The following is a 65650-nucleotide window of genomic DNA, read 5'->3' on the forward strand; positions in this document are numbered from 1 at the left end:
TTCTCTAATATAAATGGAGGGAATTACCGTGGTGTCTATGAACAAGTTTTCCATACTACTCTTCTCCTGTCTTAAACCAGCCTCTAAGTGAAGATGTTTAATTGCATGTGTGGATGAAGATATACTAAGGTAGCACTTCAGGCTCCAGAAACATGGAAAGCACAAGCTTTGAAAACTTTATCAGTTTGAAACTGCTTAAAAGTTTATGAAAATAAATGACAAAAAGTGATACTGAAATTAAATACACAGAAATAATTGCAAGTCTGCACTAAATGCATGTGCTGTATACTCCAAAGCCAAGGGGATGGGATCAAATGGGTTTGCATTAAACAAGGGGACAGGGGTGGAAAAAATACTTCAGGAAAACAGAACAATGGCATAATTTAGTATATTTGTACTTGGGCCAGATCCAGCAGATTGCTTTGGAAGGGATTCTTCTCAAAGTGAAAGGTGAATAGAGGAAGGGAGCTCAGGAAAGAGGTGGGTGTTTGTCTTTAAAATAAATTATTTGGAGAAGGCAATGAGCAGTGAATTTATTATGTTGCAGTAAACACTCCAAATACCTCAAGAATACTGTAGCAGTGTCTTCATTGCTTTGATTGTTATTAGGTAGAAGGCAAGCAAGTGTTTCTTTGTGGAAAAGAACTTGGAGCTCTGCCAGGAATGGTCATGTCTAACACACATTATTTATGACTGTATAAAGTGCAAGAATAATAGTCACTTAATGAAAAGCTGGAGGATGTCTGTTACAAGATATGAAATGATCATAACTTTTAAAGAAGGTTAAAAATGGGAAACCCTTCACTCAGGAAGCTGCTGTGAGTCTCCACCTCAAGTCTACAGAAACACAGGTCCAATATTCTGCTAAAACAGGTGTCCCAGGCATCACTGCTGACCTTCATAAATTCAAGACCTTTGTCTTCTCCAAATCTCTTACACACCCTCACTGATATCCTTGACATCATAAATTACCCATCTCTCCCTGAAACTTCAGTTTGGGCTTCCTCCTTGCCCTTCTTTCAGAGCTCCATTCAATGGTCTATTCTTCCTGCTCCCTTCACACCCTGTGGACATTTTCCAAGGGGCTCTTCTCACTCCATCCCTTTTCCACATTGTCTATTTTTACCCTTCTCTTGACCTCATTCACTCATATGGTCTCTTCTCAAGCAGGGACTGACAACCGTCAAATATTCCTCTTTTGCACATCTGTACCCTGCTACCTTTCTCTTGGCTCACAGATACTGCAATACTAAATACAACAATAGAATTACACATTTATCCCACCTAACCTCATTCCAACCATCACCTTCCTCTCCAAAAAGAATCTTTTTACTCAACTACAGATGAAGATTTTGAAACACAGCAGTCATAAGATAGATATTTTTCTTTTATTTATACCTTACTTATTTCCACTTTATATTGTTTATTCTGCATATTAAAGAAGGAGAAAAAAAGAGCTGTCTGAGGAGGAGGAAGTGTTTTTGGATTTATATTCAAACAAGGAGATGAAACAGGACAGGAAGAAACAATAGCTTCTTGTTGTTGTTCAGAAGATAACTGAAATTTTGTGAAATGCAGAGCTCTTTGTACCTGGAATCTAATTACATAAAGTGTTCTGTACCTCTTCCACTGAATGCTGTGAGTTACAGGGTTTGTTGCTCAGTTTTAAACTGTGCTTTAGTATTATTTTGGCTCTTTTAAAGCAGCTCCCCATTTTCCTAAAGAATGGCTGCTTCCAGCCATCAGACTTTGCTACCTCTGCTACAACAACGTGACTGTGCCTGGCTAAGTACTTGCTCAATCTATTTATTCAGCTTCCAACACAGCTCAGCACCATGTATCATACACATCGTGCAAAAAATTCGCTCGAGCATAATCATGGTTCTTAAAACTCAAACTTTGCCACACAATGACAAGGTCTCCACATTACCAGAATTACTTTCCCTCCTCCTCCGCCCCCATCCAACTTCTCATCAGTCTCAAGCATGACTCAACGCCGTTGAAAAGCTGTAGGTTTACAAGTCATTTCATTTCTTTCAAGTGAGATACATCATATGGAGGAAATAAATAAAATGTTTTCAGTGTCTGGTCCCCAGTGGATAATAGGGTCTATCTGGTTCCAAAAGCTGCTTCTAACTGGAAATTTTTCTACATTAGTTGTGCCTTAACCAGAGTGAAATCCCCATTTTGAAGCCCACTCTCTGATGGCAGCAGAACCTCACCCAGTAGCACATCAACATTTCCTTCTTGCTCTTCGAGCTGACAAATGTATTTTGGAACCATTCCTGTTCCAATTCCCGCCTGATCTCCAAGACTGCGGCAGGGTAAAAACTGCCTTCGGACAAATGCATTATTCCTGAGGTCCTGTGTTGAGAGTCATCTTTTACTTGCCAAAACCCCCGACTTCAGCTACACACTGAGGTTTTCAACACATTTTTAACCATTTCACTTCCAGATCCTAGGCAGTTTATTGGCTAGCCAGGAGATGCTTGTATATGCACTCTTCTCTGTCTCCCTCTCAATGGTCTGTGTTAAAATTTAAACAAAGCAAAAAGGATGGGGGGCAGGAGGAGAGGGGAGAGAAGAAAATTACTGTTATGAATCATCATAAGGAAAATGAAGTTAAAGTATCATGTTTTCAGTAGTCCTTAGAGATTAAAAGCAGAAGCAAACATTTACCTGGAACAACTGATACACCATTATGATTGCAGCTGCTTCCCTTCACCAAGAGTTTTATGGGGTTAAAATTTTGAGGATGAATTATGTCAAGTTTTGAGTATCCCCTGCTAGCTGCTACTTGCCCTAACTTCTAGTCAAATCACTTAACTGATCACTGTCAGCACTGTGCAGAATTAAAACCTCCATAGGAAAAGCATCCCCAAACCTACAATAATAATTGCAGAAGAATCAAAAGGGGCAGATGTGAAAAGAGAGCAGTGAAGGCTAACAGAGAAGAGATGGTTCATTGAATTGAAAGGGGCCAGGTAGTAGCTGAAATTTCAGTATTATAAATAGGACATTATGTAGCTGAACTAAAAATAGGAGTTTTATTTTTACTTGATGTTCCTCGCTGCTGGCTGCTGACCTAGAGAAAGAGGACTCAGAAAGGAGAATTAAACAATTCCCCACTACCATGCAAAAAACAAAACCACTAGCCTGGTGCCAGTGCCTATTCGTAAACTAAGAAGAATACAATTTTTTGAAACCAATGTCAAAAGACGTGTAATTGAAAGAGCTCCCTAATACTGCTGTGAAAAGAATGTAGTAGAATAGAACAATTTCTGCAGAAAACCAGCGGCGATTACAAATTCCCTGTCTACACACTCACTTGTAAGAGAAAATGGCTGGTGTGTGTACTCTGATGCCTTCACTCACTGTGCACATGTACAACTGCTCTCTATGCTGGAAGCACTCTCTGCTCAGCAGTAATAACACATTCCAGTACTCGGTTTCAAGTCAAGATTGAGGGGCCCAGCAAAGGTCTGGAGGAAAATGTCTGTTAACTTGCCACCTGCCAACTGTCTCAGGGCAGCATCTTGAGTTCTTCCCTTTCCTAAGGGCCAATTTTACACTTAAACTGAGAATCCCAATTTAGGTATGGTAAAATGGCAGCTTTTCTGGACAGCTGCTGAGGTGGTTGTTCATACTTTGTTTCATTTCAAAAAGAAAAGAAAATAAGCACAAGCCTAAACCACCAAATCTGAATTTAAGTTTCAAGCCCATGCATCTGATCTTCAGGACAAAAGAGACTTGAAACCATGGTTTTGGTTCTGCTTACAAAGATAAGAGGAAGTCGTAAAACAAAACCAGATCTCAATCTGACTTTAAGTTCACAGCTGTTTAAGACCATGGCTTTTGGAGGAGCCCATCACTAGCTCAAATCTAAAGGACTCAATAGACTTGAGGTTTCTCTGGGCTGATTTTGGCTTTATCTGCTAAATACTGGATCTTTGCAACCTACCACAGATCCCAAGGGGCTGTGCTCAAGTGTTTATCCCTCACCACTTTTGTAGAAAGCTCAAATGAAGATGAAACATGGTGATTTAATTTTGAAGAGTAAGCCATAATTACTTAAAAGATTTTATGGCATCAACAAAAATAATTTGCATTACTTGTCATTGCTGATCAAACTGAAATAAAGGTATTTATTATAAGAAATTATTGTAATTATTTAAGGAAAAATACTTAGCATCTGTGTAGTCTATATGCAAATCTACTAGTCAGTCATCCTTTCCCATGGGCTGAAAAATAGAAAAATTCGTATTTGCTGTATTAGTACCCTATTCACATCTGTCATTACATCAGTGATCTGATTTGTTTGGGAATGCTAAGACTCAGAACACAATTCTGCACTTAGCTGAAATAATTCTAAAATGCAGGTTAGCAGAGTGGCAGATGATAATTCAAAACTTCTTGCTGCTGCTAAGCCATTTTAGCTTCTCTCACTGTCAAAGCCAAGTCAAACACACCTAAATTAAAATTCCTATTTGCAGTGTGTCAAAAGACAACAGAAAGATTAGCGTATTTCGTTTTTGCTCTTGATTTTTGGTAATACTTTTTCACTTTTCATATGGTGAATCAAAATCTCCAAATAAAAAGTAAACACCCTCACTGAGGCTGCAGTGTTGTATTACTGCTGGGTTTTGATCCATCAGACAGCTTGAGAGGGGTGCAAGGACCATAACCCTTCCATACTGGAAATGTTGGCTAAATGGGTCATCTCCTTTCTTTCATCACTGTACCAATGTTTATACATTTATACATATCTATACTTACAGATATAGGTACACATGCACACACACACAACACTACTCCAAATCTAGTTTTACATGCTACTAATAATTTCGACAATCCAACATTTCTGCCTTTACTTCTTCCTTTTCCCATTCCTTAATAACTCACTTGCATAAAACAGACAAGAGTTGCTGGGCAACCTCTGGAGCAGCAGCAAATGGAATGGACACAGCAGAGACCCAGGTTTGCCTGACCCATGTTTGCCAGGCATGACCTACATCTCTTAAGCACCATTTTTGGTGTAAGGGCACAAGGAAACTTCACCTTAACAGCATCACAATACACTAAAACTGGCCTGATGATCTGTAACTACATCAAGCCACAAATAAAAGTCCTGATGATTAATGTCCCAAGTTCTTCCTCAGATATCCAATCTATTAAAAGTACATTTTCAAACAAACCAGGTTCCCTTCCTGCTGTTCTGTTCAAAGGGAGAATTCTCACTTCCCTTGCAGGTATCTTTACTTTCTGTTTCTCCCATAATACATATAGTACACAACTTCTGTATGCAGTCTCTTATGAAACATTATAAGACCTAATTAACAACTAGAGATAAAATTACATCTCCAGTGAGTACTGGACACTGGAATTGGTTTCCACTCAATGCACCACTCCCTGCAATAATTTGCAACTTCCCAACCAGGAGATTTAGATCAACTAAATCATTTTTGCCCTCACCTTGAACACAGCCCCAAGCACAGAAACAGAAGGCCATGAACATAAGCCCAGCACAAAAAAAAAATCCACGGGAGAATGTCTAGCTGTTGTTATAACCAGATGATTTAAGATTCTCCACTTTGAATACCAAGAAGCTCCAGAGGAAAGTGTCAGGTTTCCTTGTTACTGCCCCTCTTCAGCCCTCACTATCTATTCTTGGCCATCCTGCAAACAGCACCAACAGCAGCACAGCTGCATCACACTGAGGACAAACTGGCTTTCTGAAGGAACTTCTAGTACTTACATCTTCTCCTCACACGAAATATCATAAATGAGACTTTCCTATTCTCCTAGTTCAAATAAACTCTCCTATCACAAAAAAAATGCATCTTGACACCAATTCTCCACAGTTGTTCCCTCTCTTGCAGTGAACAGCCAACAGGTTTTGGACTGTTTGCTGCCGCACACCACACACTTGTACATCCACCTAAACTAAGCCACTGTGGACCAATTATGAAAGATCTGTTATTCCATTTGGAGCTACTCATTTGGGGATTTGATTTTTGATTTGTTTTCCTCTGAGGTTTTTTGGAAGCACCAGTGGGATGAAGTTTAAATTAAATTGGGACCATCAGCATCCCAAAGACAACTATTCAGTAGCACACATTTAATATTGATTTAATATGATTATGTGGGCTGTTTGTAACCGCAGCTGTCTAACTAATGCCACTTAGACACAAAGTACTTGATATATTCATTACCAGGAATGTTAGAATATGAACCAAACCAAAACACAGCTAAATATTCCACATAAATATGTAGCTCTGAAAACTACAGGAAAGTTAAGAATTAAAAGCTGCAGTTTTCAATTAACAGAGACAGCTGAGGTGGATTGTTTTGTGCATTGCACGCATGGTCTAAGCTGCCACTGGATAAATAATTACAATATTACAGAATACCCAGTGCAAGTGACAAACCAAGCATTATGCTACACAAAATGAATGACTAATAAATCAGAACTTCATCCATGCTAGTTGTCTTTGAGGATGACCTTTTATTCCTGGCTGCTTCCAGAGCCAAGTGCATCAGCCAGTTCCAGCATCCTGCTGAACTTTGGAAAACAGGAATGCCTGTATTAGGGCACAGCATATATGTGTAAAATGTCTCGTATAGCTAGAACTACCAATCCAGGGGGTGGAAGAGAGTGAGGTGTAGTTTTCTAATCCCACCAAACACTGTAGAGATTTTTGGTAATGTCAGCGCCAATCCCCACTGTGGTTTGTGGCTTACACATGGCGCCCTGTGTCAGGCTCTTGCTCAGTGCTGGACACAGCAAAGTCCAACCACGTTTGCCAATTTCAGCAGTGCTGCTCCGAGCACAACTTGGACTTGATTTCAATAAATTAAGAAAAAGCGGGTGATAAACAGAAGCAGGATTGTGCAAGAGAATTCAGCATCAACGAGTGATCAGCAGCATCCCCAGAGTATGTCAGAGCACGGGGGTAGCTGTGACAACTTCTGCCCACTTCTGAGGGAAGAGTGTGGATCTCGTTTTACTTCAGGCAGACACTGTGGTTGGGCTGCACAGAACCCAGGCGCACCTCACCGGCACCCCGCTCTTACAAGGGCTGAGGCCATTGCTCAGCAGGAGCACCCGGGCACACACCAACCCCTCAACACCGCGAGGCTGGGGCAAAGCCAGCACCCAGAGCTCCGCCAAGATGGCGGCGCGGCCTGAGGGAGCCCCGCCCGCGCGGCGGGGAGGCCGCCGCCTCCCGCGGGACGGAGCGGCCGCTGGGCGGCGCTGCCGAGTCCCGCAGCGCGGGCCGCGGGAACGGGCTGGGGCATGGGAGCGGGATGCGGTGTGGGGATCGGGATACGGGAAACGGCATATGGGGAACGGGACGCGGGCAACGGGATACGCGGGACGGGATACGGGAGGCCGGGTCGTGGCCGCCGAGCCTGGCGACGTTCCCGGCTGCCAGGCGGCGAGTGGAGACGGCGCTGCCGATGGCGGCGATCCCGCAGCGCCAAGCGCTGGCGGCTGGCCCCGGCAGGCAGCGGAGGCCGCCTTGGGCAGCTCCGAACCGGCCGCTGTCCCGGTGTGGGCACGATCACGTCCGGTGTCTGTCGGCTGACAGCGAGCAGTTCTGCCAGCGCTCGGGAAAAATACCAAAACATTCGCAATGTTCTTCCTGGCGGTGTGTAACGAAGGGTTTCCCAGTGGCACCGCCGGGACGGAGCCGCAGTCCCCGCGGGCACCGTGGCACAGCTGGACGCGGTGATGCCAGCGCCGGGAGCAGCCGCCTCAGCCCGGGGCTGGAGGGGAAATCAGATTTACTTCAAGTCGAACAACTCAGGCGTCGGGCTGCTGGCAGCAAAGGTTATGAATAGCTTTCAATCAAAGGTTTTTGTAAAAATTAGACCGCTAATATCGTGCTAACAAAACACGTCCTTTGCTCTGAACACCTTAGTGTTGGATGACATGGTCACATCAGCGTTCCTGTCACTTAGCCACACATATCCATACTCTTCAAGGCATTTGACGCTTTTGCCGAGCTGAAACAAATCTCCAGGTTCTGGATGGCTGACGTCTGTACTGGGAATGAGTTCTGTCAAGCCATCAGTAACATCTTTCCAGATAATTAATGTCCCAAAAGATTTTTCTGCTCACTTATATCTTTCAAATGTATCTTGTTTTATCTAAGGGTTTACATTAAAATACCAATAAAAGTCTCATTGGTTAAAGCAATAGCTCCACATGAAGGTTCCCAGCCTTTAAAATGTCACCAAATAGTGCAAAAGAATTATTTTAAAGCATGATGGTCCACAAGAACCATTTTCAGGCTAATCATATATTTTGTTCCTATTGAAATATTTTTTTGGTACACAGCAATTTACATAGGTTTGGAGAACCTGATGTGAATTTACTATTCACTTTCAAGTTTTTATTAGTAGACCTTCATGTACTGCAAGGCAGGTTCTGTTGATGAGCAGCATGGTTATCACTGAGCCTGTAAAATAAACGATCTAATGGGACCATAAGATTTGCTGATACTCCATTCTAGTCCGTGTTAATAAAACCCGATGTGTAACATAAGTTATAGCACTAAAATCCATTGTGTTGTCCAGGCAGAGCATCTCCTTTGCTTAAGCACTAATGTTAATAATTCATTTTTAACTCAACTATCAGAATCTGGTACCAGTTTTCCAGCTGTTTAAATCCTTTTAGGTAATCCACAGAAGTGTGCTTTTATTTATATCAGAAAAAAATTTGTATTAGATGTAATGATGTTTTTAAAGCATGGGCAGTGCCAAACTCAGGAATGCCTGACTGGTGAATATACTTTATACAAGGTGTGGAGCTTCAGCAAATTGCATAATACATTGGAAATAGTAATTACTGTGATTTCCAGTGACAGAGGGAATAACTAACTCACAGGACTAGTCCTCACCCAAATTGTTCAGTCAGCTCAACTAAATGAAGGCTTTGCTTCAAGGTCTAGAAACTGCACATCATCTTTATCAGCAACAAAGGACATAATTCCTTGAGGATGTTACCAACTAAAGTTTACAGGGAAAGATGAGTGGTACATTCGTATTAACACTCAGCACTGCAGCTTAACAGGAGCACAGGATTCAAGCCCTGTTGTATAAAGAAATTAACACCAGAGCAAGAACTCACCCTGCTCTTCTTACGCAATTGCTGCTGCTTTCAGCAGAGGATTTTTCCTTCAAGTAAAAATTAATTTTTAAAAAATAACAATATAAGGAAAATAGAATGTCATTTCGTTTTCCAGAAAGAGAAAGTATACTACAAAGAGTGTTACCACATGTTTCTGGTAAAACTGGAGGGATTTTGCAGGACACTTATAATTCTCTTTGCTCTGTCCTCCTGTCCACCTAGACTTTTATGGCACTTCAATATGGAAAATCCTCACCATTATGGTCAGAGTTGCCATTTGCCCTGTTTCTCCCTTCTTCATTTTCCCATGTGAAACACCCATGAGCTTCTCACGTGCAATTCAACACAAATTACATCAAATTTGTTTTCTTGTTTAAATACACTCTTTCAGAAAGAACAATGGGCAAAATGCTCCTATAGACAAATGACATTGCAATAAAGTGTCTTCAAAGTCTATAGAGATAAGGTTTATTTCAGGTTATTTCAGGTTTATTTCAGGTTTATTTATTTATTTTACTTTATTTAAGGTTTATTTTTGATCCTGTTTCACTTTAGGAAACAAGAAAAAAAACCACATGTATTATTTCACCCTTACCCCTTTCTCTGTCAGATAAACCACCAGTATTATTGCACCATTCAAGATCAAATTAGCAACAAGAACTCTCTGTCAAACAAAAGGAACAAAACCCACAGGAATCAATGGACACTCTCATATCACACTACTAGTGGGCAATTAGCAAAGAGAAATAGAGGGAAGCCCATGATCGGACTTTCACTAGGTAAACAAAGCTGATCTGTAAAATAGATTTATAAATAAATGCAGTTGAAAGTATCAATAGGAATTGTGTGTGCCATTTGGTCTTTCATTCACTAAGCACATTGATCTTTGCAAACATGATTCTGACTAATGAGCTGTGTTAAGTGGCTCTTGGTTTCTTATTTTGTTGCTGTGTGAAAGACTGGGACTCACAGAAGCTGATTAAAGAAACAAAAGCTTCAATGCTTCTGCACTCAGAGATCAGCTTCTCAACCTAATCTCTGGGACAATTCTCAGTTTATTTATTTACTTAAAGACTACAAATCCTTTTTAAGAGCTTGCCTGAAGTAGGTTGTGTCATCTCAAATGGATGAAGTATCATGGATGCAGAGTTCCCAGACAGGGGAGTTCAGTACCAAGTACTCTTTGAAAATACTCTGAAAAGTAACAACAAAGGCTCCACCACTTCCAACCATTCAAGTATTAATTCAAACAGTGCATTGTTTACTTGTTCTAAGAAACAGAGTGTCAAGATGCAGAAACAATTGCTTCAGCTTGGCTTGGAGTTTTCCCTGAAAACATTTGTGGTTTAATTTTAGTGATTTAATTGGGTCCATCCAGGTATTGAAAAATAAATTATTTTATCTAATTCACCCTTCAAAACAGCTCACAAAGTACCATTTTCTTCCAAAAATAGCGGCACGTAACAATTTCAAGATTGAGTATCAACAATGGTTTTTACAACAAACCATGTAATTCACTGTAGAATAGGCACCTTTTTTCCAAAAGGTTTCAAGATACTTTGTATGTTTGGCTCAACAAAATTTACTTTTTATAAAAGTCTTTTGCTGCTAGGCAGAACAGAGGCATTATTTAAAAGTAAGGTGAATCCAGACACACAGAGAAGCAGCTCCATCACTGGACAAACCGCTGTATGTTTTGATATCAAATCTTCTGAGTTCTGAGACTTGTTCTGGGCTTTCATCAGTTTGCTGGCAAATAAAGATCTTTTATAGGCAATTTGGTAACACAGTACACATTGACTTGCTGGAGAAAGTGACACTTTTCTTTCATTTCAGTGTCAGCTTTGCTTCAACCTCAATAGTCATAACTTGACTTCACCTTTGTACCAGAGAAAATGGAAGAACTTTAGCTTGTATTTTTAGCAGCACTCCTCTTCAAAAATCACTCAGCACACATGGATTGTACTCAACAAAAATCAAGGGGAAGCTTTGTAAATCCCTGGAAATGTTCCACTCTGAATTTCTAAAGCCGCTTGCTTTGGGTATGATGAACAAATTGTCTTACAACAGTCTATACTGTACATATGGTTGGCAGGGAGGATTTGTAATCTTCTCAGCTGAAGACAGTAGCTTCATCCTTTTAGCTCCAATAAAAATACTAGAACTCCAATTATTCCTGGATAGACAATTTCCAATTTCAAGCCACATCCGTTTAAAAATTTCTTTTTCCTAATCCATTTAAAAAGTGTTATCACTACATTACAAAAAGTGATGGAAGAAGTAATTTAGTGTTTTGCAATGAAAAACAAAAAAAAAGCTACAAAACCCAAGATTATGAAAGAGAAACTGCTAAACGTAAGGAAATAAATGCAACCCAGTACAAAGTGGGGAACACAGCTGCCCTAAACACATAGTATGTCACACACACCAAGTCCTCATTACTCACCATAAAGCTGCCAGAACAAAGACTTGCCAGAGTAGTTTTCTTTTAGAGGTCAAAAATAAAGTTAGGTTGTGAGCAATACAATAGTATTTTATTTATTTTTTCACACTGTTTGCCTTGTTGGGAATGAATATGTATTAGATGCATTTATTTTGTCACCATTTCACAAACCAAAGGCTGAACAGAGGTGGTGAAACACAAGCATTCTGTCAACTTCCAAGTGAGTGTTCCAGTGGGGCTGCAGCTATCCAGGCACAGCACAGCTTCACTTCTCTGAGGCTTTGTGAGCATTTATGATCCTCTGTCGTTTCTCCCGGTTCCTGCGCCTGTTTTCTTCATACTGCAAGCCAGAGAAGGAAATTAATAGATCAGCTGTTCTCATTGAACAGGTATGTCGAATTTAAAACTGCAGAGAGCATTTTTTACCTAGGAACAGAAACAATATATTTGACTGATGCATTAGAAATACAGCTCTTGTTAATATCTAGATACAGGTTCATTTTTACTTTGAAATTAACATTTATTCCATTAAAATACAGGTTTCTGAGTTTGAGGTTATTAAGCTAAAGAGTATTAGAACATTCTAATAAAGAATATTCAGTTAATCTTAAGGAGGAACTTAATTATACAGTGATCTCACATATGACAGCTACACTTCACACACAGGAAAAAACATTGCACTGGTGCTATTCTAGCAGACAGGTCAAGCTCTTTTCCTTCTACAAGATACTGATTAATGTGTATCTGCCCTCTGAAACATGAATTTGTCATCACAGGCTTGGTCTATTTTTGATCCTGGTCATTAATTATATGCACAGATAAAGCAGGACACCAAGATTAAAGGAACAAAGGCAAATTTGGACGGAATGAGGGTAAGGCATGTGAAGATTTTAAATGGTTAAACAAGAACCACAACAGAGGCGAGACTCCAGTGTAAAATGGAATCAAGAAAACCTTCACAGTTAAGATACATGTATAAGACCACCATGCTTTCAAGTGTGCCCCTGCACTAGAAGCTTGAAGAGTCTTTCTTTCATTCCAAACAAAAAGGAAACTTTCATGGCTCAAACAAATGAAAAATGAAAAATCAATGCATCATTTGATATTTATTTCATGAGAAGCAAATTATTCTTGTCCTTAGGTTAGAGCATATATTTGTTCAATATTCTAATAATTGGTATCAAGAATAAAACCCAAGTAAGCCACAAATATTCAATTCTCTATATAATGTAATAAACTACTAAAGAAATTGATTTTGAAAAGGATTTGCAGTTTTTCATCCATTATACTGATTGGTCTATAACTGAAATAATGACCCAAAACATTACTTAACATTTACAGAATGCTTAACTTTTTCCCTTGCCAATATTTAATTTTTCAATAACCCATCCATGTTTTTATGTTGAATGAGAACAATGGATCATTAAAAGCTACATCTGTACCTATTCAATATTTGTGAACAACCTTTCAGGGCCTTCCTAGTAATGGTATATCAATATAAGCACATTTCAAGAAAGCAGACAAATGTAATCATCAAAAACTCCTTTAATGTAAAGGCTTCAATGGAAGAAAAAGTAAAAATAATGAGATTATGTGGAAAGAAACTTTTTAGTATGGTGAAATTTATGTAAAAAATAGTAAGTATAGTTTCAAGGTAAAAGTTGTGTGAAATGTTCATTTGCATGTTGTCATGTAGGTACAACCACCATAAATACAAAGAACATTCTTCTGAAAATGTGCCTATTAAAACAGTTAATCCACATAAACTCCCATTGTCTTCATTCCTTCGTATCTGCAGATATTTTCATTTAGGGCCTAACTCAGCAACTCATTAAGTAGTTTCAGTCAGTGAAACTGACTTCAGCTTTAATTGTTACTTACACAGAGGTGACCATTACTGCCTTATATTAAATCCTGTGCAAATACCACTACTAAAAAAAAATTAAGGAAAAAGTCAGAAGCAATCTGTGGTGTCAGTTCCTATCTGCAATATTTGTTTCATTAAAACGTGTTTGCCTATTTTTGCATATCAAAAAATATACCACGCCATTTCTTAATGCCAGATTTTACTTGACAAATTTATTTTTTAAAAGTTTAGATTTGGTCTCAAGTGCCCACAGCAGAATGTGCTTACATTTATTGATTCATATTACTTAGTAAAAAGCAACTCTAGTTCTTTCCCATTTTTTATTAACCATTTAGTTCACATTATTTATAATTTATTGCTTACCTCTTTTTTTAAGCACTTCCTCATCTCACGGTCAATATCATTGCAATGGCCAAAAAACTTCAAAACATTGTGCTGATGAGTTGAGGAGAAAACAAAATTACAATTCAAAAGTTTGTTCCTCTGAAGCTCCAAATTTATTTAAATTCATTTGCATTTTTCAACATATCCTGGTCTTCTTTTCCTTTCCCTTTCTCATGAAAAGTGGTAACTTTTTTGGTAACTTCTTTCCCCAAGTAGGCAGAGGTTCTCCTGAAGCTCACTTGAGCCAGCCCTGCCTTGCTGAAAGCTGAAGGTACTCACTCACACTAGGTTAAATAATGTACAAAAAAGAAATATTCTGAACTCCAGGTTGTGATACAGAGGCAGTGTCCTCCCTGCATTTGTTTTCATTATTTCTTTGTGACCTAGAGAGGTAAAGGATTCACTGCTCCATTATCTCAGCTACATGAAGAATGTGGTGTTAGTCCAAGAGATGCAGGCACTGGGCTTAACTGACCGGAACATTGCAACCAGTATAAAAAATCTCTCGGGATCTTGAGGTTAATAAATAAGATGCATTTACCATCTTTATGGCACAGCTCAAATGTTTTTAAGTGTTCTAACTTTCTAAAAACCTGCAGGCCTTGTCCTCATGAGGGCTCACCACAGCTAACATGATGGTATTTACCATAAAAACCCGTCCTCTTGGCCAGGATTTCTCAAAGCAATTCCATACTACCAGGCATTAAATCACTCTCAGAATGCATGCTTGTACTGCTTTTTCAGGGGGATGCTTGTGCCACGCCAAAGAACCTCATGGCAGAACCTGGCAGCAGAGCATCCAAAGTGATTCAGAAGACCTGAAGGAGAGGGCTTTTAGTAAATATCTGCAGCTTCACAATTAATGGAGGCAACGGCAAAATCCGGTGCGGGTTTTCACTCCAACCAGTCAACTTCATTCCAGACTCTGGCAGGAATCCTGTCTGGGTTTTCTCTCCAACTGGGCAACTCCATCCCAGACCCCAGCTGGAATCTGGTCAGGTTTTTGCTACAATGCACTCCATTCCGGACTCTAGCTGGAATCCAGTCGGGTTTTTGCTCAAACCCACTCCATTCCGGACCCTGGCCGGACTCCAGTCAGGTTTTTGCACAACCCACTCCATTCCGGACTCCGGCCGGACTCCGGTGCGGTTTATGCTCCAACCACTCCATTCCAGACTCCGGCCAAGATCCGGTCAGGTTTTCACTCTAACCAACTCCATTCCGGACCCCGGCCGGACTCCGGTCCGGGTCGTTCTTGCAGACAGCTAATGAATTTAAATAAAAAAGACCCAGAAGAAAAAAAAATATGCAAATGACGCCCTTCCGTATTTCAGAGGGAAACCTGTGTGCATTTCCACAGCTGACCAGCAGAGGGGTGATACATGAACACTTTTAAAGATCCAAACAATGAACAAGATCTCAGCCAACAGAACACAATTGAACTAGGAGTGGGTTAATAAAGTTTATGACAAACACTTAACTATTGCAGTGCTATAATTAGCTTGTTTTTACCTCTGATTTGTAAAGGGCATCAGATGACTCTGAAGCAATTGCATGGAATAAGTGACCACTTTACTGCACACCGATCTTACTTTTAAAACATGTTCATTCCAGGTAATACAGATTTAATTTTGTATTCTACTTGCATACCTGCATGTTAAATTTCAAGGTGAACGCTCATGCTAGCTCCACTCTGAGTAGTGCATACAGAGGGTTTAATCTATGTTTATTTAGCCAGATTCCCAAAATGTCAACTTCTTGGCTGAGATTATAAGGGAAACAAAGAATCAGTTTCTCAAAAATAGCTATTACACCTATTACAGTGATACAACTGCAAGACAATACACATTTCTTTGAGCTGCTGCCTATAAAAAATTGTCTATTTATAGCACATACTTGGCATCAGAGTGGAGTTATTAAAAAAAAAAAGTGACATCAAATAGAAATCCCATTAACCTCTCCTCACTAGATACAAAACTTGATATACAGGGCAGGTTCAAGATTAGGGATGAAGTAAATCAAATTGACTGTTGTGAAAATGGACACCCAATTAAAAAACAATGCTTTTCATCCCTCAGGAATGGTGACTTAAATCGTAGATGAAGGTTCTTAGGACATTTTGGCTTTGTAAGAAAACAGCAAGTAGTCACCAAAAACTCATTAAGATCACTGACTTCAGATTTAAGTGACTTCAATTTAAAAAGAATATTTCAGTACATTCCCCTTGAATTTCAAATGAAAAAGTATTGCACCCTTTCAACTGAATGTGAAAAAGTCATCCTCAGCCCTTCTGCTCTGAGACTGCCAGCACAAACATCCTCTCCCAGCTGAGCACAAGACTGACAGAAGTAATTCCTCTTCATGTAAAGATCAACTTCAAACAAAACCAAGAGAATATAATTCTGTGCATTACTATTACTGCTGCTCCCAGGCCCTTCATAAGTCAGATTGACAACAGGTTCCTTTGAATCACTTGCTTCCAAGTGATCCACCTTTTAGTTCCAGTTCTCAAGGCAGGCAGTCTAATAAGCTACACAAGTCCATAATATTTCTATCTTGACATTCATTAAAAAAAAAAAAAAAAAAAAAAAAACCTCACAAACAAAAAACCAGCCAACCATTCATTACTTCCAAGCAGTAAACCAATAATCCTGCATTCCTACCCAAGGCACAGAAAGCCCCCCTATGCATGCAGGACAAATCTGAAGGTATTTTCTTTCCTAATTGGATTTGTTTTCACAACTATGAAAAAATAATTACCACACTTTCATTTTGCATTGCTTACATGCTGCCTATTCTCCTAACTGAGAATAAAAATAGTCATTTGGCAATCCTTTTGATAATACAGTAGTTAATGTACATGTAGTCTTCTCACTTAATTCTAGCTACTGAACGTTTACCTACATTACAACATCAAAGTTGTTGCAAAAAAAAATCAACTAAAAATTAAAGGAAAACACTTTCTACAATCTCTCAAACTACCTGTTTAAAGCATTTTTAGGCAAATTAAAATTTCTGAACTCGGAAGAAAAGCATAGCTCCTACATTTAATTCAGCTTTTAGTTTTAAAGCTTGGAGATGTTCTGTACAGGAGCAGTGGAATGGAAAGCACCACCCATGAGACGGAATCAACAGACTGCAGAGTGCTTGAGCTGCAAGATACTGCACTCTAAGTGCCAACAAAAACAAATTACACATTGCTGAAGAAAACCAAGACAATATACTCCCTGCAAATGAATTTTAGTATTAAAATTCTGCTCCCTTCATTGCTGTAATTTAGAAACCATAACGAAGTGTGGTGCTGAAAATGTTTTTAATATGTTACTTTAGCCACATTAAAATCTTGCAAAAATGTTGTTACCCCTCTTTCAGATAAAATGTCTTCTCTCACATTTTGTGAATTATCAGCCTTAGTTCTCATCCTGTAATGGCGTTTGAAAAGAAAAATTTACAATTCTGTTTCAAACAGTAAAGCTGACATTTGTATTGTCTTAGAATCCAATTGCTTTAGATAAAAGTATCAACATCAAAACTAACCATGGAGGTGAAAATACTGTAGATTGTACGTAGTGGCGTAAATCAGGGTTTTCACACTCATAGTGAATATTTAAATATATTTTTATCTCAGAAATGAAATTTAACTTTTTTATGCACTAATACAGCAAGATTATCTCTGCAGAACATCTATTTAGAATATACTGGGAAAATAATTAACAACATTGCAATGATGCTACAGAAAGCTTCCAATGCAGGGGCCAAATCTTCTACATCTAGAGATATAGAAGATGTAGATAAAGCAGATTTTTAAAAAGGCTTTTAAACAAGTGAGATTACAATTCCATAATCTTGAAGCAATGAAGAGCCTGGAGAAGCCTGAAGACAATTCAGCATTTCACATCCTTGAGTAGGTGCCTATTCAGAAGATGGAAGTCAAACAATAATTCCCAATTAGCTCTCCAAGCACTGAACATCAGGCTTGTGGCTGTTGGGATCCCCATCAACACCTCTGCTCATAACCACACTGAAGCATCTGCCCCAGGGACAGCTGGAATATGGAAATGCCATGAGCTAACAAAAAGAGGGCGTTTGAAACTGATTTTATCATTACTTTTTGAGGGGTACACTGTACTAAGAGGTGCAGAAGTTATTTCAGTCCTTAAAACAGGTCCCTAAGGTTTAAGCTGTAGCACAGAAAATTTTTAGGTATGTTTTATTTCCTAAATAAATCACTGGCATGGTTTTACATCCAGTCATCAAACATCTCTTCATGAAAACGCACCAGCTACATTCCATGGCTGCTCTGCCTAGAGGAGGCTTTTCTCACCAGGATCATATAATATCATCACTAATTTCTCTGACACTCATTTCCCCCACCCACCCCCTCCTTTCTCTGCTCAACACTCCTTACCTCCTTATGACACTGCTTGAGCAGACTGATAATTATGTTACACTCTTCAGTGTGCAGATGAGGAGACAGGTCTGGATGCATCTTTAGTTAGGGGATGATTTTAGTAGCACAAGGACAAGAATCTGAGAAAATTTCCACCTGCCAACATTAAAATAGTGTCACTAGCAAGTCTGATTTAACACAGAAGATATTATCACAGGGTTATTTTAACAATATTTGAGATCAAAATGCAGTTTAATGGGTATAATTTATATTCCATGGTTACAGTCATTAAACCCAGCACATGTCTGATCTGCTAACCAACCCAAATGTTAACAGTCAACCAGAAGTTTATAATATTGGCTATCACAGACATTAAGCACACAGCTGAGATTTTAATTTTCAGGGACTCTCTAGCAGCATTAGCCTTTCTTGAACTCCAGATTATCTTTTAACCTTCCTACTTCAATTCTCTGCTTTCTTGCTTTAAAAAGTTAAGTGCATGCCATTTTCGTTCTACTTTTTACAAAGATTACAACAGGAAGCACAATGCTATTCCATTACAGCACTCAGAGAACTAGCATCTTTTTTAGCTGTCTACACACTTTTTAAAAAATCCTAATCCAGATATTGGTGAGTCTTTAAAAAACAGTACTTAATCACGTTATCAGAAAAGTAATGATTTTTTTTTTTAATCACTAAGAATTGAAATGTCCCTTCTTGAAACTCCACGTTGTTGCCTCTTGCTCTTTCACTATGCTCCTTTGAAAAGCAATGGGGCTGGTCTTCTACATGAATCCCCCACTCAATCAGACAGTGGAAGGAAGCACTTAGGTTTCCCTCGTGTTTTCCCTCTGGAACACCAAAGGGGAACACCCTTTCCTGCAGGGTTCTGTGGGGAGGGAGCGAGTTCTTTAGCTGAAATGGATTGAAAGTGTCATATGACAGTGGCTGAAGGAAGGTGACATTTTTGTTCAGGAAGATCACCAGGAAGGGGAGGAGAAAAGTCCAACTCATACCAGGACAAGTGGGCTCATCTTGGTAAAATTTTATTTTTATGGCTCATACTGCCACTGAATTAGACAGATGTCTGTCTGTTTGTTTGTTTAGTATTTTGTCATTTCCCCTTCTCCCAAAGGAATCCCCTTTCCAGTTGCAACACATCAGGCAAACATCACTACAATTGTACTGAGCAGCCATCACTGTCTTAACACTCCTGCTAGACAGACTGGACAAAGACAAGTAGCCAATGGTCAGATTTCACAATTGCAAAATCCCAAAGTTCACCTGCAGTGCTGACAGTTATAATCTCCACTGCTATTCCTACAATGCGCAAGGAATATATTCAGCTTAAAGAGCCACATACACTCAAATATCCAGTACTTCCCATCATGTGTTCAGCTTAACAACAGTTAGATGCCCACAAGCAAACTTTATTTTATAAATCCAAACATTTAAAAGCCACTTGAGAACCATGAGAATATGTTCCACGTAGTGTTGTAGTGATTGCTTCCAAAAACCTTCCCCCATACTATCTGGAAGTTTAATATTACACTACACTTACTCTGAGCACAGAAGTTGTTGGAAACAAGTTGCTTAAGCATTCTTTTCAACAAATTAACAAATGAACCCTTAGAAATATGACAGCAGGAGCACGACTGTACCAGCAAAGTGATTAAGAACCCTGCTGTGTTATTGCCGCCAGCTTTTGATTGCATGCCACACAAAGTCAATATGTTTTAAATTTATCAGCAGAGCTTTTTTGATAGCTCTGGAGTTAGCATTCCCCTGAGAGGGTGACCTGCTCTGTGTTACTCTAACATATGTGAACCCAGATGATTATTAAAGCTCTTCATCACTCAGCCTCTGCCTGCACTTCCTAGAGCGGTCACCCGAGCTGGAGAAAGCAAGAGCAGTGCCCTACTGAAACAGGGACTGCACACAGCACAAGCCAGGAGGTCACACAGAGCATTTCAAGGGCTAAGAGCAGTAATCACTGCCACGGCTTGCAGAAGTGTTCCCAGACTGGATGAAACCCACACCCATGCCACCAACAGAGCTGGTGGCACCTCATTAGTTAAACACCTTCTGACAACTCCAAGCGATTTTCCAATGGTGCCTCTTGGAGAACAGATGCTACAAATCAAAGCTCTTAACTGCCACACCAGCCCATGGATCAGTACTCCTGAAATTTTGAAATAACACTCAATATTGGAATGTTTCAACTTCTAGCACTCAGTTCTTGTAGGATGTGATGGACTAAGTAACAAAATATCTTTCTGTGCTTCTCTGGAGACAATGTTAATCTGATGTTTAGAATGTCAGATTAGACAATGGTCTATAAATGAGCAGGGAAGGCTGAAATCTTTTTGCTGGAGGGGAATGACTCTGACAAACAAAACAGTTTCAAGAGAAACAACAGTGTGTGAAGAAAGGACACTGGTTTCCTTGGTTGCTTTTTAATAACATCCTAGTGAAAAATAAGAATTGCAAGCTGCCACCTTACCAGGACTTAAGTCCAAACGAACAGAATTTTACAGAGGTGGCAGTTCCTTGGGACTTGATCTATAAAAGAATACTGGGAAGACAAAACAAAGCAAAGCAAAGCAAAGCAAAGCAAAGCAAAAAAAAAAAAAAAAAAAAAAAAAAAAAAATCCCAGGAAAGAATTGTGAATAAGCAATATAAATTGCTCTGAGGAAGCTACTAACAGAAATGCAGGGTAAAGAAAGCCAAAGTAAACACACGATTTCTGTACAAGAAATACTGGAAGTGAAGTAAAAGAACAGTATTTAGAAAATACAGGAATTGCTTTAGAATTGCAAACTGCTAAGCAAATGTTAATATTTGGAGAGAAGTACAGAAATTATCTTTTTACATAGTGGCACTGTCATATTGCACTGGTTCTCACAGAAATGTTCTGCCCTTCAATGTGTTTGATATAAGAATCAGTGCAATTTTGCCTTCCTTGATAAAAGTTACTTTCCATAGGTACCTCAATGATTTGGTTAAAATACCTTAAAAACACAAACTTCTATAAACTATTAGTCTCTGAACATAGAAGACATGGATAAAGATAATTAATAAATTAATTTAATTTCTTAATTAAATTATTAAATTAAAGATAATCAATAAATAGTTGAAAAACTTCCTAAACCAATTTCTAAATCTATGCTATTCTTCTGGGAAAAAAAATAATTAAGAAATTGTCTCATTCCAGTATCATATTCTGCTTGGTTTCTCCTTAAGTAGGGAAAACACAGGAAATTCTCCCTGTATGGTTTCCAACAAAAGCCAGATTTTTTTCTAAAAAAATCAAAGGTCTAAAGCTGGAAATTCTCTGATAATGACACTGAACTTCCAATACTAATATTTCTCTTTAGAAAAATCAGGAGATAATTCCTTGTGTAAGCAACCTTGGGGACACTTAGCATCTCAAATTTCCTAATAGCAATCAACAAATCAATTATCACGACATGATACTCATCCCTAATCAGAAAACTGATCTATACATGTGTTCAATACATTAAATGTTTCATACTAATTGCAAAAGGAACCTCCATGTACTACAGAATTCAAATAAAACTGCAGACACCCAAGAAGCAGCCAGCACCCAAAGGCTGCCCCAAAAGAGCAGGGAAGAACACTGTGGGCATTTCATGTTTGACACCAACATTTAGGATAAAATGCTCATTTCTGTCCACGTGCCCATTTCTCCTCCTGACTTCCTCAAACTCCCTGTGTGGAGAAACAAAGGGTTTAGTACATTTTCACTTCTTCCCAAAATCAGCCATGAGGTCAGCACATTAGGAGCCCAGGGAAGTTCCTTTCCTTTCTCAGAGTCTCCCAGAAATAGGAAGTGACCAGTTCCCTGATGCAGAAGGAAAACTGAATTAGGTTCCTTTAGTTGTGCTGATTAGCCCAAAGCTTCATCTTTCCATGCCTGACAACAGTGAAAGGAAAGTTTAGATCCAGGTAATTGTTTCCATAAGATGCTTTTCCCATATTTAATTACAACATGCTAGAAGACTACTTTTTAGACCGTGCTTTACTATCTTTCCATTTGAAAAGAACACAAGCTGGTTGGGTTTTTTTTCAATTCTAAGGTCAATGGTAAAAAAAACCCCAAACCACACAAATTCATGCACTGTTCAGAAAAACCACCTCCTGAAGCAAAACGCAAATCCTTGCTTAGCAACCCTGACGATGAAAAATTACACCTGAGCACCTACATGGCTACTGACGAAGCTCTTTAACAAGAACTCGGCTTCGCACAGCGCCACAGAACACAAACATTCGCTGTTCAAACACTCAAATAACGCCCACAGGGCGGCAGCAAGACCGTGCAAACCACGGCCGGGATTCACAGCAGGGCGGGGAATAAACCCGGGATTCATCTGAAGTCACTCTACTCCCCATCTCCAATATTTATTTTTGTAGCTAATGTCACTGTCTAACTGGAATAATACAAAACATTTGGAGTTTCAGGTTTTCAGTTACACGGTATTGTTGTGTTTGGAAAAAAAAATATTTACAATCTCAACAACTTTTTGTTTACTCGAATCCTGTTTTCGCTGAGATTTTACAAAATTTTAGCATTAAAAATTTACAAATTTTTAGCATAAAAAAAAAACCCAAATAAAAACACCTGAATACCTAACAGGCTGGTGTTTAGCTCGAGGTATCATTCGTGCCACTTCAGCAGAACTCCTGCATTCCTGGTATTCTTTCCTACACAAAGAATTGTGACAACAGCTTTGAATACTCAGTGATCAGTGAAATGAGAAATCACAGTTGATTTCACAACATTTCAAAACCCAAGGGAACTCAAAACTCAGGACTTTGTTTCTACCTCCCAGTAACATCATTACCAGCTTCCAGACCGGGCTATTGAAGTGTCACTCTGTCCTGCTGTCCTCAAGGCTATGTTTGGCACATTGAGAATGACCCCAAACTTGCCAGCATCTCCAAGAAATTTAAAAATCCGCTTTAATAAGGCAAGCTTAGCTATATCTTGCAAAATTTACTCATAAATTTCGGTCTCTAAAACTACGCACTGGCTCTCCAACGTTACTTATTAGAATTGAGGAAAATAACTTAGAAACATATCTATGAAGACTGGAAAGGAAATGGGAAAAGGATCAATTATGTCTAATTTGAGATCTTTTTAATTATGTAGAATGCAGTTACATTCCCTGAACCTAAAGAATAATATTTTTTTAATGTCGATAAATAAGATTCATATTTGATTTTCTTTTGACATGACCACTTTCTGTCAACAGCCTCCCTCACAGCAGCAGAATGAGCTAACCTGCTTTTAGCACCTGATGAAACTACATCACACCTGATTTCATACTCAGCAAAACAAATTAAGAAGGCGTTAATCCTAAGGAACATAACAGGTGCACACTAACTTGAATACTAAATTTTACAATTTTATTTAGGGTTGAAATAGGTGATCGAGTAAAGCACTGGAAGACATTTTTCATTTCCTGGCAATTATTTAAGGTCGTATTCGTACAAGAAAGATCAGCAGAGTTTTTGGCACGATTAGTGGGATGTTTTTATTATAACATACAGCCAGCACCACTGCACAGTACAACACTGTGTCACAGATTAATAAAGCAGTCTCCTTCTATTCCTGTTAGGCCTTTACAGAATATACAGTTAAGAATGACAAGATCCATACGGCATAAAACTCAAGCACTGTCTAGAGGAAGGAGTCCCTGCCTATGGCATCTCCATCTTATTGATTTCCTAAAGAACTCTATGAACGTATCAGAATATTCCCGCTCACTGTAAAACAGCTTTTCCCCTTCAGAAAGAGAGGGAGCACGAGGATCATATTTCCATGTTGGAGAAGACAGGCTCTGACCTCTCTAGCAGCCCGATCCGGTGACGGAAGGCAGGCAGCACTCGGCAGAAAGCAAACACTGTTGAGCAGCAGGTTCTGCCACGGGGTGCCAGGAGCTGGGGCGTCCCACTGACCCAGCCCGCGCTGTCCGCAGCCCCTCACGGCTCCCGGGAGGCCTTAGAGAAGCGACGGGACACACACAGACACAGGAAAAGCAGCTTACGGCAGCCACAAGGGAAAGAGCCGCGATCCCGCTCACAGCCGCCCTTCCAGAGCCCTCCGGGAGCTCCGCGGGACGTTGCGCGGCGAGCGCAGGGTCCCACAAGGTGGACCCGAGCTCGGCTCGGCACGGCCCCCCCCAAAGCCAAGCAGCTGGAAGGGAAAGCGACAGAAGGAGGGAAGGGTTTCCCTATACACCCTCTTTTCCCTGAATTTTTCCCTTTCCCGCTGGCTGCGCCCGAGGCCGCCCCTCACTCACCGCGGGGCGGGCGCAGAGACTGGGCCGGCCCCGGCCGGAAGCGGCCGCAGAGCGGAGAGCGCGCAGGGCGCCGGCGCCGGCAACGGGGCGGGGCTGCAGGCGGGGAGCAGGCGGGGAGCCCTGTGATTGGATGGACGGCGCACGGCGCGGGCTCTGATTGGTCGGTTCGAAAGGCGGGCGCGGCAGCGGCGGGAGGCGGCCGGGCCGCGCGGTCTCGGGTCCGGGCGGTCGCGGCGGGGCCGTCCCCGCTGTCCGAGGGCCCGGGGCACCCATCGGAGCGGACAGACAGCGACAGCAACAACCCCGGGCGGTTCCCAGAGCCCCATCCCTCTGCTCGCACCAGCCTCGGTCAGTAAGGGAGTCTTCTAAGGGCGTGACGTGACTCGGGCTGTTCGGCTTGAAGAACGGGAGACTGAAGGAGGAACTTATGGCAGTGCACAACTTTCTCGTGAGGGGAAGCGGAGGGGCAGGCATTGATCTCTGACGAAAGGATCCCAGGGAATGGCATGAAGCTGTGCATGGGGAGGTTTAGACTGGAGATCATGACAGGGTTTTTCATCCAGCGCGGGTTTGGGCACTGGAACAGGCTCCCCCGGGCAGCGGGCACAGCACCAAGCCTGGCAGAGCTGAAGCGGAGTTTGGGCCACACACTAGGGCACCCGGTGGAATTCTTGGGGTGTCCTGCACAGGGCTGGGAGTTGGACACTGATCCTGGTGCATCCTTTCCAACTCAGGATATTCTATGATTCAGTGTCTATGTAAGTTATTGCATGTATTTTAACTTGCCACTGTATGAATCCGTAGCAGTGCCGCATTTAGGACTGACATCAATGTCAGCCACTTGTGCCGAGGTGCTGCTCTGTGCTCCTTCGAAGGGAGCCAGTCCCCTGAGCCTGCCTGTGCCTTGGCCTTACCTTCTTTCACCTTTCAGCTCTCCGTCATGGATGAAACCGTGGCTGAATACATCCGAAGAACTGTGCTAAAAATCCCAAGGGATGAAATCAAGACGATGCTGCAGAAATGGGGCTTTCTCTCTGAGGCACAGCTGCAGAATCTCAATTTCCACCAGATAAAGGACAACATTTCTCAAGAAGTCGTTCAGCTCTGTGAGGTAAATCCTCTCCTTCAAAATATGTCAGTGACATATAGGATGCATGAGAAGCATCATGAAAAAAACCTGAAACATTAATCAACACAGCCTCAAATGGCACTTTGTAGTCTGGAAAATGTAAAGCTGAGCTGGTAACAGAACACCATTGATTTTTTTCTGATCTACACGAGTGTAGAACGGACCTATACTAAATATGCAAATATATGTTTTGAGCTCTAAGTTACATATGGTAGATAAAAGCTCGGTATGTTAAACTTTAAAAAATGGGTGTATTTCTAAATTGTAAAGTAAAGGCATTGATTGAGATGTCTACTCATTACAAAGTCCTGATTTAAAGCTATTTGGTATGGGTAATGATAGTGGTAGTTTATATCTTTTAGACTTTTAATGTTTTGGGGGGTTTTTAACTTTCCTTGCCAGAATTATTTCCATTCAGCATGTTGTAAGCAAAAAAATTCTGTGATTTGACTCTGATTTTAGTGTACCAGGAGTCTTCATATGTACTGGAAGTCTTTACTATCATAACCCCAATAGATACAGTTATTACTGATACATCTTGAATTCTGTAGCTTTTGATAGGATTCCCTCTGAATTTCATACTCAAAAATTGCTTACCTGGAGTGCAGATCAAACTACAGGAAAAAATTCTTAAGTTATTCTCATAAGATAGATAATGTCATATTTTAAAATAGCAATTTTTTTCTGGAATACTTGTATCTGTAACAAATTGTGCCATGCAGTTTCTTAAAAATCTTTTCATGCTGTAGAGCATAAATAAGCAATAACCAATATGTTAAAAAACTCCTGACAGTGAAATATTAGTCACTGTTGCATTGTCACAAATATCCATTAATTTCCTTTCTAATTGCTGGTACATCACACTGTAAGGATTATGTTCCTCTTGCTCTGCAGAGGAACATTTAAACCTTGCTGAAATTGTTTTTGTTATTGATTTCCCAAAACCTGGGACCAGGTGTGGTGCCTTTAAAGAGAGTGTTAGTGCTGTGGGTGGCAATGAAATGTCCTTTAAACTACCAAAACTGAGATTATTTTTCACTTGGTAACCAGTGTGATGAGGCATTCTGGACCTGCAGTTCACCGTGCACTCTTGTTCTTTCTAGGAAAATTCTGCAGACATAAAGCAAGCAGCACTTCTAGACATAATTTGTAAGTAAAAAGTGAACTAAAATGACATTTATTTTTTCTGAGTAAGTTCATAATTACGTAGTGATGACCCTTGTGGCGTGCAGATGCATTTGGGGTAAGCACATCACATTTCAGATGAATCTTATTGGGTGTGACCTCTTTTACCAAAAGATAAAGATCAACAAAAGGATGTACCTCCTAACTCCAATATCAATTCACAACTTGATTAGCTAATAGTTTAAATTTCTAGGTTTTTTCTGTTAGTCCACCTGTCTTACATTGGGCAGTTTAGGTAAAATCCTTCCTTAAACAGTGAACCCCAGGGATACCCCTTATTAGCCACTCACCAAATTACAAAAGAACTTTACATCTCTTAATAAAAAATAATAAAAAGAAAACCTATTTGCTTTTATGATTGCTATGAATGGTAGTTTAAGAATGTTAATACATTATATTCCATTATCAGAAGTAATGTTTTTAAAGTTATCTGTCTATAAAAGTATTGTAAAATTCTTAGTTCCTTTAATTCCTGTTTGATAATACGTTATGTTATTGAGCAATTCCCATTTTTCCTAGACAACTATATCTACCAAGACAAAAGAATCTGGAGTGTTTACCAGATGAAAAAATCAGGTAAAATGACTTTCCTTGCTGTAATCCCACATTTCTCAGCAACTCAGTGCTGAGCTGTCTCATATCCTACCTTTTAACCACAAATGTAGTCTCCTCTGGATTTTTGCTTTAGAGAGATTTTTAACATTTTACTGCAGCCTAGTATGGATTTTTCAATGGACGTTATCTTTAACGTTTTTAGAATACTTTCCATTAACTTCTCAAGCAATTATTCACATTAGTAACTACTAATTAAATATTAATCTTTTTTCTGTATAGCAATAATATGGGTCAGAATTAAAATACAGCTTTTTGAATAAGGTTATGCAATTTCCAATTTTTCTGCTTAATTTTGTTTCAGCAAAACTAAAGACATCTCTGCTTCTTGTACACACAAATCTTATTTCTGATTGGGTTTTTTTTGTCTCATAACAGGAGAAGAATTGGAATATTTCGACATAACAGATTTCAAAAAAAAGTTTAAAAGAAGAATTCGGTCAGCCTTGAAAAATGTAAGAATAAATCCATTCTAAATTTGCTTCATGGCTCTGGTGTCAATATGTTGTTTTCAAAACTGTTCCTTACAGTTTGAGTCAAGAATTAAATGGAATTATTCATTTGGGTATGATAGGAACTGCATGTGAATTAGGAAAAATGTATTGCATATCTGTTTTAGTGACTTCACAATTATGCTGGAAGGAAATAAAATGTAAGTTAGTCTTAAAATGTGACTGGCTTGAAGAAAATCAGCATGTAGGTGGTTTTTTATCAAATCTTTGCTCACCTTGCAGAAGTCTTTAGTTGCTTTAGTTCACCAGCTTCGTGTGGGCAAGAGAATAGAAAATGCCTCTGGCTGATCACCTGTGTCACCCAGTCACAACAGGAGAGGGCAACAAATCCAAATCACACTCACAGCCAATCAGCTGCAGCTCGCATTAGTCTCTTATTATAAAGTTTTGCATTGTTTTGGGATTTTTGTTGTTATTTTGTTCTTAAGTCAACATTTTGAGTCAAGGTAAAAAGAAGTAAACAAGGAGCAAATCAACAAGAACAGAAAAGGGAATGTTCAGACTTTTCATTGTGTATTCTTGAGCAGTGATAAATATTATAATCAAGTCTAAAATTACAAGTTGATCAGAAGTTTAATTTCTCCAGAAATGGACATATTGGAATTATTGCCACTAGCCCTCCTTCTATACATAGAACTTTGTGTTGTTTTCCCAAAAGAGAGATGGGTGCTTTTATAATAACCTATTTTAAACCTTCAGAAGAAAAAATGTATATTGACAAGAAGAAAAGCAATGTTAGAGTTTGAAAGGTGATTCTTCTTTTTGTCCCAGTTTGTGAGGTTATTTTTTTTTCTGTGGAAATTTTATTTAAATACAATCCTTACAACACTTAGTGGGTTTTTTTCTTATTAAAGCAGTGGTACTAAATTATGTTTGGGTCTTGTAAACAGAGATGTTTAGAGATAAGAAAATCTTCATGGATACCTAAATGTGTTGGTAAATCAAAACTTTTCATTTTCTATCAGGTCACCATCACCTTTAAGGAATATGAGGATAATGCAATCTGGATTAGAGTTGCCTGGGGAACACCACATAAAAAACCAAACCAGTACAAACCCAGCTATGTTGTGTACCATTCACAGACTCCCTATGTCTTCATTTCTGCCTCAGTGCTGAAAAGCAACATGCCTCTGCTGTGTCAGGTACAGAACAAAACTGCTCAGACCCACAGTCATGTAGAGCTATCATTTGGTTTGCTTTTAAGAGGATTGGTAAAGACAGTCCTGTAGAGCTATCATTTGGTTTGCTTTTAAGAGGATTGGTAAAGACAGTCCTGTAGAGCTATCATTTGGTTTGCTTTTAAGAGGATTGGTAAAGACACCTCACACGACATAATTTGCTAAACTATGTATTTTGGGGTTTTTTTTCTCCTTAGCTCATGATAAAAATTGGGTAAAACCCAAATCTTTGGATTGGTGCATTGTGAATAAATTCTGTTTATTGGGATTTTTACTGCTCCTGAAATTTAATTTCTTGACCAAGTCTTGGACAGTATTCCATTATATTGTCTCACAGAAGCTGAAGAATATTAGATCAGCTCTATTAACTTCAAGAACTAAGCACATGAGCTCATCAGGGAATGCTTAGAATCATTTCTGTTAGCTTGTGGTGATCAGCTTTGGTGGTATTTTTTCCACTATTTAGAAATGTCCTCAAATTTCTGTAGTACTAATTCAAATATTTTATGATTCTGTTTGTTTATTTTTTAGCTGATAAGACTATGGAACTTAGCTTAATATTGTGAATGCTTTTAAATATTAACCTGAGCTGTATAAAAATCTCAGATATGAAAATCCTAGTTAAAAGGCAGTTGCTTACCTTGAAACAAAAACATCACAATGTCTAGGGATGCTATGTTTTTTACATGTTACAAACACAGTGATGATTAAGACTGATGTTAAAACAATTTCAATTTTTATTTAAAGGCCCTGATTGTTGCTTCCAATTACCATGACATCCGTGAAATGGAGCTTCGAAGTCATTCTTTAAACTCCCTTAAAGATATTGTGTTTAAGAGATATAGCCAGGTGAGCCACTTCACAAGTAAATCCTAAGATAAGTCTTGCTTTTTGTTTCAGGCCTAGTTCTCACCCCCTAGCAAGGGGGAAAATTCACCTTATCCAAGAGACCATCAAGTTAAAATAATATTGAACTTCTGAGGTCGACAGCCTTTCATGAAGGTAACATTGCAATGGGGATGAAATTATTTAGTATCCCACGTACTCTTTATTATTGTAATTCTTAATGGCTAAACTCAGACTAAAAATTATATTAGCAATCCAGTCCTCAGCTTTTTTGGCGTCCTTTCATTAGGCTTCCTAGAGCCAGAAGTTGAAGGCTGTTGGAATGGGTGCTTGGTCTGCTCACCCATGTAAAACTTGTAAATAGGGAAATGTTCACAAATATCCTAAGACAGGCTTTTTTTTTTTTTTTTTTTTTTTTTTTTTTTTAAATTAGATTGGCTTCCAGACTTCTAGTAATGGTCAAAATTTGGAAGATCATTCTTCCAGACTGAGAAATAAAATAAAATATATGAAAGTTCTTTTCAGATAGTGGTTCTAAAAGTAGAACTTAACTAAAATCTTTTTTTCCTCTCTCTCTCTCTCCATTTAGAATTTCCAAACTTACACTACAAAACCTCTGCAAGGAGTGAAGGTAGAACCAGAAAATGGTATGTATATTTGAAATGTAAAGGCAGTTTAAATGTCGTTCCTGCTGGCTCGTGAGCTGAGATTGAGAAAAGGAAATGTACATATGCTCCATTCCCATTATGTTTTCCATCCCTGATGCCTTAATACTGGCTGGCACTGGGAGAGCTCAGTATTTCCCATGCCTGGCATTGGTCATGGAAACCAAATCCACACAATGCGCAGCATCTCACATTAGCTTGTGTTTTTCTCTTGGTAAGAACTGAAAATATAAATGGTAGAGACAACTACATTGTCCAAAAAAACAGTCCAGTGAATTCATTAAAACTATTATTTACAATTTTTCATTGGAATGATCTGATCAGAAAAACAGTATTACAGCAGCTGACAACGTTGTCTTTCTGGTTTCTTTTCCCTACTCTTTTCCCCTGCAGCAGATATAAGGATAGTTCAAGAAAACAAAAGTGAAAAAGAAAGAATCTACAGACTGAACCAGGAAGTTTTTGGCAGTGGTCCCCAACCAAAACTGGAATTCGCACAATACAGGGTAGGAAAAGCAACCAATATGATTTGGGGTTTTCTAATTTTAATGTAGTGGTAGTTAGATTCAATTTCAAATTTAAGAAATATTGTGGGGTTTTTTAAACATTAGGGAGGACATTTTAAAATAAATGAGTTAAAAGTCTCTGTAAGAAACAAATTGAAATTTGGTCAGAGTTTTAGATCATGTTTCAGTCTTTCAGCCTTGTGAACTCAGCATTTGGACCTGTTTTTGTAATAAAGGTAGATGTTTTTGTAATAAAGGTAGGTTTAGGTTAGCAGTGTGTCACAGCATGAGAAATTAGGGTTATTTCAAGTACATGCGAAGATTATGGTGTGTATGACACCATAAGTGACTTTTCAATGATGCACAGGTTTTATTGCAAGGAACAGATAAATTGAAAATGCTAAGAAATACTTAATGTTTTACAGTATTAATGAACAAGCTGCCTCTTGCTTTTAGTAGAAAATTCTGCCACACGGTGGCACCCTCAGATTTTACTACAACATTCCTCCAGCTGGAATCGTGTTATTACAACTGGGAGCAGTCTTTTTAAAATGTTTAAATGTAATATGTAATAACATATAAATAAAGTATATTCATTGCTTATGCTCACTGGTTAAATTTTGTGTTAACAGCTTGAGACGATGTTTAAAAGTGACCCTAAAATGGACGTTTTGGATAGAAAAGAACCATTCAGATGTTTGGTCAAGTTTTCTAGTCCCCATCTTTTAGAATCACTGAAATCCTTGGCACCAGCAGGTAAGTGTTCCAACTCCATAAAATGGAGGGAAATTCCAGAGTTTTAAATATTTTTGTCATCTTACATTCTGCTTGTATTTTGCATAAGGGAGCAACTTCATAGTTTGTTTAGAAAGAGAAACATAGAATAAAAATGTTGCCACTTAAACTTATGTCTAAATAGCTCTCAGTTCTCTAGAATTACTAGTTTGTGCATGGATACTCAAACTGTGGTTTTAGTGGTTTAGTTTTGTGTTTCAGTTTTATTAACAGTTATGAAAGGTAAATAATGGTTGAGTACAGCTGCAATTATCTATCTCTCTTTCTCCCCAGGTATGGCTGATGCACCACTTTCACCGCTCCTTACATGCATACCACATAAAGCTAGGAATTACTTTAAAATTAGAGAGAAAAAAGGTTTATTTCCAGAAAGCTTTGTAAGCCCTTAATTCTAAACTGCTTCATAGAGAATATGCAACTCATTTATTACTGGTATTAATATAAATCATCCTAAGCTTTAAAAAAATAACTTATTATTTCTTAATACCTTAAAGCTTTTTCCACATTATAGCTCTTCATCAGTTATTTTTCCGCAGTTGTCTTTAACAGAAGATAGCCTTAACTAATAAAAAAGCTAGTTGCAAAGACTGCTCTTTAATGTATTTTGAATAGTATTTGTGAAGTTAAAAAAGACACAATAATAGCTGTAACTATTCAGTTTGTGTCTACTTGGTGTATGTAGAATGCCAATATACTTTCAATATCCCAGTGTGCAGAAGCAGCTGTATTTCCAGAGGTTGTATGGGTATGTTCTTTAAACTGTAAATAAATGTGTAAATTAAGCCTTCTCATAAAAGTTTGTTTGGCCTGGCTTGAAAACATTACTTATCATATACTGATTTTTGGTTTGGCTTGGTTTTCAGCACCTCTATAACTCACACATGAAAAGAAGTTTGGAACTATGTACTAATGGTATGGATTTTAGGAATTCCACCTGTGTGATTTAAATGTTGATTTGACAAAATACTTAATGCTAGGATTCTGGAAGAATTCCAGGTTTGGTGTGACAGACATTAAGAGCTGGCTCTTAACATGTCTCACCATACTTCATGGATTCAGATCCATTAAGATTCCAGCATATATTTCACTCTGTGCGTCTTCTTCATAATGCTCTCTCCCAAATAACCTAAATGCCTGAGAGGGCAGTGATTTACCATAAAAGTAAAGTTCCCAAGTGCTCTCGAACACTGTGAGTACCTGGCCTACTGCCTCTTGTTTCTGGGAAAGGCAGTCTCCATCCCCCTTTCAACATCCCCTTTTGGTATCTCTGATTTTCAGTGATGCTTCATTTCTGGCTTCCTGTGAGCAGGGATATTCCAGGAACTACACAGCATTTCCAGGCAAGGGGGTGTGTATTTATTAATTTGCAGGAAGGATATGCAACTCTGGGGTTCCTTCTTGCGGAGCAGGTGTCCCCATTGGGGAGGTGAGGAGAAGGTAAGGCAAAGGGGGAATGCGGAGACCGGTCTTGCCTTCCCTATTCCAGTTAGTCTCTTCCAGCAAGCTGGTAGTTTGGGATTGGACTAGATGATGTTTAAAGGTTCCCTTCAACCCAACCTATTCTGTGCTTACCCCAAGCAGCAGAGCACCTGCAGCTGAGGGCACAAGGAACACACATCCTGGAGCTGCACCTGTGGTATAACTCTTACCCAATAAACGGTGCTCATCTTTTCCCTTAACTTGACCAGCTATAGAGGAAAAAACTTCTGTGTGTTGTCCTGTGATTCCAATGTCAGGAAATCACAGAATATTCTGGGTTGGAAAGGGACCCACAAGGCTTGTCAAGTGCAACTCTTAGCCCTGCACAGGACACCCTAAAAATCCCACCCTGTGACTAGGAGTGGATTCCAGAGGCTCCTGGGGCTTTGTCAAGCTGCTGCTGTGGCCACTTACCCAGGAAGTCTGTTCTAATGCCCGACTACATTCTGGAAGAAGAACCTTTTCCTGATATCCAACCTCACCCTCCCGCCAGAGCTTAGGCCATTCCCTCGTGTCCTGTCATTGCTCAGCAGAGAAATCAGAGCCTGCGTCTCCACAACACAATGCCCGCAGCCCCTCGGCCGAGCAGCGGAGCCGCCTGAGCCGTGTGTGCCGGGCGGGCTCCGTGCCCGGGCGGGCGCTCGCCGCTTCCCCGGTGTTCCCGGTGCGCCGTGTGCGCGCTCTGTGCCGCGGGAGCGCGCACCGCTCGCAGCCGCCGCCGCGGGGCGCTGGCGGGCGGGGGCGGGGCCGCGCCACGTGCCTCATGAATATTCAGCGGCCCCGCCGCCGATTGGCCGCCGCCCCCGGAAGCGGAGCGGGGGCCGAGCAGCTGACAGCAACATGGCGGCGGCGGCCGGGCGGCGTGGTGGGGGCTTGGGGCGGCCCCCCGCGCCCGTGAGGGACGTGCCGCCCGCCGGGGAGCTGGTGCGGCCCTCGGTGACAGAGCTGTCCCAAGTGCGGACCAACATCCTGTGCACCGTGCCCGGCTGCGGGAAGGTGCTGCCCAACAGCCCGGCCCTCAACATGCACCTCAGCAAGGCGCACCCGCTCCAGGTACCGCCGTGAGGCCGGGCCGGCCCCGCCGCCCGCTCCCGCTCGGCCCCTCACCGCGGCTGCGGGGCTCTGTCGCGGCGCAGCGCCGTGTTCCGCCCCGGGGCCTGCGGCCGGTCCGGGTCCGGGGGGCGGCTGCCGTGTTGGCTGTGCCGGGGTTTGGCTCGTAGTGAGATTGAGTGGGGGCGAGATTCCCCGCCTCGAGAAGAATTGAGGTTCTTCCGAGGGATTCTGAGAGAATTGGGATTGTTCAGCCTGGAAAGGAGCGTGTTTCGGGGTGACCTAATTGAGGCCTTCTGGTACCTGAAGGGAACTCGCAGGAAGGATGGGGACAAGAGCCTGGAGTGGCAGGACAGGGGAGAATGGGTTCAAATGGACAGAGAATAGGTTTAGGTTGGCTAAAGAAGTTCTTTAGTGTAAGAGTGGGGAGGCCCTGGCACAGGGTGCCCAGAGAAGCTGTGGCTGCCCCATCCCTGGAAATGTCCAAGGCCAGGTTGGACAGGGCTTGGAGCGCCCTGGCAGGTGTCCCTGCCCATGGCACGGGCGTGGAACAAGATCCTGTTCAAGGTCCGTCTCCAACCCAAACCATTCTGTGATTCCAGATGGGGAGTAATGAAGTGTTTCTCGTTGTCTCTTGTTTAAATTTCCCCTTGTGAAAGTCTCCTGCAGGTCCATGTATAAATAAATACACAAGTATGTGTGTGGACGGGCTGGCCAGTTGTGTTGAGGATTCCTCTGAAATTACTTACAGAAAATAACCAATTTTGCACGTTTTTGTAAACATACTACAGGTAGTTAAGAGTTCTTTGGGGACTCAGCTTCTGTTGTTTTACTTGCTTATCACCAATCTTTCTGCAGTAAGACTTTAAAGCCCCACTTGTGAGGTGCTGTGCAAACATGCAGCATTTCCTAACCTTATCAGCTGGCAAACCATCTCCATCCCAGCGCCGAGGGCTGTTATGCTGGGGTTTTGTTTGTGTTTTTTTTTTTTTTTTTTAAATGTCTGAGCTAAAAAAACCAGCAAAACAGATGGATGCCATTTTGGAAACAAGCCCTCATTTCCATAATACTCCTGAGCTAAGCATGTGCTGGGGGGGAGGAGAAGCACAGTTCAGCAGGCACACACTGAGAGTGTGCCTTTTGGGAAAGATATCCTTGCTTTTCCCCAAATCAGAATGCCGAGCGGGCAAGGACAAATTGCATTCCTAGAAAACTTCATAGCTGCATTCTGAAAGTGCAGCCTCAGTGGGTGAACAATAAACATCCCTGTTTTGTGAAATGGCCACAGAGTCAAGTGTGGGTCACGCGTGCTCGTTGGTGAGGAACAAAAGGAAATAGTGTCAAGCGTACTTGCTGTCTCCTGTCTCTGGGACGTTTTAATTTCAGTTCCTACAGGTACTAACAGCTTTGCCGTGTGCTGTGTCTTAGATGTCATATGTTCGTGTGGGGGGAGGTACAGCAGAAGTTCAAAGTGCTCTCTCAGGTCAGCAGAGTGGTTTTGGTTGTGAACTGATGCTCTGAGTGTGCACTGCAGCTGGTGGGTTACATAATCAGGGTGTGATGGGTGAGGAAATGCTGCTTTCTCACCCAGCTTGCTGTTAGCCATCAGAGCCCTGTGGAATTAAAGCATACTCCATACACCTAATTACTGAATCTTGTGGTAGCTTGGAATCAATACTGAAATGTGGATGGATGCAGATTTTTAGAAACTTCTTGACTTGTTTCAAGGGCATTGTAATTGAGACTAAAATATTGTTGAGGCTTAAGGGATGCTATTTTAATATTGGTATTCCCTTTAAAGAGGTAGCTGATTCCCCAGATAAAATGAATTTTAGTTTCTTTAATCAAATTGCATTTATTCGTGAAATATGGAATTAGTGAAGAGGCAACATGGCAAATGAGTTGGTAAAAAGCTATTGGGGAAGGAGAGAACATAGTACTCCTGAAGAGAAGGGAGGATGACTTGGTTAATTTTCATTAGTAAAAGTAGCACCAGTAGGATGTTTTGATCCCAAAACCCAGGAGGGATTGCAGTGGCACAGGAAGGACATTTACATAGGAAAGCAAGATTACCCTATAAAACCAGAGTCAAGTGCAGCAGTAGCAGGTTTTAGTCTTGTGAAGTGATGACAAACAGTTTGATCAGCTCCGGCTTTTAACAGAAATAACCTGAGATGGGAAATACTTGCAAAACAATTTGGTCATACACAGATGAGCATTTAGGTAAAGCTGCTGTGAGAAGGGCAATCCTAAAATATGGCAGAGGGATATTCTATGTCAGTACTATAGGGTAAGAATCTGATTCAAATAAGTTAAAATAAAACCAGAAGATGTGTAGAAAATAACTGCTAAGGGTGATGAATGGCAAGTGTTTCTGACAAAGGGAAATCAGAAGAATTTGACTTGTTTGGCCTAACAAAAGAAGATATAACGTGTTGATATATAAATTTTTATTTACTGGCTCCTTGACAGAGGATGAGTCAAGAAAAAAAAAAAGAAGAGAGCAGTGGATAGATAGATAAATAGATACTTAATATATTAGACTTGATTTTTTTTTAACTTTTTGGTCTTTTGTCTATATGATTTTATGGGAAGAAGGGAAACTACTCCTGCATAGTTTAAAATGAAGCTAGAAGAGTCCATGTAAAGGAGAGGTTTCTGTGGACTGCTGTTATAACACAGAGGCTGTAGTCAGTGTGAACTGGAAAGGGTAGCATACCCTTGGGGTAGGTTACTCAAATACTGCATTACCACCATAGTTGTTATCATAAGAATAAATGCACTTCTCTCCGTGTCCTATTTAGTACAGAAATGCCTGAACTTCTGCTGCAAAAGCCCTCGTGTTTTAAGTAGTTGCCTGCAATCTTCTGCAACATCATCTGAAATTAATCCTTTGGAGTGAGCCTTTCTGGGGCAGGAAAGCAAGATGTCACTAAGTTCACCTTGACTAAGTCTGTAGCAAGGACTGTAATTCCCATTTTCCAAGTTATTGTCCCAAGCCATGTCAGTATTCCTTACAGTGCAAATGTCTGCTCTGGAAGAAGTTCATTGGACCAATATCTACCAATAGTTTTGGATGTTGTAGAAACATGGGACATAAAATCAGATAGGTGAGTTAGGGAACTGTGAGAATGCCTGAAACAGGACTGGCCAGGTGGGCCTTGAGAAGATGCAAGATTAACCATTCAGAGCCCTGAGGACTTGGGATAGCTCAAAACAAGATTACTGTCCATATATGATATCTTATATGTGTAGAGTATCTCTCAACTTGCCACAACTCATGTGTTGTGGTCTCTGCCACTAAAGGCTGTGTTCCAGATGTTAAAAAAGCATCTCACGGGTGTCTATAAAGCTTTTAAATGCTTGGCATTATTCTATACCTTAGTATTTCAGTAGTTTTAAATAAGACGCCTGAGGTTTACCTGTTAAGTGGCTGAACATGTTTCCCATATTGCCCTGTCAGTTGTTGGGTTGTGATGTAAAATATAACACACCTAATAGCATTTTATTTACAAATAAGTAACTCTAATTGCCAGTTACTCAGCATATTGGTATCATCTGCAGTGGGAGAGGCCAAACATAGCTTTGACTTAAAGACAGATCTTTTCTCTGAGGACTTTGACATGTGATGAAAGTGTTGTATGTAAAATCAGAGTTAAAACGTGGAGTTAGGGCTGGAACAACTGGATTTCCATGTCACGTTCCTTTTTGGGGCAGTGGCTCTGGGAGGTACAATGGTCACAGTGGTGATTCAGCAGAGATAGAACAGGCCTGTTTGAATGGGCGGTCCACAGGGAAAACTGCTGCACATAAAGGTGCTTAGAAGGTTAAAATGTTACATGAAAACTCCCTTTTTAGGGAATTATTCCAGGTTTTCTTGATTATTTTGGTCAAGAGGCTCTAAACGTTGCTTGTTTGAGTCTGGTATGTCGTTAATAAAAATGAACTTGTGGCAATGTCACGAGGTAGCTGTGTGTGGAAATATACTGAAATCTTGCTTGAAGGGAAAACATTTTACACAATGTGTCTTAGCTAAGAGGTGATTAGAGGGAAAACAAAATCATGGAAATACCCCCCTCCCCAGCTTCCTGAGGTGTAAGTGAGAGGACTTCAAGAGCAAGGCATGAGTGTCAGAGGGACAGCATTGTTGGGTTGTGAGTAACAGCAGGTGGGTAAGAGGTGGGGTGTGAGCAGTGTAGCCCTTTGGGTCGTGGCAGCTGAGGTACATTCTTTGTTTGCTTCACACTGGGAGGACTGTTGTGCTTTGTGCATTCTCGGTGTTTGGTGTAACCTCTGTAAACACGACCAGCTGGAGATCTGCCCAAAGAGGTAGTTAGGGAATGACTGGTGTGAAATCAGCCTTCCACCACGGACTGTGCTCGCTGTCCTCGTGCTGAGGAAAATGGGGTGCAGAGTTCAAACAGGGCATGGTCCCACTACTTCCCTGAAAAATCATCTTGAGGATGCCATCATGGACTACAGCAAATGGCTCTGGGGACTATGTTTGGCCTCCCATTTAGTCTCAGGATAGAAGGAGACTCACAGCTACTCTGAGCATCAGATTTTAAATACATCACTTTTAATTTTTTGCTTAGATGCCTGATGCTTCCACTGAGACCCTTTCAGATAGGGTATGCCTAGAGGTAAATGTCTTGCCTGGTTTCCATGCCTGTCTCCTTAGTGGGAAGGGCTTCTATGTGGTTGAACAATCTGGACAATCCCACTAGTATGTCCTTCTCATATACACTTTTGAGGTGCTCTTTGACCAAGTTGTATTCTTTGTTCTATGTGCATGTGAGGTCAGTGAGACAACTCAGATGGAAAGCCTGGATAGATTGGTCACGTAGTGTTTGGAGGGTCAAAATTAGCATACCGGTTGTTTCACAGACTTAAGTGAGATTTGTTTTATGATCTAAATTAGGTAGCTGAGCATACTTGGCCTTTTTCATTTTATTACAAGTAAACTCTAGTGCTAACAGAATTCCAGCATCAATGAAGTGTGTTTCAATGACTAATCTTAATGGAGCTTCATATACTGTGCTACTAATGATTAAAACCATATTGAATCAGCAGTCTAGGGTAGTATCTGTATGGAATTTTTTTTTGGCTCAAGTAACAGGAAACGTGGGACAGGGAGTGTCTTGGTAAAAGTAAAGAGTACAGTACCACTACTCCATAGAGCTTGTTGTGATTGAACCTGGTAATTTTGATGGGATATTTGCAAAGTGGCATCCACACAGGGCAAAAACTCCATTTGAACTTTCAGATCACACAGGAAGGTGCCTCCAACTCATTGAGATGTGTCAACTCAGTGAGCCATAGTTGATGTGTATTCTGAATATTGTCTTGAATATGCAAACCTGTAGAATTGTCAACTTCTCAACTGGTTCTTTTTCAGGATGGAAAACTTAATGCACCAATAAGGAAGGGTTTGAAAACTTCACAGAAATTCTACTGCTGTCCTATTGAAGGCTGCCCTAGAGGACCAAACAGACCATTTTCCCAATTTTCTCTTGTAAAACAGGTATTCCTGTTTCCTGAAGTATTTTCACACTGATTTAGTCCTGTCTCTACTCCAGAGAGTGTGCACTTTTGCATACAGATACGAGCATAATCTCTCAGCACATAGGCAGAAGTTAGAGAACTGTATGCAGCAACTCCAAGTGCACATGTGATTCATGGGTTTGCATGTTTGCATGTTGATATTAGAGGACTTGAACCTTTTGATCAGACAGATGCCAGTATGTTCTAAACCTCTCCACAAATTAAATAAGTGGAGAAAGATTAAAGAAGAGGGGAAAAAAATCGCAGTAGCAACTAATGAAGGTTTAAGCTGTGGCTGATGCTTTTAACTGCTTTTTCAAGTGGTCAAGGATTAAGAGCTTTTCTCTGCTTTAATATCAAAATGCATTTGTTTACTAGTTAACCTGGTTAAGAAAACATGTAAGACTTGTTTTTGTATTAGTGAGCAAAAAGAGCACTGTGCTGCAGTTGGTTACCTTGCTGAGCTGGGGACCCTGTAGGAGCTGAGTGGCTGGCACTTGGTGCCACAAATGAAAAGGAGAAATTCTGCTGTTTGCTCTGGCGTTGACCTGTATGACTTGAGATTATTTGCTTGGTTGTAGATCTTCAGCAGCGTGAACACGTTGCAGCGTAGACTTGCTGTGCTCTTTTGGCAAGGTTGATCTATAGATTTGTTGATGTCCGTGGGAAACCTTCAAAGGCATTAGAATACATAAATGTTTCTCTGTATTTTTAAGATGCATGTAGCATCAGCAGATTTGCAAACTTCAGATTCTCTCTATTTACTTCTTTAAACTTATTTGTAGTAACGCTTTAAAAAAATAATTAATGCTACACTTCAGTGCTACTTAGCAACTAAAAAATTGCAGATATTTTCTCCCCTAACCATGATTTTCTTTTTTTAATCTTCACTGAAAGCTAATGTTTACTTTCCCTTGTGTATTCTAGCACTTTATGAAAATGCATGCTGAAAAGAAGCACAAATGTGATAAATGTAGTAACTCCTATGGCACAGAATGGTATTTGAAACGGCATATAGAGGTCTGTGGCAAGACTTTCCAGTGTACTTGTGGGTGCCCTTATGCCAGCAGGACAGCATTACTGTCTCACATTTACAGAACTGGCCATGAAATTCCTGCAGAACACAGGTAAAAGTGAAGCAGTGATACATTTATCACCAAGTCCTGTGTGTCTCATGTGCTGCCTTTTTGTCTCCTTTCTGTTGACTAAATAGGAAATAGGATCGTGTTGTTTTAGCTGCAAAGCTGTTTGCAGTTTCTTTGTTGCTTTTAGGAGTTTCTGTTTTGTTGAAGTCCGTGGTGATCATCTAATCAGTAAGATCTGGTTTCCCTACATAGAAAACAAAAAGTACTGATGACACTGCAGTGCTTGACATAAATGGTGGTGGTTCTTGTTGCATCTGCTTTTACAGTTCAGTGAGAGTAGAGATGATTTGGAAATGTTTATAGCTGCTAACTGAGGTGTGGAATGCAGTGCAGGTTATTTTCTTGTCTAGCCATTGTTGAAATAGTTAATGGATGTATTTTTTACCACCTATCTCTACATATTTGTATTTATAGTTTTAATATGTACATATATTTCATAAAGGGCAATCTACTTTCTGAGGCCTAGCCTGTCTCTGAGGTTCAGCTGCAGCAAAATTTAAGTTTTATGTGAAGAATTGCTAAATTTTATCTTCCATTTCCATGAGAGACCATTACCTGTACACATATTTTAAGAGCTCTGTCCCTTCAATGCTCAGTCTGAGTCAGTGTCAAAGGTCTTCAAATCAGAGTGCTTAATGTACAGGGGGGAAGAAACCATCTAAACTTGCACATCCATTTGGAAATAGGTCTCCATAAGGGGTAGTGTTTATTCTTTTTTAAAATGAGAGAGCATGGAATGACATTTAACAAAATTGAACTTCATGGAGTCTTTTTATGTTTTAATCTGGATTAATTGTCTTCTCATATCCAACCTCATCTGTGACTGAAGTTTGTATTTTCAGTGCAGTGACTCAAAAGAATGGAAGGCAGATGTTCTGTGTTTGAAAGAAGTGTAAATTGTTGATCTCATGTTCACAGGGATCCTCCTAGTAAGAAAAGGAAAATGGAAAGCTCCGTACATAATCAGCAGTTGGCAGAGAAAGCAAACGAAGCATTCAGCAATACACACAGTACTGCTCCTGGCACTCAGGAATTGGAGTCCTCTGAAGTGAAAGTGTCAGCCTCTCTTGAAGGCTCCTGCAGTTCTAACTTCACCAACCAAATGCAGCCAAAATGTGCACCAAAGATGCTTTTACCCAAGCCCAAGGTGGCTTTGGTTAAACTTCCAGTGATGCAAGTTGCTCACTTGCCTGTGTATGTATCTGCAACAGACTCTTCTGTCAAACCTGCTGTAGTGGCTGTTGATAGTCAAGGCTCAGTTGTAAGTACTGTTCATTTATTGCCTCAATCTATAGGAATTCTGATTCCAGCCCTGGAGGCAGAAACACTTGTATTTAAAGACAGTATGCCTGTTTCAAAAGTGACAACTTCTGGCGATCGTGAACCAGTAAGTACTGGTGTACAAGTTGAACTGGACAAGGTTACATCAAATAACACAGGGCAAGAGCTGGGGAATGCTTGTCACAAGAACAAAATTTCTTCAATAAATATACAGACTGACTTATCTTATATCTCACAGAGCTTTGTACCAGCTGCAGCCTGGACTCCCAGTTCTTCTGTGTCCTCTTGTTCTCAGACAGATCTGTCATTCAGTTCCCAGGTTTCATTACCCATCAGTGTACAGACACAGACACTGCTGCCTGCTTCCAAGCTGACTTCATCCATAGCTGCTCAGACTGATGCTTTCAGCCAGGGCTGTTTTCCAACGTGTGGCATTTCCAGAGAGACTCAAACCAGTAGGACACAGGACTGTATTGATGGAAGAGTACAGATGGACCAGGCTGTAATGTGCAGTAACATTTTTGACAATGTTCCTTCATCATATAATGTTTCTACTCACATTGAACTTCCAGAAAACAATTTAATGCCTGCAAATATAGATCAAACCTTGCTGCAAAGAGGTAGTTGCAAGAGCCTGACTCAGGATACGGTTAAGTCTGAATCCCTTATCAGCTTCAATACACAGGCTAATATACTTCCACCTCAAAATACAACAGATAATCAAACCCAGACAATGGACCTGCTAAGTGATCTGGAAAACATCTTTTCAGGAAACATGTCTGGCCAGACACTGGATAATCGTGGCCTTTTGTCTGAGACAAGTTCTAATGCTGACACACATCTTCCATCTGGTCCATCACAGAGCACAGGGATAGACTTCGACATTGAAGAGTTCTTTTCAGCATCCAATATCCAAACTCAGACTGAAGAGAGTGAGCTTGGTACCCTGAACTCTGAGCCAGTTTTGGAGTCACTGGACATTGAAACTCAGACTGATTTCTTATTTTCAGATAGTGCCACTCAATCATATAACTGCCGAGGCAATTCTAACTTCTTAGGTTTGGAGATGTTTGATACACAGACACAGACAGACTTGAATTTCTTTTTGGACAGTACTACCCACCTGCCTTTAGGTAGTATTCTGAAACAGTCCAGTTTCTCGATGAGCACTGACTCATCTGATACAGAAACCCAGACAGAAGTATATATGGCTTCTAAAAATACACCTACTCAGAATATTGAAAGCAAAGTCCAGCTCAGTAGTGCTGAGACACAGACTATGGATAGCTGCTTTGAGAATCTGGGGAGTTTATTCCTTACCAGCAATGAAACACAGACAGCAATGGATGACTTCCTTCTGGCTGACTTAGCCTGGAATACAATGGAGTCCCAGTTCAGTTCAGTAGAAACACAGACCTGTGAAGAGCTGTGCTCCTTGTTCCAGAGCTCTGACAAGCCCAGCCACTGAGTGCTACGTAATATAACTGTTTCCTGTGGTTTGAATTTAACTTATTGGGGTGGGAGAGATGGCTTTACCAAGTGAATCACTTAGCGTTATTGAATGTACTTGTCATGAGCAGTTGACCTAAGAGACTTTTCATGCTGAAGGTACTCTATTGAATATGTAACTTTACATAAACTATACGTGTATAAACAGAGGGGAAAGGGGGGGCTGTAACATGTTAATGTACATTTGAACCTTAAAAAAATATGTGGTGCCTATGTTTTTTCCTCAAACTTCTTTACAAAGCTGTTACTGCTTTCATCTAAGTGGAAGAACTTTTAAAATTGTTCTCTATAGCTCTCTCTCTCTATTCCTGGCTGACATGCAGGGTTCCAATGTGCTGGACCAAAACCCTGACCTGTTCAATTGAGATGCTTCCCTGAACTTACGGGGGAGGATTCTATTAGTGTAAGCTACTTCTGTTTACTTTTTTTAGTAGCTTGTATTTTAAATCCGGCATGAACATAATCAGCCATATTGTCTTCTTTTATTTCTGCCTTCACAGCTCTTTCTCCTGCATAAGCTGACATTTTCCAAACACCTGTCCAACACACTAGACACACAGAGATTCTTGAATTGTTGAAAATATTTATTATTTGAAATGTGTGTAGAAAACAGTATTTTTTTTTTCCCTGAGTGACACTGATGCTCTTTGAAGGGTAGGAAAAGAACTTGGAATTCGTAATTGTAGGGAAAATTAGTATGTCGTCCTTTTAGTTAGTGTAATAAATGGGACTAACATTTTTAGAGTCTTCAGAAGGGATTACCTTAAATTATCTCTGTCTGTAAGGTGCAAATGTTATGATGTGTGTGCCTCAGAGACTGGAATCATATGCTTTTGCTGAAATTCTCCTAGCTTTATTGAGATACAAGTTAAGACATGTTACAGTGGTTTACTACCTTAAGAGGAATTTTTAAAAGTGAGCAATTAAATTCCTTAAAACACTCACCTTGACTCCTGTTTTTGGACTTCCTGCTTCCAAAAACAATTGGAATCCATAGAGCAGAGCAGGGAGATTAGCTCACAGAAGTCCTTCCAGAACAGCTCTATCTTGCTTTTGCACATTGATCTGCAGCCCTCAGTTCCTGCAGCTTTCACAATTTCCCTGAATATAGTCAAATTCACACAAACTGGTTTTTCAGAGAAGAAGCATGTGACCTCTTGGCACCTTGTTTTTTTAATGTTTAGGGTTTTTTCCCTCGTGCCACTGTTTGTGGTATTTTTCATTTACATTAAGCCGGTTGTGAATGTATGTTGGAATTTGGCCTTAAGTAATTTTTATCTCTTACTATAATATCTGTGAAATGTAGGCCTCTGGTTTTGTACTGGACAGGTTTTAGTTTCTGTAACCTTAAAGGAAAAGAGAAAACTCTTTGTGTCAAATTCCTGGGCCTGTAACAGACTTTACTCCTCCATTGTTAGAGGAGGGGTATTGGTTGCATATTTACTGTGCAGCCCAGCAGCAAATGTATGTCCAAGCCTTAGGTTTTGAGGACTCCCTATGCTTTGTGCTGCATATTCTCAATTCAAAGATGTGGGAGTTAAGTTACTCATCCATTGCAGCCAGCTTGTTTTTGTTGCAGATGAGCAATACCCTTCTTTTTTCCTGTTTTTCCCTTTATCTTTTCTTAATACTCTTTATATTGCCGTGTTGAGTGTCTTTACCTTTTCTGAAATAATCTCTTTAGATTAATCCTGAAACTCACATTTTCCTTCTGAAATCCCATCTGTGTTGCCTGTTCAATTTTTCAACATTTCTAGTTCCGATTTCAGACACTTCCAGTCTGGCTGAAGAAACTGCAGGACGGAATCTTGCAGTTCCTCAGGAGATAGTAATTCTGCTGTGGGGAATGCCCCCAGGTTTCACAATGTCTGTAGAGTTCTCATCTGAAGGGTGGGATATATTTTAAAAAAGGAAAGCCTCACTTGTAATTTTGTTTCTTGCAAAGATATGACTGACTCATATTTGCCTGCCTACTTTGAAACTGAGAGATAAGATAAAGAACAAAGTTAGGTTAATTTATTCTATTGCAATATCTTTCTAGTAATGTTGCAACTTCACATTTTAAAGTGCTTTTCCTTTTCCTTTTTTCCCCTGGCTGGAATACCAGAGAGCACTTCTTCATACACTGATTTATGTGTTTCCCATGTGCAAGTTGTCTGTACTGACATGTGAAACAGAGGCAGTTTCTATAAACCTGGTTTGGAAAAAGGGTATTTTCCACAGCTGTAGAAGCTGTTCATTACCTCTGAATTTAGAAAGTCAGTCTTCACTCTGCAAGAGAAGGAATCTTGAGTGCTGAGGAGCAGAATTAATGAAGGGTTGGAATTGTAGCCATCTGAGATATCAGCAAGGTTTGAAGTACTTTGAAACTGATTTACAAATCAGAGTGATAATTGCCATGTTATTGTGTAAGCTAAAGCTCTTAGCATCAGGGACTGTTAGGAAAACCCAAAAGTTTGTGTGGACAAAATCTTCTATCATTACCCAGTTATTGTATTTTGTAATTAAAAGTGTTTCTGAGCTTTGTGTGTTTTATTAGAACATGCAAATCACAAACCATTCACTCATTCTATTGGTTTAAAACAATTTGGACTTTAATTAGGTGAACACAGTACTACAACATGAAGTCATTTATTGAAAGTGCCGTGTTAAGAAATTGTTAAATGTCTGCTCTGTCTTAGGAAAGACAAAATTAACTTCTAACCAAAATTAACTTCTTTCTTCACTAATTTGGTTCTCCATAAATTATTCATAAAAGTTAAAAACAGGTTTGGATCTTGTATGTCTGGCATATGTCACTCAGTCTGAATTTATTGAGTATTCTTTTGAAAATGTGGAGACTGCAGCCAGACTTCATAGTCTGGTGAATCTCACACAAAACTTCATGAAACCTGATCTGAAACACTATTGCTGAATATTACAAATCCTTCACAAATTCTTGAAAAAGGCTGATTTTCTATTTTTGCCTTCATTATAAAATAAAGTTCAGACACAACTATTTCTGGGTAGAACTAAATGATACTTATCTCCCTTTCTCTGCAGTTTGGCTCTGATTTGACTTTCAAGGCATTTGTATTGTAAGTATTGGTCAGCAGTGACTTGTGATCTTACTCTTTTTTGTATCTCCTATTGCCATTAGAGCTGCTGTACAGAAAGTAACATCAGATTCTCTGTAGCCTCTTAGCACAGTTGTTTATCTGGAAGTGATACTAATGTTACATGTTTTGACCCTTTGTGTTTCCTGCTTAATTCTGTTAAGCTGTGATTGCTGGATCTTGATCTGGATGCCTGTGTAACGCTATTATAAAATGGAATAAGTACTTTTGTAGTTTCATTTGTGCTTTTCTTTAATATATAAAGAGTCAAACAAAGGAAACAGCAGATTTGGTACTTGCATTCTGTGAGAATATAAGCACAAATAAGCTGAAAAATGAAAGGTCTGTCTTGTTGCCTTCCCTATTTGTTTGTCAGAATGCTAAAAGTTTGTCTGGCAGTAGATGTTTCTTCTTCTTCTAGCTTCATTTGTGTCTATTTCTGATAATACACCTGTAAATACTTTCTGCTGTGGGTAGAGAGGGGGTCCTCCCCAAAACTTTGTGTTGGCCTGGAAAAGTTGGTAGTTTTAAGTCAGTTTGCTAATGCTACATATTCTTAGTTATGTGAAGCTGCTTGTGTCTAGAAAATTCTCACTTCCAAAGGATATGAAAGCATTTAAAAAATGTATCTTTACTTGCAGCTGTAAATGAAACAGCTGCAAAAGAAACCTTGTGAAACCTCTTATCGTTTTGAACAACTTGGTGTCTGTAACTTCATGTATGTAACTAACTCCTTACAAATTGTTATTCCAAGGCGCAATACACAGGTTTTTTTCTGTTGGAAGCAAGAGGCTGAATTTCCCTGTTAGTCATATGGACCCCAGTTGTGTAGGGGCAACAGAACAAAGAATGATGGCTGCCTTCCACTGTTCTAAATCCTTATGCTGCTAAGATGTGAATTGATTTTTTTTTGTGAGGCTGGGTAGAAACATAAGAGTTGGCAGGATTGGGGACTTATGGGGGCTAGAGGGAGTTTAATAGCCTTTTAAATGTAGGGAAAGTTAATAGAACTGATACTAAAGCAACGTAGGGTGCTCAACTTGCAAAAGAACATGTTCCTGAAATGGCAACTCAGAGGTGAACCAAATGTACTTGCCTTTATCATTAAGGTTGTACAGCTTCCTTTGCTTTAATATATTTCTGACATGTGCTGATTTTTTAAACATGATGTTAATGTACAATTTACTGTTCCAAATGCATTCACACCAAACTGTTGATAATGTTCTGGGCCTTGCAAGCTTTCTCATTCCTGTTTGATTTAAGGTGCTGCTATGCTTGTGTCTTGGTGGGATGGGCTTCCTGTAACCAGGGTGCCATTGATAACAGGAACACTGTGAGGATACAGCTGTTTAATGGTAGCAAACCAGTGCATGGTGCAGTCATGCATCTTCTGTTTCTTTTGTTGTTGTTTCCTAAGAGTTGATGTGAATTTCAATATGTGCAAGGAGGACTTGCTGCTTAGAACATGACTGAATTCTCTTGTTTCAAGTGCCATTGCTATGCAATGAACAGAACTCAGCGCTGAGCCCCGCAGTCAGGGTGAGGGAATGTTTGTTTGTGTGTGTGACTCTTCACTGAAAACCTGAAACGGTGGAAACTCCTCAAGGACCTGCCGAGTTCAGTGACACAAGTCCCTTTACTTGTGACCGTTTTTCATATGCTGGCTTTACAGTACCTTCAACAATTAGCAGTGGAATATAATAGATGACTTGTGGTAATGGCAGCTCTGCATTTCACAACATCCAGTGCTTTACATGCTTCAAGCACCTGCATGCAGGGCTAGAGTGACAGTACCTGTATCTGCAGACATTTGCAAGTGCATCTGTGATAAAGCTAGATATGAAAGATGGCCATATCTTTACAGCTTAAAGACTTCAACACCTGATTACAATCTCATTTAAATTGGTAATTATTTGGAATGGATGAGTAATAAATCTCACGGGAGAGTCTTTCCCAAAGTGTGTGTGAGTTAATCTCAGCAAGGCTGAGAAATGTCCTTAAAACAGTTTTCATTACTGGTGGGATTTTTTTTATTTAGTGGACAAAACTAGTTTTCAAAGGATGTTCATATTTAATTCTTGCTATTTAAGCCAGTAAACTTGCAGTGACCAGATAAAATCACGCATTCATTTCTTAGACTTATTTTACAAGTGACAATCCCAAAGAAGGAATGTTGTCCTAGTAACTGTGAAACTTGTAATTACATTATTGCATGCAGAGAAAACCTTGTGCCAAAATACTGTTTCATATTTCCCTCTGTTGGAAACTGAAGTGTTACACAAAGCTACTAGTAAGTTATTCACAAGTATTGAAATGTTTTGTTCACAAATGAAGCACTTATTCAGTCCTGTAAATTATACATATTTTGGAATAAAGTTAACTTCAATCATTTTTTGCCTTCTGTTTTAATGGCCATGATCTCTGCCTGCAAAGGCCTGGGTGGGGGATTTGGTGCCTCTTTGCAAGTACCACCCGTTGCTCCTGAACATCCTGGTTTTAATTTACAAAATCTCTACCAACTCAAAAGCTTTCAAAATGTATCTTACAACGTCAGTTCTTGATCTCTAGAGGTGCAAAAAGGTTCTCTGTCTCAAACCTCTTGTCAGGGCATGCAAATGGTAATCTTTACCTCATACCTGCAGTGGAATGGAAACCTCTGCAGTTCCAGCTCTGTGGTATGAGAACTGTAGATGCCTCACCTCTGCAACAGACTCTTGGGCCAGAGTTCCTTTACTTTCTTCCTCAACCTCACCATCTACCCCTCCTGTAGCTTTTAAGATCTCTAGTGTCATAACACCAAGTAGAAATTCAGCTGCATTATGATGGTTGGTTTTCAAAGTATCCTATCTCTCTAACACCTTGTTATTTTGTAATGTATTTTATATAACTGAGAAGATACTTTTTGCTACTGTAAATGTTAAAAAAAAGCCCAAACGCTAGAGTGGCTTGGTTAGAGTATGTCTCACACTCTGTCCTTTGTCTTCCTGCATAGTTCTCATGCTTGGTGATGATCCCACCATTTTCTGTTAGTTGGAGGATATAAAATGCTGATTTCTGTTGTTACCTGTAAGTCTTGCTTGTGTGATTCAGAGGAGCTGAATGAGCAGAAGCCCCGGGACTGAAGGTTCATCTGCGCTGTTACCTCAGCTGTAGTCCTGAATGAAACATTCCCTGATGGACAGCAGGAAGCCTCTGTGTTCAGCCCTGTCACAGGCTGAGGTAAGCATTTGCAAACAGCAGCATTCAGGTATTTCCAGAGGGGAGGATGTCATAAATATCTAGAAACTAAATTCCTGTTCAGAGTGTTGAAAATCGTGGAACAGTCAGGTGTGGAAAATCCCTCAAGGAGTAACAGCCGTATTCCCATCATAGGGATAGGAATTCTGCTTTAGATGAGGCTCTTAGTTCAGGCTTTTCATCATTCAGAACAGATTTAACTTATGCCCAAAAGTCAGGTATTTTGGCAGACTGCACCTCTGGAAACTTTACAAATGGTAGATAGTCCAAAAGGCAGGAAAAACTAACTCTTGGCTGAGAACAGACTGAGAAGAAAGTGGCTGTTCAGAGATAGGGAAGCCCCATGTATTTTCAGACTACTTTCTTGCCTGCTGTTGCTGAGAATTTTGCTGGCAGTGGAAGTGTTCCTGACTGGTTTGGGTTTAGTTCCTGAATTTCCTTCACTTGAAGAAATTGCATGCTGGCAAGCTGATTGTTTTCCATCAGAACAATGCAGTTAAGAGGCTGATTTTCTTTCTGGCTCCAGGATTTGACAGTGAATCAGTCCTTTGGATGTTTGGACCTAAAACAATAGGAGAAAAATGTTGATTTAACTTTCAGGTGTTCCATCATTGCATTTTTACGTTGTTGTCAACAATGCACTTGTTTTGTTTTGGCACCTTGAATGCAGGAAGCACTTCTGCCTGATCCAGCCTGTAACTTTATTTCCTTTCCTTGAACAGGAATGGTGTTGTTCTTGAGAGAACTTAACACAAAAGCAAGAAGCTGTTGTTTCCTCTGCTGGAAGAACCCAGTGTATTCAAAGGCACGTAACTTGATTAGGCTTATGCAGGCTGAAGTGTTGTGTACTTGTGTTCTAGGTCTTTAGTCAGCAGCTTTTCTGGCCTTCTGCTTCAGGTCTTGTAGAATAATCTGTGAGTGTGGTCTATGTTCTTGTATCAGGTTGTTGTAAAACCTCTGTCTAATCTGTCTGATTTGACAGTTTCAAAAAACACAGCAAAACTCTTACCTGGCATGAAACACTGCAGAACATGGAAATAATGTTTATAGTTTTCCCTGCAACTGTTGCTAGGGTATTTTTTCTTTTTCACTGTCTTAACTGGACTTTTTTTTTTTGCTCTCTCTAAAAGTCTTAAGCAACTCAAGAGTCAACAGACGGTTAATGCTTAATTAATAAAATTGTTTGTGAGCATCATCATAACACTCTAAGGCAGATTCACAGGGTCATGAACGTAGGCAAACTCTTAAAATTCTATTTTCTTGTTAATGCCATGTCTTCATTTGGATCCCGGTATTAAAAAAAAAAAAAAAAAAAAAAAAAAACCACAAAAGAAAACCAAAGTCCTGGAAATAATACCCAAGCACAAAACACCCTTTCCAAGTGTCACATCTCTTGTTTAGCAGAACTTTCAGCCTGTTGGAATTTACTCACTGATCATTGTTTGGCATTAAATATCCGTGATATAACTCTATGAATCAAAGAATTCTCACCTTAATAGATAAAGACTGCATAACCTGGTTAGTAAAGATAATATTTAATACAGAAATCAATACTATTGTTCTTTTACAGAATCCCTAATTTTTTACATATATATATATGTCACAAGCACACTATCTAATTCTAATCTAGCACTTCATGAGATATGACTAAGATGTTTTCTTGGGGAAATAAATAAAGTCTGAGTTAATCATCAGTGTGGGAAGGTATTTTTGGAGTAGAAGCATGCAGAATAACTGTATCACACATGCAAGGCTTACAGACTGCCAGTGTAAATACCATTGTCACATTCATGTTGTCACATATGATGATTACACTCAGGGGTGATATTCTCATGTAACATCCACATAGTCCATCAGCTTCAGAGGAGCTGCACAAATGAGAGTAGAAGTTGACCTTTACAGTTCATGTACTGAGTCACAACTTCATCTCCAAAGCTGCTGTAACCGTAATGCACTTTGCCTTTACATCCATTTTATCTGCCCGCGATTCTCATTGCTAAATATAAACCTGTTCTGGAAAGTTAAAGTGGACATGTGACAGTGGCCACTTTGGATAAGCCCCAGCACTCAGACACTCTGCCCTATTAATGGTTCCATCATAGTTCTGCCTAATGCTCCCCAGCGCTGGTGTTTGCTTTCTCCTAGATTACCTGGGCTCGACACAATCAATAACTGCAGCAGAAGAAAGCTCCCTGTTCACTTTCTGCTACAGTTCTGTCTTTTTTCTTTGCAAATCTTTTAACAAAGTGGGACCAAACGTCTCTGTTCATTTCACTGGAAGTTCTCAAGCATCAGACAGATTTTAAATGCACTTTGGCATGGCAGAAATGTCAGCGGCACTCAGCTCACTGTAGGCAAACAAGAGGCTGTCTTTAAAATTTTTGATGTCAGCTGGCAGACGCAGAGACAGGTCAACAAAGTGTTATTAGGACAATGTTAATTAGGACAAACCTTTATCCTGTGACCGTGCTATTTAAATCTGCAGAGGGAGAGGAATCTGGAGGAATGAAAACAATGCCTGAGCACCATTTCCTAAGGCTGTCAACAATAATTGCAATGTAAGACCTTCTGCTCTTCTTGCCCTATAATAAAACAAACTTGCATATCTCTAGCATTTATAAGATGCTGTCTCTGTTAGTGCTGGCACCTTCAAAATTATCTTGGCATAAAAATACTACTTTTCAGTAAAAAGATAATAGGTATTTCTTTACAGGGGGTAGCTAGGGCAGTGCTAATGATTTCTGTATGCTTGGTTTTGACAGCATTATTTAGAAAAGAGTCTTGAAAAATGTCCTTACAATAGTGCTATAAAAGCAGAGACAGATTAGGCTTTGAAACTTCAGTGTTCAAAATTTTGTGAACTAAATTAGGATCGAGAGGGGGTGGTGATGGCTGCCTACTAGTGCATACATTAAACCATAGTGCTTACTTGCTTCTAAGGATTTCAGCATTTGCTGTGTACAAATATTTATAGTAGGCAGACCCAAAATTTCTTTTTAAATTTCCTTTTACAAATGGTGCCTGATGCTTCCCATCTTTAACTCCAACCACAGTTTCCACGTCACAGAAGGATGCACAAGGCTGCAGGCTATTTGAGGGAATGTCGGCGTGTATATTTGTTAAATTTCAGTGCTCAGGACTTTCATTTACTGCATCTGTCTTAAAATTGATCAGAGGGGGCAGAGCAGCCTGGTAGTAAGGACACCCTCAGAAGTGAAAGGCGTGGGTAAGAGTTCCCACAGCTCACTTGGCAAGTGAGCAAGAGTGAAAGAAAGGAAAGCAGTAGCAACCTCAGATTCAGTGAGACTTACTAGGAATGTTTGGATTGAGAGAAGAAAGTGAGAAATACCATTGTGAGAATTCTGGTGGTGTTTACACAGTGACAGTGCTTGAGACAAGACTGAGGTGCCCCTGCATCTCATGGTGCCTTGACCTGGCTAGTGCAAAGCTTTATTGTGTTGGTTTGGGGCTTTTTTTTTTCTTTCTTTTCACTGTAATTTCTCGGGGTTTATGCTATTTTTTTTCTTTCTACTTTGGAGGAATCTGTATTTTCAACTCAGTTACATGAACTACCTCACCTGCAATCACCAGAGAAGAAGAAAGTTGGGGTTTTTTGGTTCCATGTAATACCATAATTGTGGAAGGAAAGAGGAGACCTGAGAAAGCCAAAAAGCAATAGTGTTACACAAGTTTATGATAAGAAGAAGTTGGGCAACTAACATTACCGGAAGAGGGGAAGTGGAACTTGACAAAGGTACCCCAAATGTGTAAAGTACAGGAGAAGCTACATTACTCCGAAGTTGTGTTCCCAAACATACCACAAAAACATCCTGACCTGACTGAATGTGTAATTTGGTTTAAACCAATTTAGCTTATTAGTGCTGATAGTTTCACAGTGGTTTAAAAATGCAAAGACTTTGCATATTGATAGGAAAAATAAAGTTCTCTCTACTTGATTTAAAGTAAAATGAACATCAGCAAAACCAAATGTTAGTTCATTAGAAAATGTTCATTATGACAGAGAGAAATTACAGGAAAAGTAATTCAAAAGGACATAGCCTTAAAACCTGTTTGAACAATTACTTGGGTCTGTTCTTGTTCTCCCCCATATTAACATGAGTAGATGAAACCAGACATGAGTTCGTGTTGTTTTACTGAAATACTCATTTCTATGAGGGGGACACAGGAAAGAGACCTAAAAAAATCTTTCCCATGGTGTGCACTAAAGGACAAGTGAGACAATTTAAAGATTCTGGGATAATGAATTCAGATGTACTTCTTTATGTTGTTACTATTTGACTTTTTAAGACCTGTAATCAGGCTGCAAATGTGAGACAGTGGCACAATGAAACATAATGGTGTCAAATTTAATACCGATGGGCATCATTTTCTCTACTTATGAATCATCTGTCATTAAAAAGATTTGGAAGCCAGCAGCAATAATCTAGGAATTATTTTCATACTTATTAATAAAGGAATTAAAGCTAATTGTTCTAATATGAGTCAGTGGGTAACTTTTCCTTGTGTTCTAGTGGCTTTTTTTTTTTTTTTTTTTTTTTACTCTTAGTCCTTATCAGGTTTACTTGTCCTATTCTTAATCTTATCAGCCGCATTTCCACTGCCTAGACTGTCAAAGGAACACCAAGTGCTGCAGATAAAATGCTAGAGGTGTAAAAAGCTCCTGCTCAGAAGCTAAATCAGAATCACATGTCAACACAGTTCAGGCTCAGGCTCCGGCAGGATGGTAGGATCATTGTTTTTAATGCCATTTACTAATTAAAAATGAGTCCCAGATTACAGAAAGTCTGGAATGAAGCGGCTTACTAAAGTGGTGGTTTAGCTCCTTGAACTGACTACACCAGAGTCTGTCATTAAACTGTCATTTATTTGAATATTGCTCAGCAATTTTCAAATGTTCTTCTGACAAGAGGCAGTGCGGTTTATGTTTCGCACAATCCTCTCCCCGTGTTTCGGCCGGAGCTTCTTTTACCCCCGATGGAGACGCGTGGCAGGACTGCGGCAGGTGTATTTTATTCGGCAGATGTACTGTAAACGCATTACAGCAGATCAGCTGGATTTTTTCCCTTTAAATGTACACTGTGAGATCCAACTTGCAAGCCAGCTGTTTCTTATCGGCCCGTGTAATCTTCCCGAGCCCGGCTTTGCCTCTTCCTCTCGCAGCTATTTCTGTAACGGGATCGGACGAGCGAGAGCGCCGCTATGAATTTTAATGCTTCCACTGGGGAATCCCTGCCGCCTCCTCCTTTTGGATGAGATCCTCGAGGAAAGACCCAGAACAGAGCGAGGAGGAGGAGGAGGAGGAGAGGGACGGCGTAGCCGCGGTACCGGGAAGAGCGGGGAGGGGGAGCCGCGGGGTGTAGTCAGGGGCCGTGGCGGGGCCGACACCGAGGCGGGCACTGGGGCGGGTGGGAGCCATGGGGAAGGAAGGATGGCTCGGGGCGCGTGTCGCTGCCTGACCGCGGCACGTCACCAGCGGCAGCGGCCGGAGCGCCGCGGTCCCGCCGCCGCCCCCGCGCACATGCACCCGCCGCCATCCCCCGGGGCCGGCCGCGACCTGGACAGCGCCGAGGGCATCCCGCTGGCTCCGGGCGAGAGACAGAGCCCGCGGACAGGGCGCTAAAACCGCCTCGCCATCCGCACGCCGCGGTCCGAGAGGAGGAGCCCCGGGTGCCGCGCCGGCCGCCGGCACCGCCGCCGCTCCCGCCGGCACCCCATGGATAAGGCGGGCTCGCTGCACAGCTCGGTGCCCGGGCCGCCGCCCCGGCTCTACCTGCCGCGCAACTTCAGCTGCAGCGCCTGCCTCTATGGCAGCCTGGCCGAGCAGTGCAGGGCGGGCTGCAGCCCCGACGGCGATGCCGCGCCCACGCCCGTGGTGCGGGAAGCGGCGGGCGAGAAGCCGCCGCAGACCCGCGGCCGGGAGCCCACGCTGCCCGCCGTGCCCCCCAGCCCCACGCAGCGCCGCCGAGCCAAGTCGCTGCCCACTCCCGGCGACCGCAGCCTGCGCCCCGCGCTGCAGCAGAGCCCGTCGCGCCGCAAGACCGTGCGGTTCGCCGACTCGCTGGGGCTGGAGCTCACCTCCGTGCACCTCTTTTGCGAGGCCGACCTGCCGCGGGTGCCTCTGCCCGCGCCGCCGACGCCGCGCCCCGCCGACCTCCTCAAGACCAGGAAGCCGCCGGCGCTGGGCGACCTGGAGCCGGTGCTGTTCGGGCCGCCGCCGCCGCTGCTGGAGCCGCTGTTCCCGCCGCAGCCCGGCGCCAGCCCCGGCTTCGCGGAGCGGGTGCGGCAGCACAAGGTGAGGCTGGAGTGGGTGCGGGCAGAGCCGGCGGGGCTGCGCGGGGCCGTGCGCGTCCTCAACCTCGCCTACGAGAAGGTCGTGTCGGTGCGCTACACGCTCAATGGCTGGGCCAGCTGCGCCGAGGCCGCAGCCACGTACCAGCCGCCCGGGCCGGCCGACGGCATCACCGACCGCTTCGCCTTCCTCCTGCCCCTGGGCGCCGCCGCCGCCGCCGCCGACACCACGCTGGAGTTCGCCGTCCGCTACCGCGTCGCCGGCGCCGAGTACTGGGACAACAACGAGGGCAAGAACTACCGGCTGCGGGGCCGGCAGCGCGTCCCGCCCGCCGTAGGGCCCCCGCAGGACCCCGACAGCTCCGCCTGGATCCACTTCATCTGACACGGGGCAGCGCGGAGCCCGCGCAGGGTCGGGGGGGCCCTCCCGGGGGACGCGGTGCTCTCCCCCCGCCGCCTGCCCCGCGGGCCGACCGGAGTTTGCCCGAGTTCCGTTTACAGAGGGGTAATTTGTGTTTTCTGTGTCGCTAGCGGGGCCGGGGAGAACCCTGGCTCGCCTCCCAGGCGCTCAGGGGCTGTGGGCAGGGAGGCCGGGCGCGGGTTCCCCCTCAGAGTCCCGAGCACTGTGGCTTCCACCAAAGCAGCGGCTGCCGGCCGGGCTCCGGTGACAGCGGCCGGGAACGTGCGGGATTTGCCGGCCAGGACCGGGATCCGCAGGTGAGTGCGCATCCTCCCGGGCCCGGAGCTCAGGCTGAGCTGCTGTCACCTCAGCGGGTTACACTGCCACAGGGCATCCCTCCGTCCTATTTGCCTAATCCTGCTCAAGCAAAGCCTGGATCCGCCCTCAGCGCCTCGCTGACCCATTCGTGTTAATTGTTCCGCGGGGTCAAGGGCCTGATAGGGCAGGCTAAGGGATAGATTAGTTTTGAACCCAAGAAGACAAAAGTGCGGATGCCCCAAGGTGTAGCTGTGTTTCATTATGCAGTGAAAGTTCGATTTCAAACAAAGATTTTTTAAAAAAAAACCCTATTTCAGGTATTCAATAATAGTCAGAAAGAAAAAAAAAAATAAAACAGCGTCACATCCTATTTGAAATGCAACTCACTGAGAGATTTTCGAAAGAAAGTGCTTTGGTTTAGAATTCGTGTGGTATGTTGATGGAAAATTTTGTCAGGATCTGGTGTTTGTTTCAGTAGGATTGGTCCCACAAAGCTGCTTGTGTTCAGGTCAGCAGGAAAGTCGTGGAATTGCACCAAAGGAACGAGAGACGGCAAGCGTTGAATCCGTAATTCCAGTCTGCAATGAGCAACACCTTCATTTTTATTCCTGTTAACAGTTTAATTAAACAGTATCAGTGCAGGAGCCTGCTTTCTGAATTTTCTGCTCCAAACTCTTCATAATAATTTCAGTAAGCGATGGATTTCACAAAAGAGGTGAGGTTTAATCAGACAACTCAAAGAAACTTCTACCTTGCCATATAAAAGTATATCAATCAAAATTATACAGCATACTGACTTCTGCCTTCAAAGGTGTGTTTTAAATTATATTAGCACTAAACAAAGCATTTTCCTTTTAAAACATGCTTTTTCAGGAGTTCAGCTGCATACAAGTTGCGCTGGTGCCAAATCTGGGTGCTAATTTTCCAGGATTGAGGCATGTATGTGTTTGCTGGAGAGGGGGCTCTGCAAATATAACTTCTGAGAGAGGCAAAACCATGTCAGTGTGATTTTCTGGATGCAAAGGACTGTAAGATCAGGCCTTTAGGTTTTGGATTTTCTGTAGGTTGTTTCGAGATGAAATGCAATTTTTTTTATATGTATTTTTGTTTCTTGAAAGGGTTAAGTGTCCCAAGCAGCTTGATTAATGTCTGGAATAATGAGTTCTCACAGAACCTTTTGACTCTGGTGAGAATTGAGAGCAGTTTTGTCTCCTGAGGGTGTGATTCAGTCAGAATAATTAAACATATAAATTCTGGGGAAAAAAAAGAGGTCTGGAAACTCAGTGGGAAAATGGTATTTAATTTCATTTCTGTAGATTACTGGTTCAGATTTAATGGAAGTAATAGCAAGACTGCTTTCTGTAGTATTGGTAGCTTGGTTTTAATTTCCTACTCAGTGTTCTAATCCTTGTGCTTTTAATGAACCCGAATTTAACAGAATACACTGTCAGCATCTACTGAGTATTTCACATTTTAGTATATTAATGTCCCCATCTTGTAATACAGTAATCTGGTGAGTTACTAGAACACATTTATAAAGCTAGAATTGCACAGCTAGGGTCTTAAAATGTTAATGATTAAAACACATTAAGTGGTGTATTTGATAAAGCAAGCCCAAGTGTCTTTTAGTTGAACTTTACATTCTATAAGAGCCTTAATACTGGAGAGAAGGAAAAGGACTTGTCTCCATTTGAAAGCACTTTGAAATCTGCTAGAAATACAGCAAACCATCATTTATTTATGTGTTGTAGCTTTCCAGAGCTTGGCCTTTCTAACTGACAGAGTGAACCAACAGCAGTTATGTGGACTAATGAAAATGCTTGGAGAATAAAGTAGTTTCTATGCATTTTAGAACATCTGATGCTGCAACTTTGCTTATTAAGTTTTAACCGGATTTCCTGATTATTGTTTCAATGGCTTTAAAAAACATGGACTGTGCTGAAAAACATTTTTAACACTGAGTGATTCTAGAACTCGAAAAATAATTTTCCAGTGATTGGCAGTTTTCATTATTGTTTGATTTATGCAGCATATGTAGGTCTCTAAAATTTCTCCAAAAAATCTCTAAAAAACATTTTAAATCTTCTTCTAGCACCTGTGGCTTAAACACTTTCAATTTGGATTACCTAAGTGGATGTACCTGCATCAAGTGCACAAGGAGGTTGTTGTATTTCATTTGATTTTTGATCATGACTTAGGTGCACTTACTGTTGTTCTTGGTTGGAATTTTACAGGCAGAATTAGGCTACGGCTTTATAATACTGTTCAGATATTATTGTTCTTTTATTCATGTCCACCTTGGCGAAACACAAATCTGAATATTCAACGTTTTGAAGTCGTAGCATACCTGGAGAGTGTTTTGCAAAGCAGTGTCCTGAGCTTTCAAGCAGTTAATCCTGACCTCAACCTAAATTTTGTGAGTAACTTTATGGGCTTGATCAGAGATTATTGATGAGACACGTGCAAGTGCAGTAAAAGATGTGGTCTTGTAGAAGATTTTGAGATGGCTCTATTGTGATGCCTGGAAAGAGAAGGCTGCACCCAGCCAGCTTTGACCAGAGAATGCTATTGATGAAGTCTGTGGGAGGAGATTGAGGTGTTTTCATAGAAATTACCAGTAGCATATGCCAAAGCTGCACTACCTTGATTACACATTTGCACTTCTATCACGTAGATTTATTTCCAAGAAAGGTTTATTCACATTTCCAAACACAAGTTCAGTTCAATGGCTGGGAATGACTTTTTCCACTTTTTCCAGCATTCATGTAGTTTTCAATCCATTAGATTTCAATCTCAGCCCATCTATAACACTGTAATACTTGCTAGAAGCAAAGTGATAAATGGAGATTAAATAGAAATGTCGAATGATATTTATATAATACATAAACAATGACTGTGAGGAGAAAAACTTGAGTTGAAGGGGGTCAGGTTGGCAGGACACCAATTATCTTATTGGGAGCTTGAGCAAAACCTCTTTTAAAATTTTGTATTTTCAAAGAATTTCGTTCAAGAAAAAACTTTCACAAGCAAAGTTAAGTATTTGAAAAATTTCCAGCCTGTCAGTTTCTGGAAAAAAATGGTTTTCTATGCATGAATGGGGTCCATGCCACCTCCCTTTCCAAGTGATACCAGAATGGTTTAGGCAAGGCAATAATCCTTAGGTCATGTACATCAATTGTAAGTGAATTATTCATTGCTGATGTCTCTGTAGGTGTAAAAGTGTGTCTGTCATTTATGGTGCAAAGTTGTGGCTTTATGAAATGTGCCATGTTGTTTTACGTGCACTATAACGCTCATTTATACAGCGAGTGGAGTTGTACTGTACGTCTGATAGACATGGATGTTTGCTGCTTCATACTGGAACTGGTAGGGGTTTTGCATGTCATTCTATGCCTTCTGTGGCAATATTTTGGAGATTTACCCTAATTATTAGAAATCCTAAAAGAAATGAGAGCGATTAAGTGACCGTAAATGGAATTTCAGCTAGCTACACGTATTATTTATTAGCATAAAATCAGTAACTGAAGGTGGTGCACTTATTTTCATTAAATGTACATAATTTCAGGTAAATTTTTTTTCTCCTTTTACCATTTGCAAGTAACTTTTTGATGTGAATGTGTGTGCCTCAGTATCTCAGCAAACAACAGAGTAAGTGCACACTCAGTTGTTTCAGCAGATGTGAGGGGCAAATGTATCACTTGAATGAACAAATGTCTGTTCATGCATGAGCATCAACCCTTTACAGATATGTGAAATGTTTTCCCATAATGCCAACAGGCAAGCAGCTGCTAATTTTAATGGAAAGTAACCTGCAGAAATACTCAGAAGTTGATTTTTTGAACATATCATATATGAAAATTTTAATGTGCCTTTCAGCATTTCCTAGAAATAAAGCTCACGTGTTCCTTAGCTCTCCCACCACAAGTCCAATAATGAACTTGTCATTAAAATGAAATTTTTACAGAAATATAATAATCCTAATTCCTGACACATTTTTAACTGTGCCAGAAATTGTGTATCTATAGCAGCCGGAAGGATTTGATAATATTTTCCTATATTACAGTGGAAAAAATATTAGCCAGAAATATGTCTCCTGGTACACCTCCACATTTATGTAGCTAAGTAAAAAAGAAACCAATTGTGACTTAGAGTTAATATAACAGAACACATTTGTTGTACATATTCACCTCTTGCACAAATATTCTAAATATATATTCTATCTGAAGCCAGAAGTTCTAGTTTTCTATGAAATCTGCTTGTGGACACCTGGTCTTTTCAACTTTACTCTTACTTATCTGATGCTGCATAATGCATATTGTTAAATTTTTTTGATGGATTTAATCTGTCTGCAGGGTTTATATCATGAAACAAAAGTGCTCAGTGCAAGGAATATCTGAAGAAAATTACTTTTACCTTCCAGCTATTCTGCATGGCTTTTTGGCAAATCCTCAGTAATTCTGTTTCCTGTAGGTACTCCAGGTGCACATGCTTGGAGTAAATGGAAGGATTACTAAATGGAATGGAAAAATTTTTGAGCACTGAAATTAAGGATTGTCCAACATAAATAGTTCAAGGCAAGAAGTAAATATAGTCAATTGTTGCTGTAAAATAAACCCCACTGGCCTTATGTAGAGCTGAGCAGTATTTTGTTTAAAATGGAAGACAGTGGTGTATTCCAAAATTAAACATGTTCAGGGAAACACACCTGTTTCAGTGAAGGTTTTCTCAGGTTCAGCTGATAGGAGAGAATTGCCCTAAAATAAAGAAATGATAAGAATATTTCCTTACATCTGTGAATGGGCTTGAATGTAGGTCTTCCATGAGCAAAGTGGATACTGAGCTATAAAACCATTGGCTATTGCTTGGAGGTTTCCTTTATCCAACTTACAAATACTGTTTTAAAATACCCTCATAGAAAGGATTTTGAGGTTTCCCCATCTCATGTGAATATTCTCTTCATTAATCACTCTGGCTTTTGCTTGAGGCCTCTGTTGTGGAGGAAAGATTTGATTTTATTTTTATGCTACATAGGAAGATTATTTTATGTTAGATTTTTGAAGGGGAAAGCAGGGAAAATTTTTTCCTTGCGATTTTCATTTTTTAGATATTAAACAATAGCATGAAGTATAAAAATTGCTTGAAATTACATATGCACTAGTGATTCCAAAGAATATAGCTAAGAATAATGTCAAGTGTGAGATGTGCTTGTTAAAAAACATACGTGCTTTGATCTAGAAAGGCAGGGAGAAAGTCCTAGTCTCCAGTGCAAGCTATTAATGCCAGGGATTTCTTTCTATGCAATTCTATGGTGCACCTGTTTTTATAGGGGTTAACTTGATTGGTGTAGTTCATGTATCAGTGTGTTATGTATAGAATATTCTGTTTAAAGTATCATTAAGGAAACTGTGTGTCTTAAATGGTGTTACAACTTTAGGCTCTTTTTTGTCCAGCCCGACTTCACTAAATCATAAGAAACTCCTCTGAATAACAATGATAAGACAATATTTCCTAACATTGCATAATCAAGTTTCACACGTTACGCTTATCACCTTCTAGGATAAAAGTTGTGCTACTGTTGTGAGTTTTAAAATTTTTGTATTTCTGTACCTTAAAACAAAAAAAGCCAATTTGTGCTACACTTTTAAACACAAAGAGCTAATAAGTGTGTTTTTGCAGCTGATAGAAAGTAGTCAAACTAAAATTGGCTTGGATTACTCGGGCGTCAAGTTTCTAAACTGTGGCATAAAAAATGTTTGTGTACCTCCTGTGCCTCCTTCTTGGGGGGGCACCCTGGGTGCAAAACCTGCCAACATCTGGACACGAATCCGGGTTGCACTGCAGGAAAATTGCTGTGACAGGATTGCTGTTCTTGGAGAGGTTTGAACAACCCCAACTCCTCCCTTGCAGTGTTACACAAATAGAGGTTCTGTCTGTTGAAGAGAATGTTCTTCAGTATGCAGGTTTTCTTACTGTTTCTTTAATTTACTGTGACTTCATTCTGAAAAAAACAAAGTAACTTAACTCTGTACTTGACTAGTAAATTACTTTTGGTTGTAGTGTCTTCTGCAATGTTTATATTTCACCAAGTAATGTTTGTTTCTAATGTTTGTAAAAGTAAATGTAATATCACCAAAAGTCAAAATCAACATTTTCTAATAATGCCTTGTAATTTACCTAGCCTTACAGCATTTCAGAAAATTTTCCACCAAAACTGCATCTAGTCACTGCTTGTCACAATTATGAAAAAGAAATATGTATAAACCTGTAGCTTCTAGCTGCCATTAAAGATTAATGAGACAGATCATGAGCATGTGGTGACTATAAACTTTTTTTTTTTCTTAAACCGACAAACCACGATGTCTTTTTTTGTTGAGGATCTGAAGCAATGATGTTCCAAAACCTCCACCGTGCATGTTGGGATGTACCTGCACATCTGAGACAAATACCTGAGATTTGGGTCTCATTTCCCAGCCAGCCTGTCCTGAGAGTGTCTCCAGTGAGTGTTCTCTGTGGAAGCTGCAGGAGGAGTTTTGTTGGGGGCATGGGATGGGATGTAAATGTATGTGGCTGTTTTTATTGTCTTGTTTCAATAGCACCATTTCAGCCCCATTTTAGTGTTCTGTGGTTGAGGACAGGCCTGAACTGCAGAGCTGGGGCTGTCCCAGTATCAGCTAAATGCACTCTTCCAAATATTCTTTCTCTGTTCATTGCCTACTTCAAAATATTTGTTTCTTGAATTGTTACAGTGTGCTGCTATTCAATCTTTTAGTGTACTCAGTATCCTCTCTTGCAATGCCAAGAACAGTTTTCAGCTTTTCTTTAACTAACACTTTTAAAGCCTTTTTAATAATACAGATAAAAGCCATACAGCCACAAGGAGAAAAAATGTTCTGTGTTTGTTCTCATATAATTGGTACAATGTATTTTTCTATCCTCTTTCAGAAAGATCTGCCTAGCTGCCTCATTAATAATATTTTTTGTGTGCATGTGTTTCTTTGAGAGGGTGCAGTAATTAATATTAGCCCTAGATTTCTTTCCCTTTTTTTTTTTTTTTCCAGAGGGAATGGTTCGTGATTTAACATCCATCTAATCTTTCTGTTCGAGTAAAAATGGACTCTTATCCCACATAAATTACAGAATCCAGAACTCTTTTCTTAAGATGCCATTACATAAATATTAGTTAGAATCACAGAGTGTATTTTTGGTGAGGAATATGCTTTGAATTTAAAACTGCTATTATACTTGAATGGTCCTGAAATAATGAGATTACAGTTCTGAGTGAAGATTATAATGAAGGTTAGTTTTACATTGTTCTTGGATTAATTTTTCTTCTTTTTTCCACTCTTCCATGGGCCAGTATTATGACTATGGTAATTTTTCTGATGATTAATCAGAATTACATGTTGTAGATAGTCTTATTAATAACAGGAGTTAAAATAAGTGAAGTATTCAGACAGTCATACTACTAGTAGTGATAATAATAATAATTATTGTGGATGAGGGTGATACACTGCAGGAAAAAAAGAGCTATGCCATAGTGATATTACACCAGGTTTATCACTGGCTTTGCCTCGTCAGTTGTGGCACACGTGAGGGCTTCTCAGGACAGCCAGGAGTTGCCAGGAACACTTAATTCAGTCATTTTCTCTTGATCCAGACCCACAGTAAAGAAGAGAGGCAGGTGATAGCAGAAAGCAGTTCTCTTGTGACCTAAGAAGTGCAGACTCATCCTCTTTGCTTGACTTTCATGGTCAGAGAAAGGTACAAGTGCCTTACCTACATTTAAATGCTTCTCTAAGCAAAAAAAATACATTCAACAGCATTAATAATTGAACACTATAAATAAATGACCAATAAAACAGCCTTATAGCAGAGGATGTCGGATACTTGTACTACATTAAAATAGATCAGGTCTGAAATGACCGAATTATGCTTTGTCAGGAAGAGAGAGAGACATCAATATTGTGGGGTAAACTCAAGGCAATCCAGACACCACAGAGTCAGTTCTCCTGCCAGGACTGTTCTTAGACTGTCTCCAGCAGTGTGGGAAGAGTGGAGAAAATGACATCAAGGACACAGCTAAGCTGGTCTCAAAATTTGTCTGTGCCATCTGCAGCGTATCTTGGTGGTAATTAGCAATGATCGGACATTGCTCGGGAGTGGTTTAATATCGGCTCACGGGCACGAGGTGCTGTTCCCTGGAAACAGCGTCCCCAAGGGCGCTGTTCTCCACCAGGTCGGTCACATGACGATGGGTACAATGAAACGAGGTTTATGTTAATTTCTTTGTTACATGCAGTGCGGTGAG

At 40.6% G+C, this 65650-nt stretch overlaps 4 protein-coding genes across 5 annotated transcripts; 3 read left to right on the forward strand and 1 right to left on the reverse strand.

Annotated features, from left to right (window-relative positions):
• Nucleotides 1-11643: 11643 nt before the first annotated feature.
• On the reverse strand, nucleotides 11644-24632 carry CMC2 (C-X9-C motif containing 2). Of its 2 annotated transcripts, none has more exons than XM_066194655.1 (4): nucleotides 24548-24632; nucleotides 18239-18376; nucleotides 13810-13881; nucleotides 11644-11919 (listed from the first exon to the last, which is right to left on the reverse strand). In XM_066194655.1, exons 2-4 carry the CDS (start codon nucleotides 18317-18319, stop codon nucleotides 11845-11847), a joined length of 228 nt encoding a protein of 75 aa, XP_066050752.1. In that variant the 5' UTR covers nucleotides 18320-18376; nucleotides 24548-24632; the 3' UTR covers nucleotides 11644-11844. The 2 variants fall into 2 exon arrangements, with proteins under 2 accessions (XP_066050752.1, XP_066050753.1); XM_066194656.1 differs by lacking the exon at nucleotides 24548-24632 and adding an exon at nucleotides 24091-24353.
• A 108-nt stretch (nucleotides 24633-24740) lies between these two features.
• On the forward strand, nucleotides 24741-32757 carry CENPN (centromere protein N). The gene is made up of 11 exons (XM_066194307.1): nucleotides 24741-24895; nucleotides 25479-25658; nucleotides 26780-26825; nucleotides 27381-27437; nucleotides 27852-27928; nucleotides 28951-29127; nucleotides 29911-30012; nucleotides 30599-30656; nucleotides 31068-31180; nucleotides 31813-31936; nucleotides 32249-32757. The coding sequence occupies exons 2-11, from the start codon at nucleotides 25488-25490 to the stop codon at nucleotides 32362-32364; spliced, it is 1041 nt and encodes a 346-aa protein (XP_066050404.1). The 5' UTR covers nucleotides 24741-24895; nucleotides 25479-25487; the 3' UTR covers nucleotides 32365-32757.
• A 1613-nt stretch (nucleotides 32758-34370) lies between these two features.
• ATMIN (ATM interactor) lies at nucleotides 34371-49467 on the forward strand. The gene is made up of 4 exons (XM_066194660.1): nucleotides 34371-34507; nucleotides 39903-40028; nucleotides 40976-41175; nucleotides 42112-49467. Exons 1-4 carry the CDS (start codon nucleotides 34478-34480, stop codon nucleotides 43940-43942), a joined length of 2187 nt encoding a protein of 728 aa, XP_066050757.1. The 5' UTR covers nucleotides 34371-34477; the 3' UTR covers nucleotides 43943-49467.
• Nucleotides 49468-55753: 6286 nt separating this feature from the next.
• Nucleotides 55754-63650, forward strand: PPP1R3E (protein phosphatase 1 regulatory subunit 3E). The gene has a single exon (XM_066194663.1). The coding sequence runs from the start codon at nucleotides 56050-56052 to the stop codon at nucleotides 57007-57009; it is 960 nt and encodes a 319-aa protein (XP_066050760.1). The 5' UTR covers nucleotides 55754-56049; the 3' UTR covers nucleotides 57010-63650.
• Nucleotides 63651-65650: the final 2000 nt, after the last annotated feature.

This window comes from Chamaea fasciata, unplaced genomic scaffold (assembly GCF_029207755.1).
Source record: "Chamaea fasciata isolate MVZ Bird 193981 ecotype frontalis unplaced genomic scaffold, bChaFas1.0.hap1 SCAF_12, whole genome shotgun sequence".
NCBI lineage: Eukaryota > Metazoa > Chordata > Aves > Passeriformes > Sylviidae > Chamaea > Chamaea fasciata.

What these genes read in the sequence shown, in the direction of transcription:
- CMC2 (XM_066194655.1), bottom strand. Translation starts at nt 18,319, where the DNA reads ATGCATCCAGACCTGTCTCCTCATCTGCACACTGAAGAGTGTAACATA. An exon ending in TCAAGCAGTGTCATAAGGAG is followed by an intron (nt 13,882 to 18,238) that starts GTAAGGAGTGTT and finishes TCAACTCATCAG; the next exon opens with CACAATGTTTTGAAGTTTTT. An exon ending in GGAAGTGCTTAAAAAAAGAG is followed by an intron (nt 11,920 to 13,809) that starts GTAAGCAATAAA and finishes TCTGGCTTGCAG; the next exon opens with TATGAAGAAAACAGGCGCAG.
- CENPN (XM_066194307.1), top strand. Translation starts at nt 25,488, where the DNA reads ATGGATGAAACCGTGGCTGAATACATCCGAAGAACTGTGCTAAAAATC. An exon ending in AAGTCGTTCAGCTCTGTGAG is followed by an intron (nt 25,659 to 26,779) that starts GTAAATCCTCTC and finishes TGTTCTTTCTAG; the next exon opens with GAAAATTCTGCAGACATAAA. An exon ending in AGCACTTCTAGACATAATTT is followed by an intron (nt 26,826 to 27,380) that starts GTAAGTAAAAAG and finishes CATTTTTCCTAG; the next exon opens with ACAACTATATCTACCAAGAC.
- ATMIN (XM_066194660.1), top strand. Translation starts at nt 34,478, where the DNA reads ATGCACCTCAGCAAGGCGCACCCGCTCCAG. An exon ending in GCAAGGCGCACCCGCTCCAG is followed by an intron (nt 34,508 to 39,902) that starts GTACCGCCGTGA and finishes GTTCTTTTTCAG; the next exon opens with GATGGAAAACTTAATGCACC. An exon ending in GAAATTCCTGCAGAACACAG is followed by an intron (nt 41,176 to 42,111) that starts GTAAAAGTGAAG and finishes TCATGTTCACAG; the next exon opens with GGATCCTCCTAGTAAGAAAA.
- PPP1R3E (XM_066194663.1), top strand. Translation starts at nt 56,050, where the DNA reads ATGGATAAGGCGGGCTCGCTGCACAGCTCGGTGCCCGGGCCGCCGCCC.